This window comes from Symphalangus syndactylus, chromosome 2, assembly GCF_028878055.3.
Source record: "Symphalangus syndactylus isolate Jambi chromosome 2, NHGRI_mSymSyn1-v2.1_pri, whole genome shotgun sequence".
Classification (NCBI taxonomy): domain Eukaryota; kingdom Metazoa; phylum Chordata; class Mammalia; order Primates; family Hylobatidae; genus Symphalangus; species Symphalangus syndactylus.
The window spans coordinates 81,535,146-81,607,234 of NC_072424.2; positions in this window are offsets into that span (position 1 = coordinate 81,535,146).

The window sequence follows — 72,089 nt, forward strand, 5'->3', positions numbered from 1 at the left end:
GCATCCTAATTTCTCATGCCACAAGATTGCACCAAATATGCATATTCACACATACATACATTCGGTTACCTAATTTCTCATGTCACAAGATTTTATATATATATATATATGTATAATATATAATGCATATAAGTGAATACATAAATATATATAAATAATACATACATAGAACTTTCATGGGTTTTGTGATTGGTATGCAGTTGGTAACATAAATATGTAAGTAATATTTCCCAAATAAATAAAATGATTACAAGTTATCAATTACATTAATTTTTTAAAGCACTTTAATCTTGGTTACATGGCAGTAAACTATATGGAAGATAAAATAGATTGCTGAATAAAATAATTATATTAGAGCCTTTGATAAAATTCAAGGGCTTGTATACATGTCAGTTTCCTGGTTGTGACACTGAACTATAGTTGTGCAAAATGTTATCATTTCCAGAACTGCGCACAGCATACAAATGAGCTCTTTCGGTATTATTTCTTACAATTGTATGTGTATCTATAATTATTTCAATTAAAAATAATAATCAAGGAACACTTGGGAATGAAATGAACTCTCTGATGCCCAATAAGCTGCTCTCATTCACCACTTCCCAACCTTCATCTTCACTATTTCAAACAATTCTATTCCTGCTTTCTCTTCCTACACACCTACCAAAAGTAAAATAAACTGAATTAAACAATTTTTTACATAACTTACCCAGGAAAATTCATTAATCAACCCCTCACCCCCATAGATACTTAGAAAATATTAGCTCAGGGCAGAATTTTCTCAGAAATTCCACTCTCTGTATTTTATATTGCATTTCTGATTACAGTAATGTCATTATTATTGATTATTTATTTATTTATTTTTTTGAAATAGAGTTTCATTCTGTCACCCAGGCTGGACTGCAATGGCACGATTTCGGCTCACTGTAAACTCTGCCTCCCAAATCAAGCAATTCTTGTGCCTCACCCTCCCAAGTAGATTTGATTACAGGCACGTGCCACAACGCCCCACTAATTTTTGTATTTTTAGTAGAGGCGAGGTTTCACCATGTCAGCCATGCTGGTCTCCAACTCCTGACCTCAGGTGATCTGCCCACCTCAGCCTCCCAAAATGCATTGATTACAACAGGTGTGAGCCACTGCCCCCAGCCTATTATTAATATATCAATTTCTGAGAATCAAAAATTGCTAATAAGTTAGAAATATATTTGGTACCTTTTGTATCAAATCGGACAATAATATTTAAAAAAATGTATTCTTAATTTGGTGCAAATCTAATGATAAAAGGAAACGATAAAAAGATTAATATGTTATTTCACCTGGACTTTATATTTTTACTTTTAAAAAATTCTGTTACCAGCAGAGCTTCATTTTATTTCATTGGACATATTAGTGTAATGAATAGACACTAATTTCAAAAACTGAGTATAAGCAGTTGAATTATTATCCACATTTGTTTGCATTTATTATTTCAAGTGCAACATCACAGCAGAAAATCAGGTTATTTCACACACCATTTCAAATCACCAAAAATAATCATGCATATATTTGAGCATTTTATTACCCTATTTCATAGTGAAATATAAAGAATATATTTTTTCTTGGGTTTAAGTTTTTCTCTACTCATTTGATTAACAAAATCAACTGTATATAGCCCATTCAATGCTCCATTTCCTTCTGCAAAATTTCTAACACAAAATCACAAGATATGTCATTACAAAGACTAACAGCAGAATTAAATGTGACATACAAAACATTACATCATTTTCCTTTTACCCTTTCAAAAATAAGATGTTGGATTGAGCTAATTTTAGGTTTCAGATGAAATGCAATCACATCATTTCACCCTCACCTAGGGAAGTATAAAATTAAACTTCATGCATTAGGCTATAACCTTAAGATTATGAAATGATCTCTTTTCTTTAATTCACTGGCAATATAATAGTTACATCACTTTAGAAGAGATTAGAATTTCAACACAAGACCCATGGAGAATTTTAATTTCCCTGACTGGTCTCCTGCTAGTTTTAAACAGATGACTATCAATTTTTTATAAAATGTACGAGAGTTACATTAACTAGGTAACTTCAGGTCCAAAAGCAAAACTGGTATAATTCATCTGGTAGCCTAACAAAGCTTTTTATAGTTGAGTTTAAAATGTAATTTACAAAAAATTAATTAACAAATAACTTGTGCATTAAATATGTTTCAGACACTATTCAGGATAAAGAGTGAATTCAGTAATAAGAAAACAAGTGTCTGATTTTAAAGATTTCTGTTCTACTAGGATTACAAAGAACTACTGGGCAATTATAATTGAATACAGGAAGTGTGACAACTAGAGTAATTATTTGGAGATACAGGCTTACAAATAAAATAAGAATGTATCTAGTTCAATATTGGGAGGCATGGAAAGCCTTCTAAAAATGTCATGTCTAAGTCAAAACTATAAACTAATTTCTGCTAATGGTTTGCACTTTACCTTGAAGACAAATGGTGTCTATTGACTACATTTAAGGAAGGAAGAGTTAAACCAGATTTGTATTTTTAAAAGATCCTTTGGGCCGCGTGCAGTGGCTCACGCCTGTAATCCCAGCACTTTGGGAGGCTGAGATGGGCAGATCACCTGAGGTTGGGAGTTCGAGAGCAGCCATGACCAACATGGAGAAACCCTGTCTCTACTAAAAATACAAAATTAGCCAGGCTTGGTGGTGCATGCCTGTAATCCCAGCTACTCAGGAGGCTGAGCAGGAGAATCGAGAATCGCTTGAACCTGGGAAGCAGAGGTTGCGCTGAGCCGAGATTGTGCCATTGCACTCCACTCTGGGCAACAAGAGAGAAACTCTGCTCAAAAAAAAAAAAAAAAAAAATCTTTCAAGCTGAAGTACAGACAATGGACTAGAGGAAGGGCAGCTGGCAAGATATACAAAAAGCTTATATAAAGTCTCAGCCCAGTGACTAATTCTTACAGCATTGCTAGATTGAAAGTACCACAGGTTAGATTTGGATCCAGAGATTGAGACTCTGCTTACCAGAGCACCTCATGACAGGTAGTGACCAACCTAGCTATCTATACGGTAGCATTTTGACTTACCACTTGTTTTCATTCTGCATGAATAGAACACCATCAGTAGCCACCCAGAGTTCTGGAAAAATGAAAGGCAAAGCATGTATGTATCCTCTTGACTTAATACTATATAGATGCATCAAACCCTCACTATGACTGTGAAATTTTAACAAGATTCACTTGCTTTGATTCTGGTTTGAAATAAGCCCTATGATGCTTCCCCACTTTCAAACTACTCCACTGGCTCAGTTTATATAATATATGATCATTTTTTTTCCTTGTTCTTCTGATTTTAATCATCCTTTATATTGAAGGCTCAACAAAATTTCATCCAGCTTTTTTTGTTTACCAGCTCCTCTTTCTAGTTCATTTCCTCCTGTTTGGGATAGTAATAAATCTCTGTGGGTGGGACAAACATTTATTTTTAAATTTCTCATATAACTTTAATATTGAAAACCCTGCTTTAGGTTAATAATCGCTTTAATTTTGCCCTCTACATTAAACAGATCTTTCAGAGGGAACAAAAATCCTATCTGAGTTACTATATGGAAAAGGGGAATGTATAAACTCAGAAAACCAAACCACAAGATGATTATTATGAAGCCACAAGAGCAACAGGGACCAGAAATTTAAATGCTAACAGGACTTGGTCTCTTCAAATTTCACCTAATTTTCTTTAAATGCTTGTTCTTTCAGACTTGCTGTATGAATTGAAAAGGAATTGAAGGAATTGAAAAATGAGTGTTCATAATCTCACATCTCATGTTACAACAGTTTTGCCCATCAAGCTAGCCAATCTTTCTCAGATTCTTAAGGATGTACTGTGATTGCCCAAGTTTTAGCTAGAAGCTCAACCCAGACCAGTCAAATACAGCCAGGGTTTTTGGGTCATATGATGGTATGTCTTCACAGAATTACAGTGTTGAGGCTGGGTGCAGTGGCTCACACCTGTAATCCCAGCACTTTGGGAGGACGAGGTGGGTGGGTCACGAGGTCAGGAGATCGAGACCATCCCAGCTAACACAGTGAAACCCTATCTCTACTAAAAATACAAAAAATTTGCTGGGCATGGTGGCGGGCGCCTGTAGTCCCAGCTACTCGGGAGGCTGAGGCAAGAGAATGGCATGAACCTGGGAGGTGGAGCTTGCAGTGAGGCGAGATCTTGCCATTGCACTCCAGCCTGGGTGACAGAGTGAGACTCCACTTAAAAAAAAAAAAAAAAAAAAAAAAGAATTACAGCGTTGAAGGAAAACAAGGAAGACGAGTTATTGGAATGAAAGTTTTAAGATGTAATGTCGGTTACATTGGCTGGCCAATTACTTCTCATGATAAATAAAAAATTAAAAAATTTAAGAGTTTAGAATTTTAAGATCAAGAGGAAACCATTAAAATATTTTAATTAGAAAGATGGAAAAAATTTAGACGAATGTATAACTAGAATAACCAATACAGAGAAGTGCTTACAGGAGCTGATGGAGCTGAAAGCCAAGGCTCAAGAACTACATGAAGAATGCAGAAGCCTCAGGAGCCGATGCGATCAACTGGAAGAAACGGTATCAGTGCTGGAAGATGAAATGAATGAAATGAAGTGAGAAGGGAAGTTTAGAGAAAAAAGAATAAGAAGAAATGAACAAAGCCTCCAAGAAATATGGGACTATGTGAAAAGACCAAATCTACGTCTGATTGGTGTACCTGAAAGTGACGAGGAGAATGGAACCAAGGTGGAAAACACTCTGCAGGATATTATCCAAGAGAACTTCCCCAATCTAGAAAGGCAGGCCAACATTCAGATTCAGGAAATACAGAGAATGCCACAAAGATACTCCTCGAGAAGAGCAACTCCAAGACACATAATTGTCAGATTCACCAAAGTTGAAATGAAGGAAAAAATGTTAAGGGTGGCCAGAGAGAAAGGTCGGGTTACCCACAAAGGGAAGCCCATCAGACTAACAGCTGGTCTCTTGGCAGAAACTCTACAAGCCAGAAGAGAGTGGGGGCCAACACTCAACATTCTTAAAGAATTTTCAACCCAGAATTTCATATCCAGCCAACCTAAGCTTCATAAGTGAAGGAGAAATAAAATACTTTACAGACAAGCAAATGCTGAGAGATTTTGTCAGCACCAGGCCAGCCCTACAAGAGCTCCTGAAGGAAGCACTAAACATGGAAAGGAACAACCGGTACCAGTCACTGCAAAAACATGCCAAATTGTAAAGATCATCGAGGCTAAGAAGAAACTGCATCAACTAATGAGCAAAATAACCAGCTAACATCATAATGACAGGATCAAATTCACACATAACAATATTAACTTTAAATGTAAATGGACTAAATGCTCCAATTCAAAGACACAGACTGGCAAATTGGATAAAGAGTCAAGACCCATCAGTGTGCTGTATTCAGGAAACCCACCTCACACGCAGAGACACACACAGGCTCAAAATAAAAGGATGGAAGAAGATCTACCAAGCAAATGGAAAACAAAAAAAAGGCAGGGGTTGCAATCCTAGTCTCTGATAAAACAGACTTTAAACCAACAAAGATCAAAAGAGACAAAGAAGGCCATTACATAATGGTAAAGGGATCAATTAAACAAGAAGAACTAACTATCCTAAATATATATGCACCCAATACAGGGGCACCCAGATTCATAAAGCAAGTCCTGAGTGACCTACAAAGAGACTTAGACTCCCACACAATAATAATGGGAGACTTTAACACCCCACTGTCAATATTAGACAGATCAACGAGACAGAAAGTTAAAAGGATACCCAGGAATTGAACTCAGCTCTGCACCAAGTGGACCTAATAGACATCTACAGAACTCTCCACCCCAAATCAACAGAATATATATTTTTTTCAGCACCACACCACACCTATTCCAAAATCGACCACATAGTTGGAAGTAAAGCTCTCCTCAGCAAATGTAAAAGAATAGAAATTATAACAAACTGTCTCTCAGAACACAGCGCAATCAAACTAGAACTCAGGATTAAGAAACTCACTCAAAACAGCTCAACTACATGGAAACTGAACAAACCTGCTCCTGAATAACTACTGGGTACATAACGAAATGAAGGCAGAAATAAAGATGTCAACGAGAACAAAGACACAACATACCAGAATCTCTGGGACACATGCAAAGCAGTGTGTAGAGGGAAATTTATAGCACTAAATGCCCACAAGAGAAAGCAGGAAAAATCCAAAATTGACACCCTAACATCACAATTAAAAGAACTAGAAAAGCAATAGCAAACACATTCAAAAGCTAGCAGAAGGCAAGAGATAACTAAAATCAGAGCAGAACTGAAGGAAATAGAGACACAAAAAACCCTTCAAAATATTATTGAATCCAGGAGCTGGATTTTTGAAAAGATCAACAAAACTGATAGACTGCTAGCAAGACTACTAAAGAAGAAAAGAGAGAAGAATCAAATAGACGCAATAAAAAATGATAAAGGGGATATCACCACGAATCCCACAGAAATACAAACTACCATCAGAGTATACTATAAAGACCTCTACACAAATAAACTAGAAAATCTAGAAGAAATGGATAAATTCCTCAACACATACACCCTCCCAAGACTAAACCAGGAAGAAGTTGAATCTCTGAATAGACCAATAACAGGCTCTGAAATTGTGGCAATAATCAATAGCTTACCAACCAAAAAGAGTCAGCCGGGCACGGTGGCTCACGCTTGTAATCCCAGCACTTTGGGAGGCTGAGGCGGGCGGATCACGAGGTCAGGAGATCGAGACCACGGTGAAACCCCGTCTCTACTAAAAATACAAAAAATTAGACGGGCGTGGTGGCGGGCGCCTGTAGTCCCAGCTACTCAGAGAGGCTGAGGCAGGAGAATGGCGTGAACCCGGGAGGCGGAACTTGTAGTGAGCCGAGATTGCGCCACTGCACTCCAGCCTGGGCGACAGAGCGAGACTCCATCTCCAAAAAAAAAAAAAAAAAAAACAGAGTCCAGGACCAGATGGATTCACAGCCAATTTCTACCAGAGGTACAAGGAAGAACTGGTACCATTCCTTTGAAACTATTCCAATCAAAACAAAAGAGGGAATCCTCCATAAGTCATTTTATGAGGCCAGCATCATCCTGATAACAAAGCTGGGCAGAGACACAACCAAAAACGAGAATTTAGACCAATATCCTTGATGAACATTGATGCAAAAATCCTCAATACCGGCAAACCAAATCCAGCAGCACATCAAAAAGCTTATCCACCATGATCAAGTGGGCTTCATCCCTGGGATGCAAGGCTGGTTCAACATACACAAATCAATAAATGTAATCCAGCATATAAACAGAACCAAAGACAAAAACCACATGATTATCTCAATACATGCAGAAAAGGCCTTTGACAAAATTCAACAACGCTTCATGCTAAAAACTCTCAAGAAATTAGGTATTGATAAGACATATCTCAAAATAATAAGAGCTATCTATGACAAACCCACAGCCAATATTATACGGAATGGGCAAAAACTGGAAGCATTCCCTTTCAAAACTGGCACAAGACAGGGATGCCCTCTCTCACCACTCCTATTCAACATAGTGCTGGAAGTTCTGGCCGAGGCAATTAGTCAGGAGAAGGAAATAAAGGGTATTCAATTAGGAAAAGAGGAAGTCAAATTGTCCGTTTGCAGATGACATGATTATATATCTAGAAAACCTCATTGTCACAGCCCAAAATCCCCTTAAGCTGATAAGCAACTTCAGCAAAGTCTCAGGATAAAAAATCAATGTACAAAAATCACAAGCATTCTTGCACACCAATCAGACAAACAGAGAGCCAAATCATGAGTGAACTCCCATTCACAATTGCTTCAAAGAGAATAAAATACCTAGGAATCCAACTTACAAGGGATGTGAAGGACCTCTTCAAGGAGATCTACAAACCACTGCTCAATGAAATAAAAGAGGATACAAACAAATGGAAGAACATTCCATGCTCATGGGTTGGAAGAATCAATATTGTGAAAATGGCCATACTGCCCAAGGTAATTTATAGATTCAATGCCATCCCCATCAAGCTACCAATGACTTTCTCTACAAAATTGGAAAAAACTACTTTAAAGTTCATATGGAACCAAAAAAGAGCCTGCATTGCCAAGTCAATCCTAAGCCAAAAGAACAAAGCTGGAGGCATCACGCTACGTGACTTCAAATTATACTACAAGCCTACAGTAACCAAAACAGCATGGTACTGGTAACAAAACAGAGATATAGATCAATGGAACAGAACAGAGCCCTCAGAAATAATACCGCATATCTACAACTATCAGATCTTTGACAAACCTGACAAAAACAAGCAATGGGGAAAGGATTCCCTATTTAATAAATGGTGCTGGGAAAACTGGCTAGCCATATGTAGAAAACTGAAACTGGATCCCTTCCTTACACCTTATACAAAAATTAATTCAAGATGGATTAAAGACTTACATGTTAGACCTAAAACCATAAAAACCCTAGAAGAAAACCTAGGCATTACCATTCCGGATATAGGCATAGGCAAGGACTTCATGTCTAAAACACAAAAAGCAATGGCAACAAAAGCCAAAACTGACAAATGGGATCTAATTAAACTAAAGAGCTTCTGTACAGCACAAGAAACTACCATCAAAGTGAACCAGCAACCTACAAAATGGGAGAAAATTTCGCAACCTACTCATCTGACAAAGGGCTAATATCCAGAATCTACAATGAACTCAAACAAATTTACAAGAAAATAACAACCCCATGAAAAAGTGGGCGAAGGACATGAACAGACACTTCTCAAAAGAAGACATTCATGCAGCCAAAAAACACATGAAAAAATGATCATCACTGGCCATCAGAGAAATGCAAATCAAAACCACAATGAGATACCATCTCACACCAGTCAGAATGGCCATCATTAAAAAGTCAGGAAACAACAGGTGCTGGAGAGGATGTGGTGAAATAGGAACACTTTTACACTGTTGGTGGGACTGTAAACTAGTTCAACCATTGTGGAAGTCAGTGTGGCGATTCCTCAGGGATCTAGAACTAGAAATACCATTTGATCCAGCCATCCCATTACTGGGTATATACCCAAAGGATTATAAATCATGCTGCTATAAAGACACATGCACACGTATGTTTATAGAGGCACTATTCACAATAGCAAAGACTTGGAACCAACCCAAATGTCCAACAAAGATAGATTGGATTAAGAAAATGTGGCACATACACACCATGGAATACTATGCAGCCATAAAAAATGATGAGTTCATGTCCTTTGTAGGGACATGGATGAAACTGGAAATCATCATTCTCAGTAAACTATCGCAAGGACAAAAAACCAAACACCGCATGTTCTCACTCATAGGTGGGATTTGAACAATGATAACACATGGACACAGGAAGGGGAACATCACACTCCGAGGACTATTGTGGGGTGGGGGGAGGGGAGGAGATAGCATGAGGAGATATACCTAATGCTAAATGATGAGTTAATGGGTGCAGCACACCAACATGGCACATGTATACATATGTAACAAACCTGCACATTGTGCACATGTACCCTAAATCTTAAAGTATAATAATAATAAAATAAAATAAAAAAAAGAAAGACGGAAATCAGACATTTATTTTGAAAAACAATTATCTTGTTTACAGGGGGGAGAGTTTATTGGAGGACATGATACAGGCAGAAAAAATAGGAAACCTTAAGGAAACCAAGGTATAAGATGGGTTGTAGTTTGTTGGGGCCAACTGAGCTAGAAAGAAGAGAAGAGATTTCAGGAAGATTAGAAGGTAGGATCTAAAGGATTTAATACCAGATTTGGGAGTGAGAGCACCTAAATGGGAAAAAACAGGTTTCAGGTAGCTGATATAAAAGTTTGATTTTGGCTTTGAATTTAAGATGTGATATGGTTTGGCTGTGTTCCCACCTAAATTTCAACTTGAATTATATCTCCCAGAATTCCCACATGTTGTGGGAGGGACCCAGGAAGAGGTAATTGAATCATGGGGGCTGGGTTTTCCCATGCTATTCTTGTGATAGCGAATAAGTCTCATGAGATTTGATGGGTTTATCAGGGGATTCCACTTTGGCTTCTTCCTCATTTTTCTCTTGCCAGTGCCATGTAAGAAGTGCTTCTTGTCTGTCACTATGATTCTGAAGTCTCCCCAGCCATGTGAAACTGTAAGTCCAATTAAACCTCTTTTTCTTCCAAGTCTTGGGTATGTATTTATCAGCGGCATGAAAACAAACTACTACAGTAAATTAGTACCAGGAATGGGGTGTTGTTGAAAAGATACCTGAAAATGTGGGAGTGACTTTGGAACTGGGTAACAGGCAGAGGTTGGAAGAGTTTGGAGGGTTCAGAAGACTACAGGAAAATGTGGGAAAGTTTGGAACCTCCTAGAGACTTGTTGAATGGCTTTGACAAAAATGCTAACAGTGATATGAACAATAACGTCAAGGCTGAGGTAGTTTCAGATGCAGATAAGGATCTTGTTGGGAACTGGAGCAAAGGTGACTCTTGCTATGTTTCAGCAAAGAGACTGGCAGCATTTTGCCTGTGCTGTAGAGATTTGTGGAACTTTGAACTTGAGAGAGATGATTTACGGTATCTGGCAGAAGAAATTTCTAAGCAGCAAAGCTCTGAAAAGGTGACTTGGGTGCCATTAAAAGCATTACATTTTAAAAGGGAAATAGAGCATAAAAGTTCAGAAAATTTGCAGCTAGACAATGCAGTAGAAAAGAAAAACCCATTTTTTGAGTAGAAATTCAAGCTGGCTGCAGAAATTTGCATAAGTAGTAAGGAGCCTAATGTTAATTCCCAAGACCGTGGGGGGAAAATGTCTCCAGACCATGTCAGAGAATTTCATGGCAGCCCTTCCCATCACAGGCTTGGAGGTCAAGGAGGAAAAAGTAGTTTCATGGACTGGGGCCAGGGTCCCTGTGCTATGTGCAGCCTAGGGACTTGGTGCCCTGTGCCTAGCCACTGCACCCATGGCTGAAAGGGGCCAACATAGTGCTCAGGCTGTGGCTTCTGAGGGTGGAAGCTCTAAGCCTCAGCAGCTTCCACATGGTGTTGAGCTTGTAGGTGCACAGAAGTCGATAATTAAGGGTTAGGAACCTCAGACTAGATTTCAAAAGATGTATGGAAACACCTAGATGCCCAGACAAAAGTTTGCCGCAGGGGTGGGGCCCTCACAGAGAACCTCTTCTAGGGCAGTGAGGAAGGGAAAAGTGGGGTTGGAGCCCCTCACACAGAGCCCCTACTGGGGCACTGCCTAGTGGAGCTGTGAGAAGAGGGCCACCATTCTCCAGGTCCCAGAATTGTAGATTCACTGACAGCTTGCACTGTGCACCTGGAAAAGCTGCAGACACACAACGCCAGCCCATGAAAGCAGCCAGGAGTGAGGCTGTACTCTGCAAAGCCACAAGGGCAGAGCTGCCCAAGACTGTGGGAACCCACCTTTTCCATCAGTGTGACCTGAATGTGAGACCTGGAGTCAAAGGAGATCATTTTGGAGCTTCAAAATTTTCCCTGCTGAATTTTGGATTTGCATGGGCCCTGTAACCCCTTAGTTTTGGCCAGTATCTCCCATTTGGAATGGCTGTATTTACCTAATACCTGTACCCCCACTGTATCTAGAAAGTAATTAGCTCACTTTTGATTTACAGGCTCATAGGTGGAAGGGACTTGCCTTGTCTCAGATGAGACTTTGTACTGTGGACTTTTGGTTTAATGCTGAAATGAATTAAGACTTTGGGACTTGGGAAGGTATAATTGGTTTTGATATGTGAGTACATGAGATTTGGAGGGGCCGGGGTTGTAATTATAAGGTTTGGCTGTGTCTCCACCCAAATCTCAACTTGAATTGTGTCTCCTAGAATTTCCACATGTTGTAGGAGGGACCCAGGGAGAGGTAATTGAAGCATTGGGGCTGGTTTTTCCCATACTATTCTCATGATACTGAATAGGCCTCAAGAGATCTGATGGGTGTATCAGGGCTTTCCTCTTTTCCTTCTTCCTCATTTTTCTCTTGCTGCCAGCATTTAGGAAGTGCTTTTGCCTCCCATCATGACTCTGAACTCTCACCAGCCATATGGAACTGTAAGTCCAATTAAATCTCTTTTTCTTCCCAGTGTAGGTATCTCTTTATCAGCAGTGTGAAAACAAACTAATACAAGATGTCTATAGAACACACATTAGAACTATCCACTATGGGGATATCAGCAAGATGGAGGACTAGGAGATGCAAACCCTTGTTTCATCCCATGGAAACATCAATGCAACAACAATGTATTCACTAATTCCCTCTGTGATAAATCCAGAAAACAGGTAAGAGTTCCTGTACCTCAAGAAACTGACCCTTAAAATGCAGTTATATAAATTACCTCAAGATGAACAAAATAACTTTCACAAAGATGTTCAGTGGGCTCAGGAAAACAACATGTATGAACAAAATAAGAATAGCAACAAAGAGAATACATTAAAAAAGCATAAATTTCAGAGCTGAAGAATATAATAACTGAATTGAAAAATTCACTACAGGGGTTCAATAGCAGACTCAATCAAGCAGAAGAATTAACAAACTCAAAGATAGGTCATTAGAAATTATCCAGTCAGCAGAGCAAAAAGAAAAATAAAGAAAAAGGGTAAAGAAAGTCTAAGAGACCTACAGGACACAATCAAGTGGAATAGTATAAGCATTATGGGAAAAAAGAAAGAAAGGGACACAAAGCTTTTTAGAATACATAAAGGCTAAAAACTTTCCAAATCTACAGAAGAAAATGGACACCAAGAGTCAAGAAGCCCAAAAGACTCCAACTGGAATCAACTAAAGGAAATTCACACCAAGAAACATAGTCAAATATTCAAGATTAAAAAAAAAAAGAAAATAGAGAAAAGTGACTTATCACATTCACAGGAGCATTCATAAGACTATCAGTGGATTTCTCTTCAGAAACTTTGCATAATGATATATGCAAAGTAAAATGGGAATATAATGATATATTCAAATAACTAGGTGGTTGGAAAGCAGCAATCAAGAATACCATATCCATCAAGACTGTCCTTCAAATGTGAAGGACACGTATCTGGGAAAATAAAGTTTTCCCAGATAAACAAAAACTAAAGGAGTTCATCACCACTCAACCTGCTCCAGCCTTAAAAGAAATGCTATAGGGAGCCCTTCAAGGTAAAATGAAAGGATGCTATATGGCAACATGAAAGTGTATAAAAGTAAACATCTTGCTATAATTTAAATATGTAGACAAATAACAAATATAGAATACTATAATATTCTAATAGTGATGAATATATCACATTTTTTTTCTTTGAGACAGGGTCTCACTCTGTTGTCCAGGCTGGAGTGCAGTGGTAAGGTCATGGCTCACTGAAGTCTCGACCTCCCAGGCTCAGGTGATCCTCCCTCCTCAGCTTCTCAAGTAGCTGGGACCACAGAAGCATGCCACCGTGCCTGGCTAATTTTTTATTTTTTGTAGAGACAGGGTCTTGCCATGTTGCTAAGACTGGTCTCAAACTCCTGGGCTCAAATCATCTGCCCTCCTCAGCATCCCAAAGACCTGGGATTACAGGTGTGAGCCACTGCACCAAGCCAGGCATATAACTTTTAATTTTGACATATAGTTAAGAGACAAAAAGATAAAAATTAACAATAACAGCATAAAGTTGATTGTCGTGCAAGATACTTTATATAAGCCCCATGGTAACTGTAAGAAAGTATGTATAGAAGATATATAAAAGAAAATTAGAATGGAATCAAAGCATGTTACCACAAATAATAAAGGAAATACAAAGAAAGACAGCAGAAAACGAAAAGTAGGATGAGAAAGATACCAAACAGAAAACAGTTAACAAAATGGTAATAGTAAGCCCTTCCCTATCAGTTATTAAATCCAAATGAATAAGACTGCCCAATCAAAATACATACTGTGGTTGAAAGGATTTTTTTTAAAAGATCCAACTATAAGCTTTTTATAGGAACTCATTTTAGATGTAAGAAAACACATAGTCTGAAAAAGAAAAGACTTTAAAAACTCCATAAAAGTGATAACCAAGAGAGCAGGAGTAGCCACACTTATATCAGACAAAATAGACATTAAATTAAAAACTATCATGAGACAAAAAAGGCCATTATATAAATAATAAATGAGTCAATACAGGGAAATATAACATTTATAAATATATATACACACACCCATCAGAGAACTCAAATATAAAAATAAAATGTTGACAGAACTGAAAGAAGTAGATAATAGCATAACAGTAGAATTTAATACCTCACTTTTAATAATAGATAGAACAATGATACAGAAGATCAATAAGGAAATAGAAGGTTTTAACAGCACTATAACCCAAATTTACCTAGCAAATATATACGGAACATTCCACTCAAGAGCACAAGAATATATACACTTCTCAAGCACAAACAACACATTGCACAGAATAAATCACATTTTAGGGGGAAAAAAGTCAACATTTTTAAGGAGACTGAAATCATATCAAATTTTAAATACAATGGAAATAAACTAGGAATTAATAACAGAAGGAAACTGGAAAAATCATGAATATGTGGGAAATAAACAAAATAATCTTAACAACTAGTAGGTCAAATAAGAACTCAAAATGGAAATTTAACAATACAACATAGGGAGCTCATTACCACCAAAACTGCCTTACAAGAAATGCTAAAGGGAGATCATGCTGAAAGAAAAGGATGGTAATGAATAACACAAACACATCTGAAAGTATAAAACTCACTGGTAAAAGTAAGTAAACTGTAAAGTTCAGAATACTCTGATACCACAATGGTGTGTACCTCACATATCTGTAGTATAAATGTTAAAAGACAAAACTATTAAAATAATAATAACTATAATAATATGTTATGGGATATGCCAAATAAAAAGATTTAAACTGTAACATCAAAAATTCAAAATGTTGAAGGAATGAAATAAAATTGTAGAGGTGTTTTTGGAGGGGTTTTCTGTGTGTGATTAAAGTTAAGTTGTTCTCAGCTACCTATTATAACCATGATTTTTTGCAAGCCTCAAAGCAAAAACCTATGGTTGAAACACAAAAATAAAGAACAAGGAATAAAAACATATAACTCAAGAAAATTGCATAGCGGCAAAGGAAGACAGCAAGAGAGAAAAAAAGGAACAAAGAATCTACAAAGCAACTAGAAAACAATTAATAAAAATGGCAGTAGTAAGTCCTTACTTATCAACAGTTACCTTCAATGTAAATGGATTAAATTCTCCAGTCAAAAGTCATACAGTGGTTGAATGGATTGATGATATTAATAATAATATCCAACAATATGCTGCCTACCAAAAAAAAAGTCATTGCAACTATGAGAACACACATAGACTGAAAGTGGAGGAATGGAAAAGATATTGCAGGCAAATGGAAACCAAAAGACAGCACAAGTAGCTATACTTATATGATAAAAATAGACTTTAAGCCAAAACTCGTAAAAACAGACAAGGAAGATTATTACATAATGATAAAGGGGTCAATTCAGCAAGAAAATATAACAATTGTAAATATATTCGCACCCAACATGGAGCATCTAATTATATAAAGCAAATATTGATAGATCTGAAGGGAGAGATAGACTGCAGTAAAGTAACAGTATAGGACTCAAAAAACTTACTTTCAGGAATAGACAGATCATCCAGACAGAAAACCAACAAAGCAACATTATAAATGAACTGCCCTCTAGAACAAAGGACCTAACAAATATATATAAAACATTCCTTTCAACAGCTACAAAATACGTATTCTTTTCAACTGTACATGGAATATCCTGCAAAAGAGATTATATATTAGGCCACAAAATGAGTCTTAACAAATGTAAGCAGATTGAAATCATATCAAGTATTTTTCCTGACCACAATGGTATAAAACTAGAAATCAATAATAAGAGGAACTTCAGAAAATTCACAAATATGTGAAAATTAAGCAACATGCTTCTGAACAACCAATGGAGCAATGAAGAAATCAAAGGGGAAATTTACAAATTTTCTGAGACAAATGAAAATAAAAACACAAAACCCCATGCTTAGGGCAAAAGCAGTTCTAAGAAGAAAGTTTATAGCAATAAACACCTACTTCAAAAAAGAAGAAGGATCTCAAATAAATAACCTAAGTTGGCACCTAATAGAGCTAGAAACAAGAACAAACGAAGGCCAAAGTTAGTAGAAGGATGGGAATTATAAACATCAGAATGAAATAGAGACTAGAAAACAATAGAAAAGATCAACAAAACTAAGGGGTTGTTTTTTGAAAAGATAAATTGAACAAACCTTTAGCTAGACAAGAAAAAATAACAAATACGCTAATAAATATTAATATAATAAATAATAAAGAGGGCATTATAATTGATATCGCATAGTTACAAAGGATCATAAGAGACTATTAGGAACAATTAAATATCACAAAATTGTGTAACCCAGAATAAATGGACAAATTTCTTGACAGATGCAATCTACCAAGATGAAATTATGAGAAAATAAAAAATCTGAGCAGACCAATAATGAGTACGAAAATTAAGTCAGTAATAAAAAGTTTCTCATCAAAGAAAAGCCCAAGACCTGACGGCTTCACTGTTGAATTCTACTAAGTATTTAAAAAATAATACCAACTCTTCTTAAACTCTTCCACAAAATTAAGGATCAGGGATTGCTTCCAAATATATTTAATGAGGCCAGAATTATCCTGATATAAAACTCAGACAAATTCACTACAAAGATGGAATTCTAGGACAACATCCCCAATGATCATTGATGCAAATGTCCTCAAAAGAATACTAGCAAATCAAATTCAACAGCACATTGAAAAGATCATTCACCATGACCAAGTAGGATTCATTCCAGGGATGCAAGGATAGTTCAACATAAGCAAACCAATAAATATATCACATTAACAGAATAAATGATAAAAGCCACCTTATCATCTCAATTGACACAAATAAGGCATTGAATAAAATTCAGCATCATCTGATAATAAAAATCCTTTACTATTAGAATAAAAGGGATGTACCTCAACACCATATAGGTCATTATGACAAACTCACAGCTAACATGATATTCAATGCAGAAAAGTTGGAAGCTTTTCCCCTAAGATCCAGCACAAGAGAAGGAGCACACTCTCACCATTTCTATTCAACACAGTACTGCGAGTCCTAGCCAGAGCAATTAGGAAAGAAAAAAAAATAAAATCCATCCAAATTGTAAAGAAATGTTAATTTTTTTTTTGGCAGATGACATGATCTTATATGCATAAAAGCCTAAAAACTCCACCAAAAAAAAAACCTGTTAGAACTAATTTAAAAAATTCAGTAAAGTTGAAGGATATAAAATCAGCATAGAAAAATCAGTAGCATTTTTATAAACAACAAAATATATTAAAAAGAAATTTTTAAAAACTCAATTACAGTATTATAAAAATATAAAGTACTAATAAATAAATTTAACAAAAGGAGTGAAAGATCTCTACATGGAAAACTGTAAAACATTGATGAAAGTAATTGAAGAAGACAAATACATGAAAAATATCCTGTGTTCATGGATTTTAAAAATTAATATTGTTAAAATGTCCTTACTACTTAAAATTATTTACTGAGTCAATGATATTCCTATCAAAATATCAATGACATTCTTCATAAAAATAAAAAAAATCCTAAAATTTCTATAGAATTACAAAAGACCCTGTATAGTTAATCTTGATCAAAGAAGAACAAAGCAGGATATATTACACTGTCTGACATCCGAATACACTATAAAGCTATAGTAACAAAAACAGCATGCAGTGTGAGAATGGACTAATATAAGCATTATACTGGCATAAAAACATGGAGCTGACATAATGAATAGAGAACCCAGAAATAATTCATTTACAGTTATCTGATATTCAAAAATGTGACAAGAACACACAATGGGAAAAGGACAGTCTTCAATAAACGGTGTTTGAAAAACTAGATATCCACAGGAAAGACAGTGAAATTAAACCCTTATCTCATACCATATACAAAAAAACAAAAACAAAAACAAACAAACAAAAAACAGCCTAAAGTCAATTAAAGACTTAAATGAAATACTGAAAACTATGAAATTATTAGAAGAAAACAGGGGGAAATTTTCATCACATTGATCTAGACAATAATTTTTTCTGATATGATCCCAAAAGCAAAAGTAATAAAAGTAAAAATAGACAAATGGGATTACAACAAAATAAAGGGTTCAACATAGGTAAAGAAACAATCAACTGAGTGAAGAGACAACCTACATATTGGGACAAGAAATTTCCAGTATCTAAAAAGGGGTTAATATCTAACATACATAAAGTATTCAAACAACTCGATAGCAAGAAAACAAGTAACCTAATTAAAAAGTGGGCAAAAGAAATCAATAGACATTTCTCAAAAGAAGACATACAAATGTCCAACAGATATCTGAAAAAATGTTCAACATCACTAATCACCAGGGAAATACAAAATAAAATCAAAATGAGATTTCATCTCACATCTGTTAGGATGGTTATTATCAAAAAAGACAAACGATAACAAGTGTTGACAAGGATGTGGAGAAAAGGGAACATTTATTTACACATTATAAGTAGGAATTTAAATTAGTACATTCATTATGGAAAACTGTATGGAAGTTCCTCAAAAATTAAAAAATAGAACAATCATAGGATCTAGAAATCCCACTAATGGATATATTTAAAAAAATAGAATCAGAACACTGAAGTGATATCTATTCTCTCATGTTTATTGCAGGATTATTTACAATAGCTAAGATATGGATAGCCCAAGAGTCAAGCAATAAATGGTTAAAGAATATGGAGTATATATACACAATTAAATACACTTGGCTTTAAAAAGAAGGAAATCCTGGCATTAGTCACAACATGGATGAAACTATAGAACATGATGCTAAATGTAATAAGCCGGGCACAGAAACATAAATACCACATGATCCCACTCACATTTGGAATCTAAAATGGTTGATCTCATTGAAGTAAAGAGCAGAATGATGGTTACCCAGTGCCCGAGCTGTTTGCTCAGTGACTGGGCAGATGTTGCTCAAAGGAAACAAAATTTCACTAAGATAAGAATAAGTTCAAGAGATCTATTATACAACATGGCCACTATTCTTAATAACAATTTATTGTATTCTTGAAAAAATGCTGAGAGTGGATGTTAACTGTTCTCATTAAAAAATGATAACTATGTGAGTAATGTACATGTTAATTAGCTAGATTTAGTCATTCCACGATGTATACACATTTCAAAACATCATACTGTACATGACAAATACTTACAACTGTATCTATAAACTTAAAAAAATGAAAGAAAAGTATCAAAACTAACAAAAATGTATATACAACATACCAAAATTTAAGGGATGCAGCAATGTAGTACTAATAGGGAAGTTTATAGCGATAAATAACTACATTAAAAAAAGAAGAAAGATCTCCAATAAAAAAACTAACTTTATACCTCAATGAACTAGAAAAAGAATAAGCCAAGCCCCAAGTTAATTGAGGGGAATTATAAAAATTAGTGCAGAACTAAATAAAACAGAGAAGAGAAAAATAATAGAAAAAAGAGTCAATGGAACTAAGAGTTGGTTTTTTGAAAAGAAAGTTAACAAAACTTTAGCCAGATCAACAAAAAAAGGGAAGACTCAAATAAATAAAATCAGAAATGAAGGAGGAGACATAACAACTAATGCTACATAAACAGGGTTATGAGAGGCTACTATGAAGAACTATATGCCAATAAATTGGATAATCTAGAAGAAATGGATAAATTCATAAAAACATACACTCTACTGAGGCTGAATCATGAAGAAATAGAAAATCTGAACAGATCTATAACTAGTATGGTGATTGAATCAGTAATCAAACACCGTCCAACAAAGAAAAGCCCAGGATCATGGCTTTAATGGAGAACTCTACCAAACACTTGAAGAATTAATACCAATTCTTTTTCAAGCTCTTCCAAAAGATTGGAAGGGAGCACTTCCAAACTCATTTTATGTGGCCGGCATTACCCTCTTACCAAAGCCATATCAAGATAATACAGGTGCTCCTCGACTTACAACAGGGTTACATCCTAATAAACCCACTTTAAGTCAAAAATATTAAGTTGGAAATGCATTTAATACCTCAATAATCTCACCATAAAGTCAGAAAACTGTAACTCAAACCATAAGTTTGGATGTTCATCAACTTACTACGGGGTTATGTCAGAATAAGCCCATTGCAAAGTTGAAAAATCCTAAATTGAACCATTATATATCAGGGACCATCTATACAAGAAAAGGAAATTGCAGGCCAATATTCCTCATGAATATAGATGTAAAAATACTCAACAAAATACTAGTAAACTAAATTCAACAGCACATTAAAATCATCATACAAAATGACGAAGTGGAATTTATTTCTGAGATCCAAGGATGGCTCAATGGGTTAACATATAAAATAAATCAATGAGATACACCACATGCCTTAGTTTATTTGGGCTTCTACAACAAAATGACATAATTTCAGTGGCTTATAAACAACTCTCTTCTGGGTAGTCTAAGATCAAAACACCAACAGAGTTTGTATCTGATGCGGCTCTGATTCCCATGAACAGCATATTTTCCCTGCATCCTCACATGGTGGAAGGGAGTAGCTAGCTCTCTGGGATTTCTTTGATGAAAGCACTAATTCTATTCATGACAGCAGAGCCCTTATGACAATCACCTTCCAAACACCCCATCTTCTAATACCATCATATTAGAGATTAGGTTTTAATGTATAAATTGGGGGGATACAAATATGTAGACTATAGCACCACATTAACAGAATAGAGGGTAAAAAATCACATGATTATCTCAGTAGAGGCAAAAAACATTTGACAAAAATTTAACATCCTTTTATAATTAAAAAAAAAAACTCAACATACTAGAAATAAAAAATATTACCTCGACATAATAAGGGCCATATATGAAAAGCCTATACCTGACATCACACTCAATGATAAAAAACTGAAAGCTTTTCATTTAAGATCAGAAACAAGGTTAGAATGGTCACTCTCACTACTTTTATTCAACATAGTACAGGTAGTACTAGCTAGAGCATTTAGGCAAGAAAAAGAATCAAAAGGCATCCATCTTGTAAAGGGAGAAATAAAATTATCACTGTTTGCAGGATATGTGATATTATAAGTAGAAAATCATAGCATCCACAAAATACTGTTATAACTAAAATATAAATTCAACAAAGTTGCTAGAGGGAAAATCTATATATAAATATCAGTTGCACTTATATTCATTAACAATAACTAATTTTTAAAGGAAATTTTTTAAACATCTAATTTACAATACTATGAAAAGGAGTAGAATACTTAAGAATGAAGCTAACTAAGAAAGCAAAGGACTTGTACATTAAAAAATATAAAATATTCCTGAAATAAGTGAAAGGAGACACAAATAAATGGGAACTATTTCATGTTCATGGATTGGAATACATTGTAGAAATATCCATACCACCCAAAGCAGTCTACAGATTTCAATGAAATCCCTAGCAAAATATCAATGGCATTTTGCAAAAATAGAAAAGTAAATCCTAAAATTTATATGGAATCACAAGGCAACTCAAGTAGTCAAAATGATCTTTAGAAAGAACAAAGCTGGAAGCCTCACACTTCTGGACTTCAAAACATATTACAAAATGACAGCAATCAAAGCTTTAATGAACTGGCATAAAAGCAGACAAATAGACCAAAGCAACAGAATAGAGAGCCCAGAAATACACCCAGCCACACATGGTCAACTGACCTGTGGCAAGAGTACCAGGGATACAAAATGGGGAAATGATAAATAGCCTTTTCAACAAATAGAGCTATGAAAACTGGATACAATATCCACATGTAACAGAATGAAATTGTACTTATTTAACACCATACATAAAAATCAACTCAAAATGGAATACAGACTTAAACATAAGACCTGAGGCTATAAAACTATTAGAAGAAATTACAGGGAAAGAGCTTCGGGACATTGGGCTTGGCAATGCTTTGTCGAATATGACACCAAAAGAACAGCCAGCAGAAGAAAAATAGGTAAGTGAGATTTCATCAAACTAAAAAGTTTCTGCACTGCAAAGGTAACAATTAACAGAGTGAAAAGGCAACTTGTGAAATGGGAAAAATATTTGCAAACTCCATATAAGGGTTTGTTATCCAATATATATAAGAAATTCCAAAAACTCAATAGCAAAAATAACAAATAACCTGATTAAAATATCAGCAAAGGACTTAAACAGACATTTTTCCAAAGAAAGCATAAAAATGGCCAACTGGTAGATAAAAACATGCTCAACATTACTAATCATCAGAGAAACGCAAAGCAAACCCACAAGATATTGGCATACACCTATTAGATTGGTTATTATGAAAAAATAAGAGGTAAGTATTGTCAAGAATATGGAAAACAGGGAACTGTTGGTGGAAATGTAAAATGGTGAAGCCACTATGGAAAACAGTATGGAAGTGCTTCAAAAAAAATAAAAAATGTAACTACTATATGATCCAGCAACTATACTGCTGGATATATAGGTAAAAGAACTGAAATGAGTATCTCTTCAAGTATACTTCCATGTTTTCATAGCACTATTCATAATAGCCAAGATGTGGATACAACCTAAATATCCATTAAAGGATGCATGGATTTAAAACATGTGATATATACATATAATTGTATGTGACTATGTAAAATATACACATTATTCAGCCTTAAAAAAGAAGAAAACCCTGCCGTATGTGACAACATGGATGAACTTTGAGGGAATTATGTTAAGTGAAATTAGCCAATCACAGAAGGACACATAACATGTGATTCCATTTATATGAGTTATCTAAGGTAGTCAAAATCATAGAAGTGGGAAATAGAATGGCAACTGCCAAGGACTAGGGGGAAGGAATAATAAGGAATTGCTGTTCAATGGGTATATAATTTTAGTCATGCAAAACAAAAAATAATTTCCATTGATCTTCTATATAACAATGTGCCTTTAATTAACAATAGTGTAGTCTAGTCTTAAAAATTTGTTGAGGGCAAATCTCATGTTACATATTTTTATCATACTAAAATACTAGTTCCAGCTACTGGGGAGGCTGAGGCAAGAGAATCACTTGAGCCTGGGAGGCGGAGGTTGCAGTGAGCCGAGATGGCACTCCAGCCTGTGAGAACCTGCCTCAAAAAAAAAAAAAAAAAAAAAAAAAAAAAAAAAAAAAAAAAAAACCTATCTTAAAATAAAACAAAAATTTACCAGTTTCCTTTGAATTTCATGCTTAGAATACATAGGAAGAAAAACAAAAACTATTTAAAAATGTTTAAATCCACCAAAAAGAAAGAAAAGAAATATCTATCATGCAGAGATATATGGTTGTAAAACCACATCCCTTGGTATACTGCATCTCTAAAAATAGTGGTTATTTGTATATGACTAAATAACAATCATTTTTGTTTATCAAACTTTAAACTTAACACTAGAAAAGTGATTTTCACTTTCTGTAATTACACTTGTCTAGATGGATTACTCAATCTGAAATCCTTCTGTAGCTAGATTGTAGATTTCTCATCTGACAGGCAAATTTGATTTTACATTTTCTATTATTTGAGATCTTTATATGTCATTAACCTTTTTATCCCCACACTTTTTTAAAATAAAACTAAAATTCAGAAGTAACAATACCAAACCACAAACCTGTAGAAAAAGAGTACTTTTCAACCTTTCTCTTGCATACTTTGTCTGCAACATAGAGAATTTCAGAATGCAGATTACGGATTTTAAATTACATTTCAGGTATCTGTTGATAAAATACAGTATGCTGTAATTTTGCTTTATTTAGTAGAAACTATTACTGACCTAGGGTCTTTCCCTCTTGATTAGATAATTAAAAAGATACAAGTAGGATTGAGGTACAGTCCATATCATGTCAAATGGTAGTTATTGAAACACAAGTTCTACCTATGCAGGTTATCCAGAGACCAAGTTGAAGGGACCAACTACCAGGTGAGTGAGTTAGGAGTACTAAATTTTTTTGTCTCAATGGGGAGGCTCATCTAGGTTACATTAAGTAGCACTAGTCTAGTGTAAGATCATAGAAAGGAATGTTTCAGCCATTTCTTACAAGAGTCCTGGAAAAATTGAACAGTCCAGTCAGAATTGAAGGACAACAAAGTGCACAGAGCTAGGGTGATCTAACAGCAACTGGAACTTGGAAGTCTGACAACTAGGTTACCTTGCCATCCTTCAGCAAGCAGCCGTCTGATGAATTTGACTCTGGAATTCTTTCTTTATACCTCTCAGCCATTTGGGAATGTACACTTTTCTGTTTTCTGCTTTCTCATCTATAACATTATTACCTCACTTCTCCAGTTCAGATTTATACAAAAAAGGATCTGGTTATCCAGGGCATTAGCATCTTCCACTTTAAAGAGAGCCTTGAAAGATGTCATAAGGTTCTGTTTAATAGAGAAGGTCACCTAGGGACAAGTTCCAACCCCTGGATCCAAAAGTTGGAGTCAGAGTGTGAGCTTTGTTACGTGGAAGAAGTCCCTTAAAGAAGACTATGGGTGAGAACTGTGAGAAAAATAACGTGGCTGGGCGGAGTGGCAGGCATTCTGTCATCAACACCTGAGCAAAGACCAAGTAGGAAAGACAATATGGTGAGAAAAGAGTTTATAGCCAGTAAATGAGCATGTCATACTGAAGGAGCTGTAGAATAGAACAGATGGGAGTCTGGGGTTAAAAAAAAAATCAAGGGTCAACTGAGAAAGAGAGGGGGAAAAAAGTAAAGATGAAAATAAATGCTACAGGTTGAAGGCTAATTGGTATGACTCCCCTAGCACTAGGCTCCATCTGCCTATTTTTCCTATGTGTATATTTTGGACTTTTTAACGTATCCACTGCAGAAAGTACCAAAATATTGGAATCTAAATTAGGTTTACCCACTCATCTATGGATGGTAAACATGACAGTGTGAGCACAACCTCAATTATTATTTACACACTCAGAATGTAAATGGTTCCAATAAAAGTTTTAGTCTATGACCCACTTCCAACTTTTAACTGGGTTTACTCTGGTAGTATGGGTAATTGTGAGGTGGATTGGCTGGGAGGAGGTAGAGATTATCCCTTTTATTATGTATATATTCATTAAATAGTGACATATGTAAATATGAAATATATTCATTAAATAGTGACATATGTAAATACGATTTTTTAGTGTTTTTAATTTTTTTTCAAGTAATTAAAAAAAATCTCACAAGAGTTTAACTAGTAGCCTTTCTGGATATGGGTATAATTTCTGAGTATACATTTACATATGAATATTTAATATTTACATCACTTTGAGCATAAATACTATGGCTGAATATGGAAGTTTTTCCTCTACCACGTGAGGAAAAAAACATATATGCCATTGCTATGAATACAAAGGTCAGAAAAAGGAACAAGAAATACAACATTGTCAGTGAAAGATGAAAAGAGAGGAAGAAAATATATGAAGTTCATTTAAATACAAACAGGCTTTATATAAATCTTTGTAATAAATTATTTTAAAAATTGTTGAAATTAGTAAAATAATATACTTATATTTTTACATTTTAAATGTTTTAATCCTTTTTATAACCAAGAAAAAATATGAAGCAAATTACAGTTCTTAATGGAGTTTGAGGAAATACATACTTGGTTAATTTTATTCTATTTTAGTGGCCTAATTCTTAGGCAAACACAAATGTGCATATTATAAGCTGATTTGAACAGAGGTTCTGAAAATAGCTAACTACAACCCTAGTGAAATTATAAATTGTTTTACTTGAATAATTGCTTTGAAAAGATCAATTTTTCTTTTCTATTTTCATTTAGTCAAAATGTATTATTTAATGTTGGACCATACCTAAACTCAACACAGAGGAGATAATTAAGTTTTATTAAGTAAAAGGAAGGACATAGCCAAAAATATTTTTTCTTATAGCTGAAACAAAATTTTAAGAATTAGCAGATAATTGCTGTGTTCCTAAGAAAAATACATTCATTGTTCCTCCTAAATATCAAGTTATTTATAGAACAGATTCTTATTATTAACGTTTATAATAACTGATAAAAGATTATTCAATTTATAAATACCATTTGGAGACATCACATTTACATTTAACTCAATAAGTTTTCATGAAGAAATGCTCATTACTTAAATCTTATATAAAATCATTATACACGATTATTAAAGCTGGATGTTTACAAAACAATACAAAAGAGCATAGCAGAGAGACAAAAAGATGAATTACCACTTTAGCAGTTCTGAGACTTCAAAGAATGATAACAATCTTCTTTCTAATGCTAGAACATTAAAAAGAAGGAGAGAGAGAAAGAAATTTGGTTCTGCCTTCTCCACAGCTCTCCTCTCCCTAAAAATGGCCTCTGGTTAGAATGATTGTGAATTTGTGGCTGAAAATCACACTGAAAAATATAAACCTTTCTATCTACCTTCTAAAATGATTAACTCAACTACAATTCAGGTCATCTAGCAGGCATAACCCATTTCCAGGTAGTAGAAAATGTTGAGAAATAAGAGCAAAAAGAAAAAAAAAAAATAAAAAAAAAAATAAGAGCAAAAAGAACACTGTAGCAGAGGAGGAGTGAGTATTTTGGAGAGGCACTAGTTGATTAACAATTATTTTGTAACAGCAGAGTCTCCAACTATCTTGGTGGCTTTTGCTATTGCATGGTCCAGAGGAAGCCTGGAATTCCAGTGCGTCTAGAAACATAACTGGAGCGAAAGTGGACAAGATAAAGGGTTTTCTAAGGACCCCACAGAAAATTTGGAGACTCTTCCACCAACTCTCACTGTTCATGTGTTCTAGTTCCCTCGAATGTCACTAAATAGGTTTAGTTAAAATATTTAGCATCAGCCGGGCGCGGTGGTTCATGCCTGTAATCCCAGCACTTTGGGAGGCCGAGGCAGGTGGATCACGAGGTCAGGAGATCGAGACCATCCTATTAACACGGTGAAACCCCATTTCTACTAAAAATACAAAAAATTAGCCGAGCGTGGTGAGCGCCTGTAGTCCCAGCTACTCGGGAGGCTGAGGCAGGAGAATGGCGTGAACCCAGGAGGCGGAGCTTGCAGTGAGCCGAGATCGCTCCACTGCATCCGGCCTGGGCGACAGAGTGAGACTCCGTCTTAAAACAAGAAAACAAAACAAAACAAAAATTTAGCATCAAATTTTATTCATTGGCCCTGATATCTGACTGAGCATCACATCTGGATTGAATAAACCAACACATTCTTCTCTCATATTCAAATTCCTATGAAAGTATCATATAGAAAGTTGTGAATGCTCAGACAGAAAACAAATTATTTTTACCCAGATTCTATATTTTATGCACATCTGAAGATATAAGAGTGAGATCACATGAAAACAGTTAAGCAGCTCACAGCCACAGAGTTTATCAAAGTCTCTTGTCAGAAGTAGCACTCTGTACCTGTCCCCGGGCAACACACCCTCAGACACGGGCCTCTAAAACATAAGCTCTGTCTTCTGGGCTCGGTGCACACAGACCAGTTGTCAATATCTCTTATGTACACATCACTCTTCTCAGAGAGCTGCAGTTACCTCCCCCACCTGAGAGGAGGTGTCATCCCCAGCCAAAGGCAACTCTTATGAAGACTGAGTGCTCCCTAATCCTTGGTAATAGCTGCATGGAATCTTTTTGGCAACTGTCTGGCCAGCATAATTCACCAAGCTGCCCACATATACTCTTGCTGTCAGTCAGCATCAAGAGATAAACATTTCTCATGCTCTCTGATCTCTTTTCTCTTCATCATTATACACATATTATTCTCCTTTTCCCCTTCTCTGAACAAATTAGTTCCTTTATTCTCCAATTTCAAGTTTCACGTCATGATATAAAAACTCTTTTGTTCCCAGTCTTCATCAAATATTTGTTTCACCATTGTGCCCTAATTGAACCCAGATTCTCCACAGCTTCAGAACAAAAACTCCTGTAGCCCACTAGTTTCAGAGTAATGAAGCAAAACCTATTCTCTGCCAGTGCTATCCCCAGCCCTTACTTATCCACATTCTTATAAAAACAGCTCATCCCTAGAAGCCCTTGCCTTTCAGCTGTCCCAGAGGGTGTTGGCTCTCCCTAATGAAGATTTACAGACCAGAAAAATAGTCTGTCTCTTCATGCTGGTAGCTGCAATAATACTGAATGACTATGGTGTCCCTTGGAATGGCTAATCTCATCACTTTCCTTCTTGCATCCTTGATCTCCCCACCTCTAATAAACTTAATCTCTGGTCTGCACTGACTACCACTCGTATGGCAACAGCAAAACCTGGCTAAAATCCAGAACTGCTTGATCTCTGAGAAATTAAGTTCAGTGATCCCGCTCTCACTATAATGTAACTCTCACATAGTTTTTTCCACTATATCTATTTTTCAAACTCCTAAGACTCAAAACCGTATTTTTTCCAGTTTTCCTGAACCCACCAAAAACCTTCCTCCTTCCCTTCATTACCTATCTGGTTTGAGCTGTGTGACTCATCTTTCCAGAATGCTGTCTCCAAAATCAAACTTCATTACCCCATTACCTTCTATTGTTCTAGGCCGGAAACATCAAAATCTTGAATCAACTCAAATGTCTGTTATTGCCAGAAAAATCACACAACCATACAGATTAAGGTCACTAATTCATTGTTTCTAGCTTCAACAGCAGTCTCCCTCTCTAATTACTATTCTCTCCCCTGTTTATTGTCTAAACTTTTTTCTGTGCTAAGAGATGTGATCCTGACCATCCTCCTTTACAATTCCAGCATTTGACCCTGCTTTCTACTACACAGAGAAAACAGAAGTCCACTACATTCTTGCCTCCTTTTCTCTATTTACATTTAAGAACTGCCCCTTCTCCAATCTAAAATTAGTACTCTTCTTGTGAATCTTCAATTTCTCCCTCTCCCTGCCCATAAGCATGAAAACCTAATCAAGCCTACCAAATAAAAGGGGGGAGGGCATATACCTTAATATACCTCTGTAACCCTATTTTAAAAGAAAAATATCCCCAGAAATACATTTATACTTCACTGCCCCATTGCCCTTGTATTTTTCATCTAGCTTCCAAACACAAACCCATCCACTACTCTGAAGAATGTAAAATGGCTCCCAAGAATGGCTTTTCAAGACTAAATCCACTAGAATTCTCCATTTCTTAGTGGTCCATTTCTTGACCTCTTAGTGGCTGTTAGCACTTTTGACCCCTAATTTCTTCAGCATATTCTCTCAATTTCTAGGACAACATGCTCTCCCGTTTTATTACCTTCCTCTTCTTTACTGCTCCTTAGTATTTCTTAGGCTTTTCTTACTCTGCTCATGATTTGGTGACCTTCAGGTTCTTGTTCTCTGTCTGCTTCAACATTACCATTTTCTTTTGTTTTAATGACATGATCTCATCCAGATCCATAGCATTAATTAACTATATACTGATAACTCCCAAAGAGATATTCTAAGGCTTCATCTCCTTTCAGACCTCATCTTTATAAACAACTTTCTATTGCTTCACTAACAATCCTCAAACACACCAAACACAGTAAGTCTAAAACTGAACATCACTTCCCATTTGTGTTTCATTTTTTTTTTTGTAATTCTTGGTAAGAATTTACCAAGTGGCTCAATCTTGAAATCTAGTCATAATCTTTAGCTTTTCTTTCTCATCCTTAACCCATATTTAATCAGTAACCAATGGTTCTATCACTTGGATATCACTGGAATTTATGTGCTTACACCCTGGTTCAGGCCTCATTACTTATTCCATAGATTACTGGCTGACTACTACACTAGTAACTGATTATCTCTTCAATGTGTACCCTGCACCGCAAACCAAGTACTATTTATCAAATGAAAATCTGATTCCAGCACTCCTTTTCCTAAAATGCTTCACTGCTCCTCAGGATTTTCTGGATAAACCCAAGCTCCATAATGCTACTCATGGCTCTTCTTTAAATGGCACTCCTTACCATTTCAGAATCATGTCTTATCTACCCCTCCACAACCATATTGCTATGCTATATCTGAGCAAAGATAAACTACATTCTTTCTTCAGATTATAACGGTTCCCTTGTCCCTTGTCTCCAAACAAGATTCCTAAAATAGAATGTCTGACCTATCACCTGATTACCTTTTTCTTAACCTTGGATTTGATACTATTTATACCAGAATTCACCACTCAGCATTCATCCCATGGACACCTAAATCCAGACTAATGCATTAAGGTACTAGTCCTATTTATTTATTTAATTTATTTACTTATTTTGAGACAGAATTTCACTCTTGTTGCCCAGGTTGGAGGGCAATGGCACCATCTCGACTTACCACAAACTCCGCCTCCTGGGTTCAAGGGATTCTCCTGCCTCAGCCTCCTGAGTAGCTGGGATTACAAGCATATGCCACCACGCCCGGCTAATTTTGTATTTTTAGTAGAGATGGGGTTTCTCCATGTTGGTCAGGCTGGTCTTGAACTCCCAACCTCAGATGATCTGCCCACCTCAGCCTCCCAAAATGCTGGGATTACAGGTGTGAGCCACCATGCCCAGCCTAGTCCTATTTATTCTATAGGATACTATTTAGAGGGATATATGTATATATATATTACTATAGAATTACAGAGAGATACACTCTATAATTGATTCACCACAATATGTATTTCTTATGAAGTCACTTGCTTGTTTCAGTCACCTGATGTGATTGCAAGTTTCTGAAAGATGCCATACATGTCTGTCATATTTATCTCCATATGCTAGCAATTAGCACCTATGATAAATTATTACTTATTGAAAGTATAAATGTGTAGAAGCTAAAGCACCTCCATCTTAGAAGCAAATCTGCCATGTTGGTTTAACTGAGTAACCCCAGTCCTGGAAATGTCTCTAAGATTTCCAGTTTATTTATTGTTCCTTGTGTAAGAGCAGGTACTCACCATAGATCCTTCCCTTAGGTCAAACAACATTGATGTTGTCATACTTCAATTATCCTACATATCCCATCTGAACCACTCCTTTACCTATGGTATAAAGCCCTGACTCTGGAGTGTATTGGTGCAGGGATCCACCATCTTGTCTCACTGCCACGTGAGACATACATGTGGCTTCTGTTCATAAGTCCCAATGAAATGCTTTTAAGAAACTGGATTTGTCAGCCTCTTTATTCAGCCTCACAGCTTCCTTGGACCTTGGGGTAGGTTTAAATAGTCCTGCCTGTCTTGAAACAAAATGAATTAGTGGATAAATTAATTAATTAACTCAAGAGACAAATTCTGATTGTTTGGCAAGGTGATATCCAGCAGACTGTTCTGGACTGCTGCCCAGGTGATGGACGATTTTGGTTCAGTCGTCCATTGCCAGTTCAAACATCTGTGTCAAAAGTAATGGGATCATGTGGTACAAGGAGGCAAATTAAGCTCGAAGAGTCACCAGAAGAAAGCGATGGGCCTAAATAGTGTTCACATTTAAAAGCTTCTTAAAAGAGGACAATACAACTTTCAAGTACTTCGCTTTCTCTGCCAAATGCATAGAGGCCTGCCAAATGCACTGAGGCCTCCATCTAGAAGTCCATTTTTCTAAGAAGCTCTTTTTGATCTCCATTCCCCAAATTACAAGAGGATAGCTCTCATGGAGGTTTTATGTCTTTTTGTTTATACCTACACATCATGAGCTGGTTAGGAGAATAGACTTAAACTTGATTTCTCAGTGCCTGGCACTGTTTCTGAATAATAGTAGATTAATAGAGTAGTTTAATGAATTCCTGTTGAATGAAGAAATACATGCTTACATGAATAAAGAGACAACTCCCTATCTTAAATTTCATGAAAAGCTTGAAAGGTCTCAAATTTATTTTTTAATATTTTTAAAATAAAATTTAAATACACATACATCTAGAGGATAGGCAGGTGCCCATTTTACTGGTCCATTGACAAACTTAATTTTTCAAACTGTAGAGGAGTCTCCTGATTATTTTTATTGCCATAATCAATTGCTTGAATATAATCAGTTTGATTTTCAGCATGGTGCGCTGCACAGAATAAGTGTAAGACATGCTTTTTGAGTTAAATTAATTGAATGGTGGAACCGCATTGAAATTGATTTAGATACATCATCCTCACCCACATGAGATTACTGAAGAAGAAGACTAAATCATAATATGCTGGGGCTTTCTTATCCTATTAATTGATCTAGGTCATAAATCAATAACAAAAATTAACATTACTTGTACTGGAATCCAAACCCTACACACCTTTTATTTTTGACATATTAATAAACTAAAGGAATTCCCCTCCCCTATATAAAAAGTTATTAGTGAATTAATAGCTCAAGTCCCTGTTATTTCTTGAAATTGTAAACCAAAATGAGAATGAATAATGATTCTTCAGAATCAACCTGAAATAGTAATTGTTTTTTGGAGTACCTCGTTATTCCTTAACAAACTGATAGAGTTTTCATGTACAACAGTATCACTAACGTATTAAAGAATATGGCTTTCCAATTTAAATATATTTGGTGACAGATGGTCAGAATCTTTCTTTTTTAAACTTAGTGGACCATAACGTATAAAAACTGAACTGTACATAAACTTTCTTTTTCCTTTTTACCCAGTAGCAGAAAAGTTCATGAAGAACAGATGCCTGTTTCTCCTGATTAAAGTAAAAGACATCTCTGAACGCTTCTTGAAATGCATTTTATGTGAAAATGTTCTAAGAATATAATATTGGATATGCTTAGTGGATTCTTCAATATCAACACTTGCACAGAACTTACTCCTCTAAATATCCTTAAATATAATCCATTTTCTATAAAATAAATGCTGTGAAATAAAGATGCCAAATGGTGTGAGGTTCTCTTTTATCCACATTTTTCCTTGTAATTATTACCCAGTGTTTACAACCTGGAGGGCTTTTGAAATGCAAGTTAGGATCTAACTAAAGAAGCCAGTTCTGCTATTTGAAATACTGCTACTTCTTGATAAATAGCCTATTGTTTTATCCCCCTCTACATTTGCCACAATGCCACTGTCATTTATCAGAACTATAATCATTGTTTTCTATCCTGGAATCCCTCTTTTCTCTCAGTTTCAAAGAGCAATAGTTAGCAAATATATTTTCCAACAGGGATTTGAAATGGTCATTACTGCTCTAAGACTGTAAGACTACCTGGAAGTGCCTGACTCCCCTGAGAGATGGCCTGTAGACAGGTCTCCCCAAATTCCTGAGAGATAACAAATCTGCTTACTGGGTCCATTTCTGCTCAGACCTTCAGTGCTGTTGAATTATTCATGTTCTCCACATAACTCTGAGGATGATGCCATAAAAGTTTAAGCTGTACTTCTCGGGGACAGAGCTCTGTTCTTATTGTATTTTAGATAAAATTTTGGAAATAACTAGCTATGCAGTTGACACTGCCTCAATTTTCACTCCATGCTTTCAAAACTGGACCCTTGCCCTACTTCTCTCCTGTTGGACCCCTTTTAGTTCTCAAAATCCAGCACAGAAATGATTTTTTTGTTACTGCCCTCTCCAGTATTGCCACGTCTATCCTGATTTCCACCTTTGACTCTGCTATTGCCTCCAATTCCTCCTCATCTTAGAAACAGGCCCCCTTTGCTCCCAGCATACGGCATGGCAGTAAATCTAACGTACTCATGGGAGCTTGAATTGATTGGAAAAAGGGGAAGTTTTGCTTCAGATTATTTTTAAATTCACAATAATTTTGTAATTGCATTATTTCCTTGATAACCTTTGTGAACTTGATTTATTTTTAAGATATTGATAAACACAAAAATTGAATTATTTGCTTTGCCGTGATTTCTCAATGTGTCCATATATGTTTCAAGGGGCATAATTATACATTTCAGTTTTGTCTGACTTCTTACTGCATATATAGACAGAACCTATTGGAATGGTAGTTCAATCAATACCTGACATTCATAAAATGTTCAGTAAATATTTTTGTGAATATAACATATTTTTTTGAAGTCAAGATCATACCGAATATAAGATATCTAAAAGAAGGAAAAATAAAACTAGCTGAAAGGTCATGATTTATCCCTATAAGGATGATAATCCCTGTAAGGAAGTATAATTAAGATCTTACGGAAGATCATAGTTATAGTTTGAAAATAAGCCTTCTTCTCACTCTGAGGCCTGTTTTGCTTTTGGTGTTCTGCAGTTATACACAGCAACAAAGCAACACTGTTTTCATAACCTGAGCTTTCAGTTCGGACCTCCTTAGCATTCTTCAGACAGACAGAATAATGTCAAGGTAAAAATCAAAGCTTTGGCTTAATTCTCACAAGTACAAGTACTAACAACTACATTCTAACTTGTTCATCTATCTTGAGAATGTCAAGTTTTTTTTGACATCAATTTAACTACCATTCCAACTTCAGAAATGCAGAAATGTCACACACACACAAAAAAAACACTGTTTTATAGCACAGGAAATATAGAAATGCATTTGTGCCTAAATCTCCTACATATTAATGAGCTTAAACTTTTCTTTTTTCCCCACAGTAAACAAGCTCCTTACATACTTCTCAATGTAATGTGTTCTTTTCAGGAGCATCAAGGCAGCTAAAGAGCAGGCAGTAAAGCCCATTCGTTTTAAATACTAAAAGGAATTCAGTACTTTATTCAATATATTTTAGTATGTTTGTCACTTGTGTACTCATTGGCATCACTGTGAAATTAATTGAAGATTCTCTTCAGTTTCTCATTGCATAAAACTATATATGGGGGAAATGGCTCTACCTATATATGCAGTAAAAAGTGAGAATTTGACAAAATTAAAATGTGTAATTATACCCTAGGAAAAAATGCAGTCATAAAATGAAATATCAAGATATCAAGGTGAGTGAGGCAAATAATTTTTTTTCTTTTTTGTTTTTGAGATGGAGTTTCCCTCTTGTTGCCCAGGCTGGAGCGTAATGGTGCAATCTCACCTCACTGCAACCTCTGCCTCCCGAGTTCAAGCGATTTTCCTGCCTCAACCTCTTGAATAGCTGGGATTACAGGTGCCCACCACCACACCAGGCTAATTTTTTTGTACTTTTAGTAGAGATGGGATTTCAACATGTTGGCCAGGCTGCTCTTGAACTCCTGACTTCAGGTGATCCACCTGCCTCGGCCTCCCAAAGTGCAGGGATTACAGGCATGAGCCACGGCTCCCGGCCAGTGTTTTTTAAACTTCACTTTATGTGCTTATTTAATGTCTTAAGAATAAGTCAAATTCACACAAGATAATGTGATTCTCACACAATGCCAGGACAATTATTATTTGTTACCATTATTTTATGGAAGTTCATTTTAAAGACCATATATGGAAATATAAACAAAGCAAAATAACCAGAAAAACCCTGACAAAAGACAACTAATGAGGGGCTATGCAGAGAATTAGCTACAAATGGTCCTAAGGCATATAAGTAGATTCTCAACTTGACTAAAAAAAAGAAATATGAATTAAAACTACTCTGAGAGATATTTCACCTTTCATTTTGGCATTTCAAAAGCCTAACTATACACTTTGTTGGTGATGCTGTAGAAGAATAGGCAACTCTGGTACAGAGGATTACAAATTGGTGCAAACTTATGGAGGAGAAATTGGCAGGAGTATCTAACTAAATTAGATAGTCATTTGCCTTTGACCCAGAAATCCCACATCTAGAAATTCGCACTGGAAATAGTCAGAGAAAGAGACTTGGAAAGTGGTACCACCCACAGTTGAAATGTACTGAACTAAGCTAAGCTATCAAACATCATTGCCCTAAAATGCAGAAGAGGGGCCCTAGAAACAGCATGTAGGTCCTAGCAACCCAGGGCCTCCTTTCCACATCAAGGAGGGGAGCCAAAGGAGATCAACTATGGCCATGGCCTTTTAACACAGTGACCCGTTTCACTCCATCTACCACCATGGCTATTAAAGATGGCCAGAACCATATTCTAAAGTTTAAATGTTCAGATTAGATTTCCCTCCCTGGAAAAAGGAAGAGAGAGGTAGAAAAAGAGACTGGCAAAATAGTAAATGCTTTTTTCCCTGTTTTATGTATTATATGATATGTTTGTCCCTAATTTCACAAATATGAAGAAAACATTCTTTCTATTCTTGCAAATATCAGTCTTAGTAAATCCCCACCAGTTCTACTTCACAAAATGTTTTCTGATTAATATATAGTTGTATACTAATTTTAATATTATACTTAATAACCTGTGCTAATATACTCATCTTAATACATAAATATAATTTTTATGAGGTAATTGTTTTACATTTATCCTACATAGTGCATCTTCTTTTTTTGTGAAGTTTCATAATGTGCTGCTCTCAATAAACACATTGATTCACTAACAGCTTCCAGGTGTCTAGAAGTGCCTAGTGAGCAATTTTTGCTTTATATTTTTGAGATGGGCATCTGAAATAAGATTCAAGATGCATAAAGGGAGCAGAATATCAATCTAATGTAATAATAGGACCCTAGCTGTTGGCTTTCAGAAGTCTGAGGTTAGGAATAGGAGCAGGCAGTCCAGTTCTATGAACATCATGAACAAAGTTACTCTTCTCATAGTGCACTAAAATCTTAGCCTCCAGGGCTGGTCACTTGACACAGAATCCAGTCCATCCATTCTGCGCATCTTTCTCCAGGCTGAAGCTTCTGAATTTTGCAGTAGAGTTACTTTTGTGCCAGCTTGGATAAATTTATCTTCCCCAACTTTATTGTTCTACCAAGGTCGTGATTTTGATATTAACTCTCCTGCTTTATCAAAGAAATTCCTGGATCAATTGCTCAATCAAGTTCTTGTCTCACTTTAAATCTGTTGTTGAGGAAAGAAAACTGGATAAAACCCAATATAATATTTGTATCTACTGAGGGTTCAATAAAAGTTAACGAGTTTGAATCTAATACATATTAGCTAAGCTGTTTTGTGTGTGGTTTCTGCATCATCATAGCTTCCAAGCATGTCTTGTTTTGTGGCTAGAAATCTCTTGGTCCTATTTGTAAAAACGCATACCTTTATCAAGTACTGGGATGGCACTACATTTCTTTCAACTAAACCACAGCTGACTTTATGGGATGTACAAACAATAATAGAGGTGGTAGTTGCTTTACACAAATACAAGCAGAAATCCAAAATGAAATGGGAATCACAAAGGAAGAGGTTTTGCAGACAAACAATTCATTCACGGCAGGATTCATATTGGTTATATGACATTGGTCTATATCAAGCAGAGTTTCTGAAAACACTTTACACTCCAGCTATCTATCACACATGCCAATACCCCAAGTTAAGGGAAGGAATAGGAGAAGTGAGAGAAGAAAGCTGTTCCTAAAACATCTTTATTACATCTCTGGTTCTTGAAGCAGGAATTATTTTTCTAACAAGATTCCTTTAATGTTAATCATGCTTTGCTTTCTAACTTATCAGGAAGGGGACAGATAGATACTTTTTCTTGTTGTTTTCTGAGATGTCAGAAAAGAGAATAAATGTATGAAAACATGATTACAGACCATAGACTACTTTTCACTTTTTATTTTTTTATTTTTTTTATTTTTTGAGGAAGAATCTCACTCTGTCACCCAGGATGGAGTGCAGTGGTGTGATCACAGCTCATTGCAGCCTTGACCTCCCAAGCTGAAGCAATCCTCCGCCTCATTTTTAAATTTTTTATAGAGACAAGGTCCCCCTATTTTGCACAGGCTGGTCTCAAACTCCTGGGCTCAAGCAATCCTTCCACCTAAGCTTCCCAAAGTGCTGGGGTTGCAGGCATGAGCCACCATGCCCGACCTGACTACTGTTTAGCATTTAATACTTATGTGGCTATATTTTCCCTATATCAAAGGTATATATATGATTTTATTATTTTAAGCAGAGATATCAGAAAAATGAATGCCACCAAGCTGCCTAATCACATGGGAAAGTGCCCCACTACAAGATTACTTATTTTTAATTAAAAAGTACAAGAGGTTGGTTTTTTATTTTTTGTATATCTTTAAAGCAGTGAGTGAAACTATATCTAAGGTAGAAATTACCTAGGCAATTGTGATCCCGCACGCATTTTTCTTTAAACTCAGCAGGACTTGCTTATAAAATGCATAGCTTTTAAAAGAAACCAATTATACCACAGATCAAAATAAGTCTCCCAAATATAAGGATGATAGAATGTCTCACTCAAACATAAAAAAAATCGTGCAACATGAATGCTAAACATGTAGAAGGTTTTAAATATGTGAGGTGCTTCCTCTCAGCAGATGACATAGTGACACAGTTGCTGTAGTTATTACTTATACAAGACAAATTGTATCTATTCAATCAATACTTGATCACTAGCTACTGGCTGTTACTATCTAAAAAAATCCTCTACTATTGCCTCTATACAAATTCATAGAATAGTTTCGAGTAACTTGTATGTATTTTGGCAGAAACTATCTCTTATTAGTGGTTCTCAAACTTGGCTTCATTTTAAAGTTACCTAGCTTCAACCAGACCCTGGCATTAGCACCAAGGAAGCACCAAGGGGATTCCTATGTAGTCATGCATCAGTGACAGAGATGTGTTCTGCAAAATGCATCGTTAGGCAATTTTGTTCTTGTGCAAACTTCATAGAGTGCACTTACACAAACCTAGATGGTATAGCCTACTATACATCTAAGCTACGAGGCATAGCCTGTTGCTACTAGGCTACAAACCTGCATAGCATGTTACTGGGCTGAATACTGTAGATAGCTACACAATGGTGAGTAATTGTGCATCTAAACATATCTAAACATAGAAACGGTAAAGTAGAAATATGGTATAAAGATAAAAATGGTACGTCTTTGTAGGGCACTTAACATGAATGGAGCTTGCAGGACTAGAAGTTGCTCTGGTGAGTCATTGAGTGAGTGGCGAGTGAATGTGAAGGCCTAGGACATTACCATACACTGTAGACTTTGTAAACACTGTACACTTTGGCTACACTAAAATTATTCAAATAAAGTAATTGTATTATGACATTATGACTATAATGTCACTAGGTGGTAGACATTTTTTCAGCTCTATTATCTTATAGGATCCCAATCATGTGTGTGGTCTATTATTGATGGAAACATTATTATCAGGTGCATGACTATATTTAGGCAGTGTCTTTAAGGTGTATCAGTATCTCCTTGAGGTGATTGTTAAAACACAGACTGCTGGGCCATACCTGAGAGTTTCTGATTCAGTAGGTCTGAGGTATGGATGGACAATTACTTACAACTTCCTAACTGATGCCTATGCTGCTGATCTGGCAATCACTCTTTGCAATCTCTATCTATAAAACACTGCCACAACTTTAATGTAAATACAACTCCAGACCAAGCTGAAGTTTTACCTTCTGTGTAAAGCCTTCCAGGAGCAACAGCGTCTAAGTAAATTCTCTTTTAAATTGTGAGTGACACTGACTTTGCTGCTCATTTATTGTTTTATTGTTCTTGCTACCTTTTCTTGAGCATTTGCTACATTTAAGAACTGTGCTAAATATTTTGCATAATCTTCAGAGAAAGATTAGGATGAGTGGTATTTGCTACAATTTAAAATGGAAAATCAAAAAGAGAGAGGATTCCTTGTTTAACTTTCTGGGAAGTGCCAGTTTTTTCCTCATGGTAGGTTCTTTGCAATTTCATCTATTTAGAAGGAACCAACCCCTCACCTCCAAACATGTCATCCTAAAACTCTCAGCTCAGGCACTAAGGCTTCCAGTTTCCTACTCTCCATCCTAGGTCTCCTGAGGACAAAAATGTTAGAATGTAATGCTGGGGGTGGTGTGGTGGGGGGAAGAGTATCTATTAGACTCCAGAAAAGCCTGGCAACCAGAAGATATCTTTATCCTAAAGCTGAGCATTATTTAAAATAAAATACAAATAATTATATATTTAAAATATTACCCCATATGCCGAATGCTTTTAAAATTGTAAGCCAAAGAGTCACAGAATTTACAGTCTAGTAGAGGAGATGGATATTGATCATATAATTGCATTAATTAATTCATAATTACAAAATGAGGAAAGTGCTCTAAAAGAAACAAACACCATTGTTTAAGGGAGTACAAGAATGAATGTGGGTGCAGAGCAGGAAAGAGGGAGCCTGAAATGTCTGAGCTGGGTCTAAGATTGGTATGTTTGGAGATGAGGGAGTGATCCCTTCTAGATAGATGAAATCACAATATCCTACCAATGGAAAAAAAAAATATCTAGCACTTTATAGTAACGTAAACAAGACCACTGAGGCTATACTGCAAAAAGCTGCGGGGAAGGGGAGCGAGAACAGGAGTTGTGCTAAGTGAGGTGTTATTTTTGCTATCATAGTTATTATTAGATTACATGTAACAACTGCCAGTTTTTATATTGTTTATATTCATGCTAGGGTTACTAGGTAAGATATGGGATGCATGGTTAAATTTCAATTTCAAATAAACAACAAGTAATTTTTAGTGTATGCATCATTGGGGAATATTTATGATAACCAAAGAAAAATTATTGTTTATCTGAAATTAAAATTGAATGAGGAGTTGTATATTTTTATTTGCTAAATCTGGCAACCCTACATGGCAGTCTTTCCTGAATTTTCTCCTTGTCGATTCTCAGTGCAATAATTTGAGACACTCACTAATTCAACACATTTTAGAAATGCCTCCGTAACATCTATCTGCAGAACATACACACCCCCAGTTAAGAGTTATGGATATATACCATGTATCATGTATGTTTTAAGTACCAGGATGGAGTGGTGAATAAGACAAGCAACTTTCATGCCTTGTACACACACTCATGTGTTTTGTATGGTATTCACCAAACACATACAAAATCTGCCATGTATCAACAGCCTGGGGGAGGTGCTGTGCATAGATTATTTCATTTAATGCCAATAGAATTACTATTATGACTTACATACATCACTTCAAGATAATTTTTGCAGAAAATAAATAGGTCTTATTAATCTTATTATTATTTTCCTCAAAAGTTGAGGAAATTGAGGCTTAGGGAAGTTAAATAAGTTGGCTGTTGCAACATAGCTATTAAATGGCTGAGTCAAGGGTCAATGCATCTGTATGACTCAAAAGCCAGCATATACTTATATGTCCTACTCAAGTCCCTCTAAAAATGCAAACCAAGAATATCTCCACAATTACAGCTTAGGTATGGATTTTGTCATCTTTTATAATATTATTGTTCACTTCTTTTTGCTTTGCTTTGCCACTTTAAATGAAGAGAAAAAAAGACTTCTTTAAAATGTAATTATATCATCATTACGTATTGTTCATTTGTTATTCCAATGGTGCAAGAAACCTTGAAAAGGACTCCATTTCAATATTAGGATTTCCCACACACACACCAATTACCTATAAGGAGACAGATGTATGGTATCCTTTCATATCATCTGCTATCCTTTGGCTCAGATGGAAGCATTATAACATCATAACTTTCCCTGCCCATAGACATTGTCATACATTTGTAACTCTTTAAAATGAATATATCTTCAGACTGATGCCTGTAAGATGATTTTTGCAGAAATTACGGTCTTAAAATTCTACTATAAAGCCTCAAACTACAACATTTTGTCATGGAAGTAACAGTAGAGCTCTCATATTCTCAATATTCTTATTATTAATTTGTTGTAGTACTTTCCAACTCTTGAATTGGGGCTGTTCTATCAAAAAATTATGAAACATTTGAGTTATGATTTGGTGACAGTCTATAACACAGCTAAACTGTAGTGTTACCAGTGCTTTGGATTTAAATGTAGCATTAGAGCTCTCTGCCTCTAACATTTAACTTGATTTATTGTTTGTGATATAAAAATACTAGGGCTCAGATGGCTTTAAGTGACTTTGAAAATTAAGTAAAGAAAATGTAACTACTAATCTAAACTTGCTGTGAAATATTAATTATGCATTTCAAGTTAAGGAAGTAAGCAAGCAATAATTTAATCTGTGACATGAAATAAATCCCAAACTACTCTTGCTGAAGGCATTTTCTAAATAAATACTTGATTTTTAAGTCACAAAGTAACTGAAGTTGCAACCCTTACTGAATTCTGAGTTGTTTATTAAAACATTTCCCCATTTCCCCCCAGATATGTTTTTTTTTTTTTTTTTTTTTTTTTTTTATTTAATTCAGTTTTGAAAGGTAAGTTAAAGTAGAAAAACAGGCCGGGCGCGGTGGCTCACGCTTGTAATCCCAGCACTTTGGGAGGCTGAGGTGGGCGGATCACAAGGTCAGGAGATCGAGATCACGGTGAAACCCCGTCTCTACTAAAAATACAAAAAAATTAGCCGGGCGTGGTGGCGGGCACCTGTAGTCCCAGCTACTCGGACAGGCTGAGGCAGGAGAATGGCGTGAACCCGGGAGCTTGCAGTGAGCCGAGATTGCGCCACTGCACTCCAGCCTGGGCAACAGAGCAAGACTCCGTCTCTAAAAAAAAAAAAAAAAAAAAAAAGTAGAAAAACAGCTCTAACCTAAACAGGAATAGAGTGTCTTTAAAAAGTATGACAGGTGAAACTTCTTAATGATCCATGACAGTGTAAGATGGCAGTTGCAACTGCTGAGTCAGTGTAGAAGCAAATCTAAATGTAGATGCGATTGTAGACTTTATTAATGACTCACTGAGAACACGGGCAAACTGCCAGGGCCAGACACGCAGCAATACTTCTCTGATAACTGAGCATTCCAAACCTCCTAGATATAAATTTCTCCATGCTTTCTAAACCAGAAATAATATCCTCAGGATTTTGTATTAGGCAAGATACACAGGCATGCTATCCATATTAAATTAATCTTTGAAATGTATTGCCCAAGGAGGAGACATGAAAGAGAACAGATTATCTTTACTGGAGGAATTAACACTTGAAAAGAAAAAGATTTAAAAAATTGCATCCAAAGCAAACACAACACATCCTTCATTTGCAGGTTTGAAGAAATTTGCTTTTTCCAGCCTGGTGCACAAAGCACTACACAAACATTTTGCCATACCTGTTACAGGAGCTTTTTTCCCCCCCCATGATATCTCAAACTTATGGTAAATACATCTCTCAGAATTTGGAAGGAAGGAATATAATTTTTTTTTTTCAATGAGGAAGAGGTGAGTTGAGGGTAACATGCCCATTGGACATAGAAGAGACCTCAGCATATCATTTTTTGAGAAAAGGTATCAGTAATTTTGAACTATTCAGAAGCAGAGTTCTCAGTCTGAGTCAGTTTTGGTGAAGTTGTATGTTTGAAAGAAGTATTTGGAAATTTATATCAAAGATGGGAATTTATGAAGCTAGCAGCAAATGAAAATTACTTGTAACATAATAAAGATGAGATCAAGAAAAACAAAGAGAAGATAACGAAGAATCAAAATCATTCTAAAAGTGTGGTTCTCTAATCCGTAGCACTGGCATTTCCCGGGAACTTATTAGAAATGCAAATTCTGGGGTCCCACCCTTGACATACTGAATCTAGTGAATCAAACTCTGGGATGAGGCCATGAATAGTTTAACTATCTCTCCAGGTGATTTTGATGTAGCTACATTTAAAATCCACTTTCTTTGCAAAATTTCTTTCTGATTTGATCTGAAGGGAAAAGATCCAGTTTTCACTTAAGCAAACAAAATGCTTATGATTCACTTAAAATAGTAAGCCTCAACTTTTTTAAGTCCCAAAGCAAAGTGCCTTAAGGGCAGATTAAAGATAAGTAATTATAAAAAAGGAAACGGTGCTTTGGTCCAGAAGAGTTTTTGAAAAGGACTGCAGAATAAGGCCACATAAAGCAGCATGTAAAGGCAAAATTTTGATTCTACAAATTGTTAAGTAGAAGAAAAAGGCTACAAAACAGTACGCAATTTTTGTTAGGCCTACAAACATATACACAAACACACCCTTATTAATAATCAGATCAAAAAATCTATCACAATTATTTTTGGTTGATAAGATTATAAGTAATTTTAATCTCCATGCTTTTCATTTTTTTGTTACATGCCCGTTACTTTGAACTGAAATAATATTTGTTTGGCAATATTGTCTAATATACACAAGTTACAACCTCTGTTGAGAAGTTGGCATGGGAACCTATTAACATCATCAAAATTCTTAAATAACTATAAGTGGTCCCCAGACTTGCCTGCAGATTAAATTCACCTAGGAGATTCAAAAAATTCTGAAGGCCCAACTGCAGCCTCAGATTGTGATTTAATTGTTCTCAGCTGTTACCTGAGCTCTAGAATTTTTTTTTAACAATCCCCAAGTGGTTCTAATCTGCAGACCAGTTTGGAAATCAGTGGTTTACACTGCTTTAAATGCATTTTGTTTTCAGTGTTGCCATCAAAAAGTAGAATTAGGATCATCAGATTGCAATCCTAGGGATGTCCAATCAGATGTAGCTGAACAAAATTCTGATTCGATATTTTTTTGATACTCCCAGACAAATTTTTAGGATTCTGACTTTGTTTGTAATAGTCGGTGCTGACAATTTCGGCAGCATCATATTAGCTATTCATCAAAAAGGGGAAACTCTTTAGCACCAAGATAGATACAGGGCTCACAATACCTGGGATAAAGTGACATGGTCAGGTGTGCTCTGACAGGACTTAGTTCTCATAACTGAATATGGATTAACTGTATCTTGCTGCACATTTCAAAATCCACTTCATAGTGGCCCACTTGAACCCTGTAGGTCATGTCTGTGAACGTACTTTCTGCTACCCTGCTTGTATTAGTCTGTTTTCACATTGCTCTAAAGAAATACCTAAGACCGGGTAATTTATAAAGGAAAGAGGTTATTGACTCACAGTTCCACATGGCTGGGGGACGGCTCAGGAAAGCTACAATCATGGCTGAAGGCGAAGGAGAAGTAAGAACCTTCCTCACATGGTGGCAGGAGAAAGAAGAGTGAGAAGCGAAGCCAGAAGAGCCCCTTATAAAGCCGTCAGATCTCGCGAGAACTTACTCGCTATCAGGAAAACAGCAAGGGGGAAACTGCCCCCATGTTCTAATCACGTTCCACCAGGTCTCTCCCTAGATATAGGGATTATGGGGATTACAATTCAAGATGAGATTTGGGTGGAGACACAGCCAAATTGTATCACTGCTTAACTCAAAATTCCAGACTTTGCTTGCTAATGCCTAAACGTTGGTCTCCAAGACTAGAAGCTTATGAAGTAGGAAAGAGTGGGCCTTAAAGAATCATTCCTCAGTTACCACATAATAAAATTACCTCCCATAATGAGATTCCCAGTAATCTCAGAAGATTTGTTTTTGAAATTTATTCATTACTGGTTACAAAACTACAGGATAACATAAATAGGTAATGTCTATAATTATTAGATATATGATACATGTCTTTGTTTTATATGATATTTGTCATGCACATAACACAATTTATATTGTTTTACATATTTCATTAACTTTCATTTTAAGGTAAGAACTAAAATAACTTGTCCTATTGCTGTTGCAAAAATGCATTAAAGCAGATACTGAGTCTCGTTATTTTATTACTTTTAACATTTCTGCTTTTATCTATTCTGAGTGAAAGTTTATTGTGACATTGCAAGATAGAAATCATAAAATTGTCAAAGTAAGATTATTTAGATTTGCTTTAGGCACCATTAGAGACAATTATAAGGACAGTGACATAAACGTTCATGGGAAATTAATATGGATGTCACTGGGGACAGAAGCATAGATGAAAGGGAAGAAACACTGCTACTCACTGACAGATACCTATGACATTTATTTTCTATTAAAAAATAGACATTTTAATAATTTTTTCTTTTTGTCTTTCTTTAAAATTTTTTATTTATGTTTTTGCTTCAGGGAAGGTGAAATGGCAGTCAATAAAAGACTTGTTTTTTTCAGGTATGGAATAAAATAATTGCAAAGGATAGGATCTGTATTGATTAAGGCAATAATAGTTGCTGTAGTAAATAAACCCTGAAAATTTCAGTAGCTTTACCACCCCACCCCTGGACTTCAGCACCACTAATATAATATAACATATTAAGAGTATTCTTGGTTGAATAGCTCTTCTAGGTAGCTCTTCTCCAACAGAGTATTTGGGAAAGTAGAGTTCCTCCACTTTGTGGAATTTGGCTCTCAAGCTTACTGTGAAGCCCTCTCCATCTAGTCAGCCAGAAAATATCATAAAGATTACATGTGGGATATTTATATAGATAAAGCCTGGAAATGAACTACATCAGGGGCTAGAAGCTGGCTGTGAGACCATGACTGGAAGGGAAACTGCAAAATTTAGTCTAGCTAAGCTTCCAGGCAGAAGAAGAGATGAAATTGATAATCCATTAGCACTCTTTTTGTAGATATCCAATCATGTTGATTTGTTTTAAAAGGCTGAATAATGTCATCATAATGGAATCCTCAAACCTGAGCATTTGAGTTAAAATTCATGCAAACATTAGTTAAAATTGTTTAAAATCATTTTTTCCTGTTAGATACAATATTGTATAGCACACACAACTTGACACCACTGGAATTGGAAAAAGAGATTACCCTGGATTATGAACATAACAATGGATTAATAATTATGGGTAGAAAAAAATTAAGTCATGTAAAGGGATATCCCATGTTGTTAATTAGCATACTAGCATTCTAATGGAGAAAGCCTAGGCTTTGAAATCACTCAGATTCACATTCCATCTCTTCCAAGTTACTTTCTAAGACATCTTGGGCAGGTTAATGAACACTCAGATTCAATTTTCTCATTGAGGATTACCAAAACCTATTTTTGAATGCTGCAGTGAGAACTGCATGAAATAACCTAAGTATTTGGTTTAGCAAAATTAGACATATAGTAAATGCAAAATAAATGGCAGTTGGTAAGCCAATTCCTCTTTACATGTGTTAATTTGAGTAAGTCCTTCATATAAGGAGTATTTCTTGATTACTAACCACTGGTTTTCTAGAGTCACAAAACTAAGGAAAAATCCCTGTTAAATGTTGATGGGTCCTTTGAGGGTTACATTCCATCCATTGATTGATGGCAATCTCCTAGGTAAGTAAGGCTGCAGCCATATTCTTTTGGACCTGACTGGGCTACCCAACATCAAAAAGTGGTAATTGCTATAAGTCTCCTTCAACTCCAGCTGTTCCTGTGGATGCCTTGTCTCCTGTTACGTAGACAGGATAATGGTCCTCCAAAGATGTCTGCATCCTAATCCATTGAATCTGTGAATATGGTACTTTACATGGCAGAGGAACTTCAGAGATGTAATTATGTTAAGGATCTTGAGACAAGCAGTGGGGAAATTATCCTATATTATTCAGGTAGGTACAATGTAATCACAAGGTTCTTACAAGAGGAAAAATGGAGACACAAGAGTCAGAATCACAACAAATGTGATTACAGTCAGAGGTTAGACTGATGCACTTTGAAGATGAAAGAAGAGGCCATGAACCAGGGAATGCAGGCTGCCTCTGGATGCTGATAAAGGCAAAGACATAGAGTTTCCCCTTGAACCTCTGGAAGAAATGCAGCTTGGCACTGACATTAATTTTAACCCTTTAAGATTATTTTCAGACTTTTGACCTTCAGAACTGTAAGATAATAAATTTGTGGTGTTTTCAGCCACTAAGTTTGTTGTAATTTGTTATAGCAGCCTTAGGATACTAATGACCTATTCTACCCCTTATTTTAATAACTGACCAAGCCTTAGCCCATCATGTCTACCAAGCATGCCTAATTCCTTGGGTATGTCCAAGTTCTTTTGAATTCCAGTTCTAAGCTATAGATGTCTGCTAGTTAGATCTTTCCTTGCACTCAGCTATGCTTGCATCTGACACAACTTAATTCCAACTTTTGGGCTTAATTCCTAAGGTACAGTCATATGGCATGCACCTCAAGGTAGCCTCTGAATGGTGACTTGCAACCTAAATCTTACCAATATTCTCAAAACTTTCCTGGAAAGCTAAATTTTGACCTTAATTTTTTTTTATCAGAGAGTATGCATTGTATATAGTCCCTTTCTGAATAAATTAACCACAGGCTATAATCTTTATTTATTTGATGAAGAAATATGTCTTCAACATCTAAAAATCTTCATAATATACTGTTAACTTTGTGCAGTAGGTGGCAGAAATCAGGAAATACCTGCAGCCTTTATGTTATGCAGTGAAAGGTTAACTCAGCAGACCTGGGCTATCCAAACCCCACATGCTCTGAAGGACTTCAGGACTGGCTTTTGAGTCACTCCTGGAAGATATCCTCAAAGCCCTTGGAATAGCCTGCCTGAAAAGCATGTCTTTGAGTCCTTTGGGCCCTGGACCAAGCCAGATAGTTATGATGAATGCATGTTTTATTCACTTGAAGTCCAGGGCCATCAGTTTCTCATATGGAGAGGGGTTAGCTGGAGATTGAGTAGATTATATCAGTCACGTAGGTCATTTCATGCCTATATAACTGACCCCTAATATAATCTTAGAACACTAAAGCTTGGATGAACTTTCCTGTTTGGCAATACTTTGCAAGTGTTGTCACATACTGTTGCTGGAAGAATCAACTACTGTTCATCTGACTCCTCTGAGAGAGGATAACCAAAAGTTTGCACCTAGTCTTACTTGGACTCTGCCTATGTGCCTTTTTTCTTTGCTGATTTTAATCTGTATTCTTTTCTGTAGTGAACCATAACCATGAGTATAACAGCTTGGCTGAGTGCTGTGAGTCCTTCTAGCAATCATCAGATCTAAGGCTAGTTTGAGGACCACCACCAAGGTCAGACATTTTTCCAAAAGCTTAAATTATCAGATGAATAAATAAAATTTCTATTCATAAACTTGCTAAGTTTTAGAATTTCATGGCAAAATAATTTCATCCGCAATGCTGACTTGGCACTTCCTGTATACACATGCGTGCATTCATGCACAATCTCATGTGTGAACATGCACACACACAAACACATGCATATAATACATTATAATGGTTTGAACAATGTCTTCCTCTGATGAACAATAAATCTAGTCAATCACACACAGCCTACTGTATCAGAACATTTCATAGAAAGGCACTTGTATCTCTTTCTTTGGTGGATTGATATATAGCTGCATTATCTACTTTAAGATAGTTTGATTGAAGATGAAATGAGCTAACATGTAAAAGTGGCTATCACAGTGCCTCTCAGAGGGGTAGACATTAAGTATCTCTTCCTTCCTTTCTTCTTTCCTCTTTCCCTTTCTTCATCTCATTTTTCCATTTTGGGACAAGCAGATATTTCTTCCTATAAAGCCCTCAGTTATAATCTCTGAACACCTCATCTAATAGATAAATGTTTTAGAATTTTGACTCTATTGAATTGTAGGTATAGTATCATGTGACATGCTGTTGGAGAATTTAAGAGGTAACACAGAATTCACCTTCCTTCCTGCTCTACCACCAATCATGGCAGCATATTCTCACCACATGGCTTTATACTGTGATTCCAGGCTGGCATGTACAAATGGAGCCAAGTCAAATGGATGATGCATATAATTTCAAAATTGAGAAACCATTATTTACATGACAACAAAATAAAGGTCTTTGTTTTTCTCATATATCAATACCTATATGTAGATCTATTGATTGTACTGTTGCAGAGCCTTGTTTTCTGCAAAATGTTGGCAATGTGTTATTTGAAACCAGATGTTTTCTTAAGAAATAAACCTGCTAAGGCCGGGCGCGGTGGCTCACGCTTGTAATCCCAGCACTTTGGGAGGTCGAGGCGGGTGGATCACGAGGTCAGGAGATCGAGACCACGGTGAAACCCCGTCTCTACTAAAAATACAAAAAAATTAGCCGGGCGTGGTGGCGGGCGCCTGTAGTCCCAGCTACTCGGAGAGGCTGAGGCAGGAGAATGGCGTGAACCCGGGAGGCGGAGCTTGCAGTGAGCCGAGATCGCGCCACTGCACTCCAGCCTGGGTGACAGAGCGAGACTCCATCTCAAAAAAAATAAAATAAAATAAAATAAACCTGCTAAACTTGTTTCCTGTGGAAACTGGAAATTTGTTTTACTTTATAGTTTAAACATGCCATAAATGCAAGATCTTCCATTGGTTGAATCAAGATAGCCTTCTAAATGTGATTTTTGGTTCTAAATGTGTGCCTGCAGTGTCAGCATAACTGCTGACACCTGAAAACCTTTTTGCATATATTCACATAAGACTACAACTATTTCTGCAGTATTTATTATTGGGACTTACTATAATATAATAATGATAAGGCTGTATATAAAGTATACCTTAGTAAAAATTTAAAATCTAGCCATTTACTGAGAGAGCATAAAGTATGGTTGTAATAGAGAAAACAAATGATGGAAATGGCTTAAATGCAAGCCTTTAATATTAATTTTGAGTATTTTAATGCAAATAAAAACAATTATGATAGTGTGTTCAAATTGGTAAACAACCAGTTTGTGACTTTATGAAAATATATTTATGAAAGTCATACTTGTCTTACTCTTAAGTGTAGTATTTGTCCTTAAGTTGAGAGCACCATAAATTAAAGCAAAACGTATGACCCTCATACAATGTTTTAAATGAATTGCTTCCCACTAGGAAAACAAAACATCTCAGGACATTAAATACTCTTCTAGTAATTAAGATGTTTTGTTTACATTTGCTAATGTAAACATCAACTCTATTTGGTTGCACTTTAAAAAAGCATACTAGAAAATGGGGAATATTCGAAACATGCATGTTTAAAAGCTAGGTGTTATCTTACTCAGAAGATGTTAAAAGCTTCTTTATACATTTTATTTGAAAGTAATTTCCAAAAAAGGGATGCTCAGTGGGTATATGAAAAGGTGTTCAATATCACTAATCATCAGGGAAATACATATCAAAACCATAATGGAATATTACCTCACAGCTGTTAGGATGGCTTTTATCAAAAAGACAAAAAATAACAAGTATTAGTGAGAATGTGGAAGAGAAGGAACCCTCACACACCACTGATAGGAATGTAAATCAGTATAGGCATTATTAAAAACATTATGGAGGTTCTTCAAAAATGTAAAACTGAAAATACTATATAATCCAACAATCCCACTTCTGGGTATATATCCAAAGGAAATGAGATCCATGTATGAAAGAGATATCTACTCTCCCGTATCCATTGCAGATTTACTCACAACAGTGAAGATATTGAAACAATAAAAATGTTCATTGATGGAAAAGAATAAAGCTGGAGGCATCACGCTACCTGACTTCAAACTATACTACAAGGCTACAGTAACCAAAACAGCACGGTACTGGTACCAAAACAGACGTATCGACCAATGGAGCAGAACAGAGACCTCAGAAATAACACAACACATCTACAACCATCTGACCTTTGACAAACCTGACAAAAACAAACAATGGGGAAAGGATCTCCTATTCAGTAAATGGTGCTGGGAAAACTGGCTAGCCATATGCAGAAAATTGAAACTGGACCCCTTCCTCACACTTATATGAAAATTAATTCAAGATGGATTAAAGACTTAAATGTAAAACCCAAAACCATAAAAATCCTAGAAAAAAACCTAGGCAATACCATTCAGGACATAGGGATGGGAAAAGACTTCATGACAAAAACACCAAAAGCAATTGCAACAAAAGCCAAAATTGATAAGTGGGATTTAATTAAATTAAAGAGCTTTTTCACAGCAAAAGAAATAATCATCAGAGTGAACAGGCAACCTACAGAGTGGAAGAAAATTTTTGCAATCTACCCATCTGACAAAGGTCTAATATCCGGAATTTAAAAGGAACTTAAACATATTTACAAGAAAAAAAAAAACCTTATCAAAACATAGGCAAAGGATATGAACAGACACTTCTCAAAAGAAGACATTTACATGGCCAAAAAACATACGAAAAAAAGCTCAACATCATTGATCATCAGAGAAATGCAAATCAAAACCATAATGAGATGTCATCTCATGTTAGTCAGAATGATGATTATTAAAAAGTTAAGAAACAATAGATGCTGGTGAGGCTGTGGAGAAATAGGAATGCTTTTACACTGTTGTTGAGAATATAAATTGGTTTAGCTATTATGAAAGACAGTATGGTATTTTCCTCAAGGATCTAGAACCGGAAATACCACATGACCCAGCAATCCCATTACTGGGTATATATCCAAAGGAATATAAATCATTCTACTATAAAGACACATATACACATATGTTTATTGCAGCACTATTTACAATAGCAAAGACATGGAACCTACCCAAATGCCCATCAATGATAGACTGGATAAAGAAAATGTGACACATATACACCATGGAATACTTTGCAGCCATAAAAAGGAAGGCCATCATGTCTTTTGCAGGGACATGGATGAAGCTGGAAGCCATCATTCTCAGCAAACTAACATAGAACAGAAAATCAAACACCACATGTTCTTGAAGATTGAGAACACATGGACATAGACGGGGAATAATACACACCAAGGCCTGTTGGGGGATTAGGGTTGGGGGATGAGGGGAGGGAACTTAGAGTACATGTCAGTAGGTGCAGCAAACCACCAATGGCACATGTATACCTATGTAACAAACCTGCACATTCTGCATATGTATCCTGTTTTTTTTTTTTTTAGAAGAAATAAAGGAAAAAAAATATTCATTGATGGGTGAATAAAGAAATTGTGGTTTATAAATATATATGTGTTCTGTGTGTGTGTGTATGCATATGTATATATATATTATATAAAATGCAATATATATATATATATATATATAATATAATATTATTTGGCATTAGAAAAGAAGGATGCCCTGCCTTTCACAACAACATGGATGGATGAAACTGAGGGACATTAGCCTAAATGAAAAAAGCCAGACACAGAAGGAAAAATACTGTATGATCCCACTTATATGTGGAATATAAAATAGTCAAATACACTGAAACGGGTAGTAGAATGTTGGTTGCCAGGAATCTGAAGAGGTGGATAAGATGGGGGCAATGTTGATTAAAGGGTACAAACTTGCAGTTATAAGTTCTGGGGACCTAAGGAAAAGCATGGTGACTATAGTTAATTATAAGATATTATACTTGAAATAGGGCTAAAAGAGTAGGTTGTAAGTATTCTCATCATATGCAAAAAAAAGAAAAAAAAACTATGGGAGGTAATGGGTAATGTTAATTAGCTTGATCATCGTAATTTTACAAGGTATACATATATGAAATCATGTTGTACACTTTGAATATATATAATTATATGAAATCATGTTGTACACTTTGAATATATATAATTTTATGTATCAATTATGCCTCAATAAAGCTGGAAAAAGAATAATTTTAGTCATCTCAGTTACTGAAAATTGACTTTCTTTAATAATCTTAAATCATTACAATATTTATTCAAAACTTACGTAGAGAAAATTAATAAACACTTGTAGGTTGTATCAGTCCGTTTCACACTGCTACAAAGAACTGCCCAAGACTGGGTAATTTATAAAAGAAAGAGGTTTAATTGACTCATAACTCAGCATGGCTGGGGAGGCCACAGGAAACTTAGAATCATGGCAGAAGGCAAAGGGGAAGCAAGGTGGGAGAGAGTGAAGGGGGAAGAGTTCCTTATACAACCATCAGATCTCCTGAGAACTCACTATCAGGAGAACAGCATGGGTGAAACAGCCCCCATGAATCAATTACCCCCACCTAGTCTCTCCCTTGATATGTGGGGATTATAGGGATTTTGGATATTACAATTAAAGACGAGATTTGGGTGGTGGGTGGGGATTTTGACTTCCCCTTCGTAACAGGTTTGTGAAGCAGAAAGAGCCTTGGACTTGAAGCCACAATAAATTTGGTTTTCAGTCCTGGTCTGACTCCATCACTTGCCTGCCAGCATGAACTTGACCAAATTCATTTTGATCTTATCTGATCTAATATATGAGGTGCCATGTTTTTAATGCCTTTTTAACCTGGTGTCCATAGAGATAACAGACCAACAGACTGGCAAATGACTACTGGCATAGCAAAGGAGAAAAATAATGCCATCCCACTGACCTGAGCTCTGTCTTCTGCAGGTTTTCCCCCATCCTATCCACAACCTGGGAAAATTCTGCCAATCAAATCTTAAAAATACTTCAACAACAGAAAAGATGGCAATGGTAATGGTTGGTATTGTGTGTAGTGGGGAGGAGGCTAAGGTGGAATTTAGGTGATCAACATTTCAGAATATAGCATTTTAGGATGATGATATGAGAATGGATTTCTTTAGTCCTATTTTAAGGTGGCTCCTATATGTTACATGTTGACAGAAGTAACATATGGGTATTAGAAAAAAAAACGCATGTTACATAAGATATACACTATAAATATTTGTATTTTTGTAGCTGAGTCTTTGAGAGCAGAAATTCCAAAAGATATTTTACTGCAAAATATTAGATTTCAACAGATTGGATTTGGACTATTATCAAGGTTTAACTGTATTTTACTAAATACTACTATAAGCAATTTAATTAATATTATAATTACAATTATTAGGAATTTTCTACATTCTTTACATTAGGTGTACTTGTGAATTAACTCTCACCTCTTTACTCATGATTTTAATAAATAATATTTCAAAAGAATGCGCAATTGAAAGAATGAAAGTTAGTACCCAGTAACAACAGAGATTTGGGGACTAAAACTTATTCCTACTGTCTTAGAACTTAAAATTAAAAAAAAAAAATCTTGTTAAATAAGAAGGCAAGAGCAATATATTTTGAGAAAGTCATTAAGTTTGGTTTATTTTGTTTAACAAATACAATGTATGTTCTCTTTAGGCACATTTTAGAGATCTCTATTTGTTTCTGACTTTTAAAAGCTAATTGAAATGCCAAAGATTTGAGCATGAAGCATTAATTTCATTTGACCTTTTAAGAAAAAATTATTCTTGTTTATTTTTCAGAAAATGAATTTGTCTTCTCTACCAGTCATGTTAGAATGAGACAGGTGGCAGATTACTTAACATCTTGCCTTTCACCTCTGGAGACTAGGGTTTAAATGTGGCTTAAGAAAACAGCCAGGAGTGATTTGTGTACATCTCGAAACCCTTACAATTGGGCTTAAGTAGCAATCACTTGCAGCTGTAGAGATGCTCTTTCAAAAAAAGCATCAGAAATGTCATAGGACCAAATCAGGGGATTTCAATAAAGGTATAAAGGCCACTCAGACAATCCATGTGGGATAAAGCTTATCAAAATAATGAACCTAAAGGTCTGGAACTTCCTGGTCAATGAAAAATAGCAAAGGCGCTTCCTCGGCTTCTTTTTTATTCTAAAAAAACAAAACAAAACAAAAAAAAAACAAGTAGAAACAAAGAAAAATGAGTAGTCTCAAGTAGATCAGATTAAGTGGTAAAAGCATCCCTAAAGACATGCAAATTACATTGGTAAGTGAAAAAAATAAAATAAAATAAAAAGTATAGCTTACTAGTGCCCTCTAGTGTACCTTCGCTTCTGCTTTTTGTGGAATGTGTGTGTGTGTTTTGTTTTTTGGTTTTTGGTTTTTTTGGTAATGTTTTCTAGGGTGTAAGTAGGGGTTCTAACATAAATTTTAGAACAAGTGAAAACTAAAAAAAAAAAAGCTGTAAATTACTTAAAAATTAAATATTAACATTATTGGAAAAGATAAAAACAGCCAACCTAATAATATTATTACGTGTATTTGTGTTGATAAACTAACATCATTGTCAAATTAAAGAAAGACTGAAAGACAGAAAAATGATACCATTTCCCCCTCCTCATGGATGGGCAAAACAGCCTTTTCGATGAAAAATGTTTTGCTTCACAGTAACTCTGTTTTGCATCCTAATCGTACCATGTGCCAGCAAAACAGATTGTTTGCTAATTGATATCATAAAGCAAGACAGCCCAGTGGAGGATGATAATTCTGACTCTGGCTAGCAGCAGCTGATGTAGAGTTTGATAGAAATGCTGTCATTTTCAACACAAACTGCCTAGAATTGACTTTTCACTGTAAATACAGAGATGTGACAAGCCTCACACACCCACCTTTATTTTAAAAAATGAACTGATAATTCTGCTACAATATTCTTGTTACCAGTTCTAGTTTAGCTTGTAGCATTTTAAAGAAACTAAGTTTAGGGATATCATTCAGTCTCTGTACACAGCACTGGGGGACAAGGTAAAGCCTTTCATCTATAGTATATAGTCAGACGTAGGCTCATGAATAACATGTTTGCTTACGGATTTTTAGAGGAGAATAAAATAGCCAGAGCATGAACTATCCATCTACTGAAAATTCACAATATGTCAATAAATTAGAATATAAAAAGTATATTTTACTTCAAGTATTTATAAAATCAGCCACAGCATATGTGAATAATGAAAATTATTTTCATATTTCTATGCATCTTTCACAGCAAAAATGCAATATTGCTTAATGAGACTTAGACTGTCAGCACAAAGAGTGCTTAAATAAAGCATTTTTCTGTGTCAAAACTGATATTATTAGGCATTAATAAATGTCTAGGGTGAAATTCAATGTGATTCAGCACAGAGCAGTCTTTTGAATGTAGGTCCCTAAAGAACAATGGCTATGCAATGCAAATAATTTAGGCAATATAAGATGAGAAAATAAAGACATTTGGATAGAGAGGGAATGCTGACATGGGATGTGAAGGCTTTTAGTATAGTTCTCAAGGAGAAATGTTGAGGTAAAGGGGTGATGCACCACATGCCATAGTATACAGCAACCTTTGTTCAAAAGAGTAACTATTTGTGGTTTAAAAAACTGAATTATCTTTTCTAGATATGCACTTTATTATAATCTCTCCTCAACCTAACTCTTCATTTTATTTTTCTGCAGATTGAAATCTGATTTAAAAATAGGTGCATTAGACTCAGAATGTTTACGGCAGAAGAAAACATCACAGACCATGTAGTCACCCCGCTCCCAGACTCCCATTACTTCATAAGTAAGGAAACTAAGGCAGATAGAGGTGAAATCAAATGTGTTTAAAATCACACAGCAAGTTAGTAGCAGAGACAGAAGGAAAATAAATCTCTAATATTTTATCCATAGTTTTTCAAAGTAGCTATTTTTGGTGCAATACAAAGTCCTTTAAAATGTCGTTAAAATGGCTTAATTTTCTACTTCTTTTTAGGTTTAGTTTCAACAATTTAGTCCTTAAAATGGGCAAAAGAACAGAGCCAAGGGAACAAACTGCAGAGCGGATTGAAATCCCATCACAGTTGATGGCAAATTGTTTTGCAATCTAAAGTTAATCCTGAAGCAGTAGTTGATGGACTTTTAATTAAGAAACAAACATCTATACATTTGTGAGCCTGTCAATTTACACTTCTAACACTCCTGAGTACCACTAATTGACACAATCTATGTGTTTGATTATGAGTAACTCCACACTTCCATTTATTTTTCTATTCGCTAAAATTCTCCCCTTTTAACCTTAAATTTGTAAAGAAAAATCTGTGAAGATTGTGATTTTATTTATTTTTACTACTAAATACAATCTAGCATTATTAATTCAAACTGCTTCTTCTATATATTAACACTTTACTCAAAGTTTTTGCCTAATCTTCAGACTAACCCCATCGAATGTCTATCTGGGTCCTGAGGCTGCACGCTCAGATTTCTAAAGTAGGAAGCTGAATTTTTAGCAAACTAGCATATGCCATGGCATCAAAGTTGGATCTTTGCCAGTACTAACAACAAAGCCAGGAAGTTGTTGATCATAGAGTGGCAACTAATACCATGATCACCATGTGGCAAATCACACTGTGGCAAATAATACCATGACTAAAATCACAGTGTTCACATCTTCCTCTCCTCCTCTCACTAAAGAGCACACTGAGCAGAAGAGAGAAAAAAAAGTATGCAGAGTAAAAACAAAAAGGGAGGGAGATTTTGAGTCCGAGTGTTCAACATCCAATTTCATTTTATGTCAAAGTTATAATCCATGTGACTTTGTTTTCCCTCTCCAGTGAGCATTAGTGCCATTGTGCCATATGCCACTGTTTGGAGCCATGTCTCCCTTAGTTATCCTTTAATTGGCTTGACCTATGGGAAGGATGGCTTGCAACCAAGCTAATTACATAAATCCACTCCAGGCTCTATAATTTTACTATAGACAGCTCTTCTGGGAGAATACAGAGGAAAAAACAATTTATCCAAAGTTTCAAACTTCTTCACATATTTCATATACCAAAGCATGCATTTTATAGCATGATAAAAGGTAACAATGATTTGCTTCACTTACAATGTGACTTTAATTTTCTTCCCCCTCACATAGTTAAACACATAATTGATTTCAAATTTTACAAATCTATGAAAAATGCAATTTAAACAAAATTCAAAATTATAGTTAGAAAACTAATTTTAGGTTGCCAATTTTAATTCAGGCAATTTTGATGGGGAAAAATATGATGGGATGCTAGAATCTCTTTCAAAGTTAAAATAGTGGGGAAAAAGTTTCCAAAGAAAATCAATTTCATAGTTCTATAAGTGTAACTTAATAAAAAGAATAACACAGAAAAGTCACAAATCAGAAAAAAAGGAAAATTGCCCAAATCAATAGATATAGGAGAACTACTTGAAAGTTGTACTTAAGGTTGAAAATCACGTCTTTTGAGATCTGTACATAATATGTTTTTTCACTGGTACATCTATTATACACACTTTATAGAGTAATGGTTAGATTTTTTAATACCTTTAGGACATATTGAATGGTGTCTCTTTGAACTATGACAATACATAGAGCCATTAAATAATGGAATTTGAAACGTGCATGATACACCTAATTTTGGCAGAATAATATATAATTGTTGAAATATCGAGAAATATTGTAAACTCTATACATATGTTTCAGAAAAGTATAATTATATTCCATGAATTCATGTATAGCCTTCAAGATCTCTGTTTAAACAAATCAAATGGTAGTGACTAAAGAATACTTTTCCACATAATTTACTACTCCAAGTCTTTTTTGAGAAAAAGACAGAAACAACTCTACTAATGCTGCATTACTTTAAAATAACAAACATTTATTTTCAAAAACATCACTTATTTATTGCTTCTCTTTAATACTGCTTCAATATTTTGACTAAATATATGTCACATTTATATTATATCAAAATTCCTAATTATTTCCTTTATTCCATGTATCCAGTTTTTGAAAGAATAAACGGATTATCTGGTGATCTAAGGTAAAAAAAAAAAAAAAAAAAAAACAATAACGAAAGTTTTGCACATGACATTCAAAGTTACCACTCTATTGTACAAATCATCAACCTTGGTATAGTATAACCAAAAGGGTACTACAATTTGGATGTATTTTCCATAAGATATATGAGAGATTATTCCAAGATGGCCAAATAGGAACAGCTCCAGTCTACAGCTCCCAGCATGAACAATGCAGAAGAAGGGTGATTTCTGCATTTCTAACTGAGGTACCAGGTTCATCTCACTGGGGCTTGTCAGGGGGTGCAGGACAGTGGGTGCAGCCCATGGAGCATGAGCCGAAGCAGGGCGGGGCATTGCCTCACCTGGGAAGCACAAGGGGCCGGCGAATTCCCTCTCCTAGCCAAGGGAAGCCGTGACAGACGGTACCTGGAAACTCGGGACACTCCCGCTCAAATACTGTGCTTTTCCAACTGTCTTAGCAAACAGCACACCAGGAGATTATATCCTGCGCGTGGCTGGGCGGGCCCCACGCCCATGAAGCCTTGCTCACTGCTAGCACAGCAGTCCAAGATTGAACTGCGATGCGGCAGTGAGGCTGGGGGAGGGGCATCCGCCATTGCTGAGGCTTGACTAGGTAAACAAAGCATCTGGGAAGCTCAAACTGGGTGGAGCCCACCGCAGCTCAAGGAGAGGCTTGCCTGCCTCTGTAGACTCCACCTCTGGGGGCAGGACATAGCTGAACAAAAGGCAGCAGAAAATTGTGACTTAAACGTTCCTGTCTGACAGCTTTGAAGAGAGCAGTGGTTCTCCCAGCACAGAGTTTGAAATCTCAGAACGGACACACTGCCTCCTCAAGTGGAAAGAGGAAAGACTTGAAGGGCCAGGGGAGTATGTAAGTACCAGACATCCGGAAGGAAAGTGGAAGAAGCTATGTCAGCAATTCCCCCACCACTTTTATTTTAAGGCATTTGACAAGGTGCCACTGATTCCTTTTGGAAAGACATACATTTTGAGTAGTTGCATTTAAATGGAGTTGAATACTTAACATTTATCCTTATCAATATCATCTTTAATGAGCACTCCTGTCTTGAATTAATACTCTAGTTTCTACATGTTCTTGGTTTAATGGATCTTTCTTAGTTCTCTTTGTTTTCACTGTTGCTGATTTGTTGACTTTGTTTTGAATACTTAGCAGTTTAACCGATAATTTAGAGATGTTTTTATGAGTAGCATAGTTTTTATGCTTGCGTGTAGTTACCTTTATTGAAAGATAAACTATGGTGTGCCCAAGAAGGCTGGACTAAGACAGTGTGGCTGTCTTAGTCAGCGTATTAGACAGACGCTGTAATATGCAAGCCTTGTCCAAAGCACCAAACAGAGAGAGAAGAGCTTTATGCCTCTGAATGGATCAATCAGGCTCACTTGATTCTGCACACCGAGGCATACCTGTACCCATTATCTGATGGCATCCCTGTTTTCTCAAAAATTAAACATTTTTCTCATTCCCACTTAATCATTTTGTCATAAATTTCATTGTTTGGGAAATAGCATTTCCATTGCTATTCATTTGTGTATCTTTGGTCATTGCTTTATTTTCAATTATTTTTATATCATTTAGTTGTAAACAAAATTTATAAATGATATATTGCTGAATTTTGCTTTTTTAACTCAATCTGATAATGTTTAAATTTAGTAGCATTATTTTTTCATTTTTTATTTTTTACAATCACTCATTTTATCATATTTCTGACATAACTTATTTTATTATGTTTTAATAGAAATATACATGTGCTTCTTATTTATCTTCTTTCTTCCTGTTCTTTCATAGAGAATTGGGTATTGTTTATTGTCTGTTCTCCCACTAATTTCTGGTGGTTTGGAAGTTCTACATCTATTTGTTTTATGTTAGCATATATTATGAAACTTGAAGTTATTTATTACTTCATCATATCAAGTTATAGCTAAGCAGTACCTATGACTTCTAACCCAAAAAGTTATTTTAATCAATATTAAATTATATATTCATAGTATAAATGAATTATACTCCACACACACACACACACACACGCAAACATCTTTATCATGTTTACTGTCTCTCCAGCATTCCCTGTCACCAGGATTTTATTGAAATTAGCTGTAATCTTAAATTTGGTTTAAAGTAGTAGTTATTATATTTAGATAATCTCCATATTTTATTATTTGTTTCCTAATAATTTCTTAAAATGCCACTATGTTAACAATGGCTATTTTAAGTCAACTGTGTATTTATTGTTCTCTATTATTTTCTGTTTTCTTTATTGAATTGGAAATCTTTGTTATGACTTTATTTTACTGAGTCCATTTTTAAGTGATTTGTTTTTTTAAGAAAAGAAGAATATAAGTGGTTCATTTCGATTTCCTGCATGACCCAAGTGTCTTTATTTAATCCTTATATATAAATGATAATTTTGTCAAATATATAATATTGGTTTCAAGGACTTTCTCCACTGAGATTTCTACAGATATTGTTAAGCTGCCTATGAGAAGCCTGACAGTCTGAGTTTCATTCTTTTGTATCTTCCCTACTTTGTCATAGAAATTCTAGAATTGTCTCTTTTTCCATTGACCTTAGATATTTTACCTGAATATCTGTGTGTGTATATGTGTACATGTGTGTATATGTATGGTTATGTGTACTTATGGGTGCTACATATACGATGTATGTATGTATCTGTGTCTATGCACACACTTGCAGTGTAAGTGCTTTTATATAATGCCACCACTGCTATTTTATTTGGAGAAGAAGAGGTTTGAAGAAGACGTGCTGTGTAATATGATATAAAAATACATAAAATCGTAAGATAAAATTGAACAAATCAGAGTGTAAAGAAGGTTTGACTGCGTTTTGATCTTTGTGGTGTGTTGCTAAGTTTCCCCCTAAAACCATTCTTTCTTTTTCTCATAGTTAAAAAGTTGAATTGGAAACATGGTCAACCAGCTAGAAACCTTATTTTCCAGGCCCCCTTGCAAGTAGATATGACCAAGTGGCCAATTTCTCAAAAATGAATGGTGGCCAGAAAAAATGTGTGCCACATCCAGGCTGTGGCTGTAAAATATTAATCGGGTCAATATACTTCACTAATATACATGCATACGTCAGAGAGTGCAATAGCATTACGTCTATAAAACAATGTACATACCTTAATTAAAAATATTTTATTGGTCAAAGATGCCAAAATCATCTGAGACTTCATTGAGTTGTAATGTATTTTTGCTGGTGGAAGGACTTCAGTTCCAGACAACCACAATAAAACAAATATTGCAAAAAAGAAAGTCACATGAATATTTTGGTTTTCTAGTGCATATAAAAGATATGTTTATACTATACTATAGCCTATTAAATGTGTGATAGCATTATGTCCATTAAACAATGTACATGCCTTAATTAAAAATATTTTATTGGTCAAAGATGCTAACAATCATCTGAGATTTAATTGAGTTGTAATGTATTTTTTGCTGGTGGAAGAACTTGCCTTGATGCTTGTAGCTGCTGACTGATCAGGGTGGTGGTTGCTGAAAGCTGGAGTGGCTGTGGCAATTTCTGGAAATAAAGCAACAATGAAGTTTGCTGCATCAATGAACTCTTCCTTTCAGGAAAGATTTATCTGTAGCATTTGATACTGTTTGATAGTATGTTAAACTTTCTTTTTTAATTGGAGGACAGGCACAGTGGCTAATGCCTATAATCTCAACACTTTAGAAGGCCAAGGTGGGAGCATCATTTGAGCCCAGGAGTTTGAGACCAGCCTGGGCAACAAGACTCTGTCGCAAAAAAAAAAAAAAAAAAAAAAAAAAAAAAAAAAAAAGTCAATTTTCAATTTTCTCAAACTCTTCTCCTGACTTATCAACTAAGTTTATATAATATTTTAAGTTCCTTGTTGTCATTTCAGTAATGTTCACAGCATCTTCATCAGGAATAGAATTCATCTCAAGAAACCACTTACCTTTCTCATCCATAAAAAGCAACTCCTCATTCGTTAAAGTTTTATCATGAAATTTCATCAATTCAGTCACATCTTCAGGCTTCTTTTCCAGTTCTAGTTCTCTTGCTACTTCTATCATAATTACAGTAACTTCCTGTACTGAAGCCTTAAAGTCATCCATGAGGGTTAGAATTAACTTCTTCCAAACTCCTGTTAATGTTGCTATTTTGACCTCCTTCCATGTAACAAAAATGTTCCTAATGGCATCTGGAATGATTAATGCTTTCCAAAAGGTTTTCAATTAATTTTGCACAGGTCCATCAGAGGAATCACTATCTATGCCAACCATGCATTATGAAATGTATTTCTGAAATAACAGGACTTGAAAGTCTAAATTACTCCTTGATCTATGGGCTACAGAATGGATATTGTGTTAGAAGGCATGAAAACAGCATTAATTTCCTTGTACATCTCCATTAGAGCTCTTGGCTGACTAGGCACATTGTCAATGAGCAGTAATATTTTGAAAGAAATATTTTTTTCTGAGCAGTAGGTCTCAAGAGTGGGCTTCAAGTATTCAGCTAAAGCATGCTATAAACAGATGTGCTGTCATCCAGGCTTTGTTGTCCATTTATAGAGCTAAGGGAGAGTAGATTTATCATAATTCTTAAGAGCCCTGGGATTTTCAAAGTGATAAATGAGCACTGGCTTGAACTTAAAGTCACCAGCTACATTAGCTCCTAACAAAAGAGTCAGCCCGTTCTCTGAAGCTTTGATGATCTGAAGCCAGGCATTAACTTCTCTCTAGCTATCAAAGTCCTTAGATGGCATATTCTTGCATTATAAAGCTGTTTCATCTACAGTGAAAATCTGTTGTTTAGTATAGCCACCATCAATTATGTTAGTCAGCTCTTCTGGATAACTTGCTATACTTTCTGTATCAGCATTTGCTACTTCACCTTGTAGTTTTATGTTATGGAAATGCCTTCTTTCTTTAAATCTCATGAATCAACCTCTGTTAGCTTCAAACTTTTCTTCTGCATCATTCTCACTTCTTTCAGCCTTCACAGAATTGAAGAGAGTTAGGGCCTTGCTCTGGATTAAGCTTTGGCTTAAAGGAATGTTGTGTCTGTCTGATCTTCTATCCAGGCACTCAAACTTTCTCCCTAGCAGCAATAAGACTGTTTTGCTTTCTTGCCATTTGTGTGTTCACTGAAGTAGCACTTTTAATTTCCTTCAATAACTTTTCCTCTGCATTTACAACTTGGCTAACTGTTTGGCACAAGGGACCTAGCTTTCAGCTTACGCTGGATTTTGAGATGCCTCCCTTATTAAACTTAATCATATTTCTATTTTTTGGGTTAAATTCAGAGACATGTGACTCTTCCTTTCACTTTAACACTTAGAGGCTATTGTCAGGTTATTATTTCGCCTAATTTCAATATTGTTGTGTCTCAGGGAATAAGGAAACTTAGGGAAGGGAGAGAGATGGGGGAACGGCCAGTTGGTGGGGCAGTCAAAACATATACAACACTTATTGATTAAGTTTGCCATCTTATATGGGCAGAATTCATGTCAACCCAAAACAATTACAATAGTAACATCAAAGATCACTGATTACAATCACCATAACAGATATAATAATAACATAAAAGTTTGAAATACTGCAAGAATTGCCAAAATGTGACACAAAGATACAAAGTGAATTCATACTGTTAGAAAAATAGTGCCAACAGACTTGTTCAACACAGCATTGTGAACAATAACTATGCAATATCCACAAAGTAAAATAAAGCAAAGTGCAATAAAACAAGGCGTGCCTGCACAGAAAACTCAGAAGCCTTTCAAGAAAGAATACACACATACACACACTTCTCCCTAAATAAATTTCCTATTGTATGAAATGTATAGATCTTAATTAACACCACACTAAAATCAATTAAGCAAACCAGAAGTCAAAATAAATATTAAACTATTTTTGAAATATGTTAGAAAATAATTACAACATTCCATTAAAAACTTATAAGCTGAAATTAAACTCTATTCAATGGAGAATTCAAAGCAAATCCAATAAATCAGAAAAATAAAAGTTGAGTCAGCCTCAGTATGCTTAGTAACTCAGAACTTAACCAATTGCACAGCTGCAATTTTCATGCAATTGACTTACTTAAGCACATTATTTCCTTAGGTGCCTGTAGTTCTAAACATGGATGTGGGACCCATCCTAGAAACCCTATTACTAGCTCCCCTATTACTAGCTCTTGCTCATGTGTGAAATATAATTACGAGTATTATCTGGACTACAATTTGTGCATACTCCAAAAAACTCTTCGACTTTACTGCAATCTTTTTTTTGCATAATAGATAACATGAATATGTGTAACAATGATTGACAGAAAGATGCATTTTGAAAAAGTGCCTGGCAATGTTTTAATTAGGTAAATAATACAGTTATACAGAGTAGATTTAGGAGAATACTCCTCATAGAGCAGCAAGCTTTCCTACAAATTTCCAAAAAGACAACCAAGAATAAATACTGCCTATCCTCCACCCCTAAAAATACCAATCTGTTAATACTTGTGCTTCTGAAAATCCACCACAGCTTGTGTTGTTATTTATTTATTTATTTATTTATTTATTTATTTATTTATTTATTTTTGAGACAGAGTCTTGCTCTGTCGCCCAGGCTGGAGTGCAGCTGCGCCATCTCGGCTCACTGCAAGCTCCGCCTCCCGGGTTCACGCCATTCTCCTGCCTCAGCCTCCCGAGTAGCTGGGACTACAGGCTCCTGCCACCGCGCCCGGCTAATGTTTTGTATTTTTTTAGTAGAGACGGGGTTTCACCGTGGATGGTCTTGATCTAGCCAGGATGGTCTCGATCTCCTGACCTCGTGATCCGCCCACCTCGGCTTCCCAAAGTGCTGGGATTATGGGCGTGAGCCACCGTGCCCAGCCTGTGTTTTTAATTCCTTAGACTTGTAGATACTACTTTGAGAAGTATTTTCCCCTTGCCTTCACATTTTTTCCAGTTTATTGATCTTCAAACTTTCAGTAGAAAGACTGACAGAAGATATAATAGTGACTTGTTGAGGATGCTTCCCAGAACTGGGTACCTAAGGCCCTACTAAAAGTCGTATGTCTTCTCTCATTTTTTTTTCATACTCGAAATCTGACCTTTTGATAGTTTTTGAATTTTTCAGGTCTCAAATCATTTGTCATGGTCTAAACATGCCAGTTTGCTCTCTCTTTTTCTGTAGCTGTAAAACCAAGTCAATATCTTCATTCATTTCCTTTCCCTTAGGTACTCTTTACACCTTTCAAATGAGTTAAGCTTGTTTTTGACACTTCAACCTATTTCTATAATTGGTCCCAACATTCTACCAATCTTATAGGGAAAGCACTTTGTGGGATGGTCCCCGACATCCTTTACCTTTTCTACAATATATATTTTGGCAAAACTTTAAAACTTATAGTTGCAAAATGGTCCAACTCTTGTCCATATTTCTGATATTCTAAAGTCTAAATGTAGTGCTCCATTCAGATCTAGAATTTGGAATTATTCTCATCCTCTACAGAGTAAGCATATATTTAAAGAAAATATATTCTAGACAGAATCTCTTTTTTTCTCTCCATTTTTTTCTCTTTAACACCTGATCTTGTAAAATGTATTATTTTTTTCTAATCAACGCAATAGGTTAATAATCACCTATATAGTACAGACATCTATTGCTCTTTATTTCCTGATGAACTGCATCAGGTCCACTTACAATTAAACTCAAACTTTGGTCCTCATAATTTATTACCAGACAAAGTTTATTTAAATGACAGACTTTTAGTATTGGCTGAAGATTAGAATTCAGAGGAAAAGAGTATGTTACACTCACCAAGTCTAATGTCTGCATATCAAAACAGTATGTATTTTGGACACAGTTGAGTTATATTCATGAACATGAATCTTTTGCCCATCATTAATTGTAAGAACCAGGCTTTTACACAGTAACTTTCCACAACAAATATGGCTACTGTAAAGTTGGACGTTCTAAAAAAGCTTCTCCCAAATCTTGGTGCACAAGATATGCTCTGCTGCAAAATCAATCTGTAGAGAGATAGTAAAAGTCAACATTGACTCACAGATTATATACAGAATCTCAAGTCCCATGAGAGTGATGATGTTTGCTGAGAGTTTTTGAATAAAGTTTCAATCCATTTATCTCTCTAGATATCTGTATTTTAATTTTGGTTTAAACCACACCAACAAATGGTAGGAAATAAAATTTATTGCTGAACAACCTTTTTCTGAAGAAACTCATCCTATCCTCCTAACTTTTTCCTTAATCTTATCCTCCTATTCTATTTGTATTTTCTCTGGATCTAAACATATTTAAGTATTTTTTGAATTTCATTTCAAATTATATACAATGCTAAAGCACCTCAAATATTTGTGGAAAATGTGAGGAATATATAAATTTAATTAAATTTTAAAAATTATTTTTTGTTTTAATGCTTCCCAGAATATTACACACCATTAAATAAGAATCTCTGTAGCAAACCATGATTTCAGGATAGCTCTGACATTTACCAATTAGTAACTTACCATCTGAGATTAAGTTTCAGCATTTATAATTTGGTGATATTAACCTCATTGTGGCTATCGAATGGCATAACTAATACCAAGTGCTAGCTCATTATATTTTACACATTAGGTATTAATCATCATTTTTCTTATTTTCCCCACTAAACTCCATCTTTAATTTCTTTAATTTTCCTTCTCTGAGAACCAATCTACTATTTGCTAGAGGCAGGAATATCTGTAAAATCTAGTCCTTGAAGCTCTGAGCCCCTCTCATCACTCGTGTTAAATATTTTCTGGTCTTTTCCCTTACCTCTATAAAAAACTCCTAACCATTAACACTGCTCATTCTTCCATCCTGCTACTTCCACTACTAAATGTAATAAGTCAAAAATTAATTGGGAATTGCTAAAGATTTACCCTGAATTTATCTATTTCTCAAGCATAAAATTAGCTTTGTGCTAAAATCAATAAAAGCAGGACTATACTACTATTGCTGAAATGCCGAAAGGTGTTTTATTACCCTAAACATTTCACTTATTTGACAAGGTAATTCTTTGAGCCTTGGATATGGTTGGACAGAAAAAAATACTGAACTCATCATGGTACATCCCTGTCTATTTACTCTATCTGCTGAGGACCCAATAATGATGGCGTAAATATTAATGATCAATTATAATAGTAATTTTTAAAAGATGTCTATTTTATATGGCTTCATGTTGTTTAGGGATTTTCACATTGTGAAAGCATGAAACAATTGTATATATTTATGATCCTAATAATATTAATAAAAGTGCATATGTATGTACCATTCATCTTCAGAATTGAAACATAATAAATACCTTTGAGATGCCCTGTGTGTCCCTTCCCAATTAGACTGCTGTTCCTTCCTGAGGAGCTAATCACAAACTATTCTAAATTTTCAAGTATTTATTTTCTTTACTTTCTTAATAATGACATGCTATATGCATGTCTCTCTAAATAATACACTATTTAGTTTTGTATATTTTATTATTATATAAATGGATCCATCCTGTCTTTTCTTTTGTGACTTAATTTTTTAACCCCAAATACTATCTTTGAAATTGATCTATAATTTTGTATTCATTTTATAGGATTTATATATCCCATTGCATGAATAGATTCACCATTCTATGCTTCTCTTTGGATATCTGGTTGTTTGTTTTCTTTTACTTATCATTGTATAAACATTGTGGTGTGTGTGTGAATATATATATATACCTTTTTAGATACAAATCTATTGTCAGTAATATGGCAATATGTATGAGGCACATATCTCCTCTCTGGTTATGGTTTGTTTTGGCACTTCCTTTAAATATATATATATATATAGAGAGAGAGAGAGAGACAGAGAGAGAGAGAGAGAGTCTCATTCTGTCACTCATGCTGGAGAGTAGTGGCACAATTATGGCTCAATGAAGCCTTGCAACCTCGACCTCCTGGACTCAAGTGATTCTCCCACATCAGCCTCCTGAGTAGCTAGGACTACAGGCATACACCACCAAGCCTGGCTCATTTCTGTATTTTTTGTAGAGATGGGATTTTGCCATGTTGCCCAGGCTGGTCTTAAACTCCTGGCTCAAACGATCTTCCTGCCTTGGCCTTCCAAAGTGCTGAAATTACAGACATGAACCACTGTGCCTGGTCAAAAATAGAATTTTTTAATGCTAAGTTTATTTGGCTTGTTTTTCAAACTTTAGTTCTTCTATGTAATTTTGAAAGTTATCTTTACCATATTAAAATAAGCTATTGGAATTTTATTAGAATCAGAATAAAGATCTGGAGATGCAAGATGGCTGACCCTTTAGCAGTCATTCCCCATGCAGGAACACCAAATCGAACAATTATCCACACAAGAAATCACATTCATAAGAACCAAACATCAGGTTAGTGATCACAACACCTGATTTAAATGTCATATTGCTGAGAGAGGCACTGAAGAGGGCAGGAAAGGCAGTCTTGAATTGCCAATTCCACCTCTACCCCAACCCCCAGCAGCAGCCACATGGTGGGAAGAGAAAATCCGTTCACTTGGGAAAGGGAGAGTGCAGTCATTGTGCGCTTTGCATTGAAACTCAGTACTGCCCTGTCACAACAGAAAGCAAAACTAGGCAGAACTCAGCCAACACCCATGCACAGAGGGAGGGAGGATTTAGACTCACCCTACTCAGAGGAAAATTAACCATCAGCAATCAGAACCTGAGTTCCTACAAGTCTCACCACCATGAGTTAAAGGGCTCTGGAGTTCTGAATAAACTTGAAGGACTGTCTAGGCCATAAGCACTGCAATTCTGGGGCAAGTCCTGGTGCTGTGCTGGGTTTGGAGCCAGTGGACTTGCAGTGCAAACCACCTAGTGAGACACCAGCCAGGGCAGCCAAGGGAGTACTTACATCATCCCTCTCCCAACCTGAGGCAGCAGAGCTCACTGCTCTGAAAGAGATTCCTTCCTTCTGCTTGAGAAGAGGAGAGGAGAGAATAAAGAGGACTTTGTCTTGCAGCTTAGATACCAGCTGAATCACAATAGAATAGGGCACCAGGCAGAGTACTGAGGCACTCATTCCAGGCCCTAGCTCCCATATGACATTTCTTGATACACTGTGGGCCAGAAGGAAACACACTTCCTTGAAGGGAAGGACTTGTTTCTGGCAGTATCTATCATCTGCTGACTGAAGAGTCTTTAGGCCTTGAATAAACGTCAATAGCAGCCAGGCAATACTCACCGCAGGCTTTGGGTGAGACCCAGTGGTGTGCTGGCTTAAGGTGTGACACAGCACATTCCCAGATGTGGTGGCCAAGGGGAGACACCCCTTCTGCTTGAGGAAAGGAGAGAAAAGGATTAAAGGGGACTTTATCTTGCAGCTTGGGTACCAGCTTGGCCACAGCAGTGTAGAGTACCAAGGAGTTTCCTGGGGTCCCTGATTCTAGGCCTTCACTCCTGCACCACATTGCTTGACCTGCCCTAGGCCAGAGGGAAGCCCCCTGCTCTGAAGGAAAAGACGCAAGCCTGGCAGCATTCACCACAAACTGACTGAAAAACCCTTGGACCTTGAGTAAACATCAGTGGTAACCAATTAGTACTCATCATGAGCCTGAGGCAGTAGTGCACATGGGAAGAGACCCCTTCTGCTTGAGGAAAGAAAAGGGAAGAGCAGGAAGGACTTTGTCTTGTGGATTGAGTGGCAGCTCAGCCACCGTATAATAGAGTACCAAGTAGATTCCTCTAGTTCCTGACTCAAGGTCCTGGCTCCCAGATGGCATTTTTGGAACAATCCTGATCTTTGGGGTGAGCTCATCACCCTAAAGGGAAGGACACAAGTTGGGCTATATTTGCCACCTATTGACTAAAGAGACTTTGGGCTATAAATAAGCATTGGCAGTAGGCAGGCAGTGGTAGCCATGGGCCTTGGGCAATACCCTTTCAGGACTTGAAAAGCCTTCCCAAGGAGGACAAGTACAAACAAACCCAGATGGCAAAGAGTGCAATAAATACCTAATTATTTGATTCCTAGATATTGATGAACATCCACAACCATCAAGAACAGAAAGAAAAACATGACCTCACCAAACAAACTAAATAATGTACCAGTGAGCAATTCTAGAGAGACTGAGATATGTGATCTTTCAGACAGAAGTCATAATAGCTGTTTTGAGGAAGATCAAAGAAATTCAAAATAACACAGTAAAGGAATTCAGAATCCTCTCAGATAAATTTAACGAAGAGGTTGAAATAATTTTTAAAAATTGAGCAGAAGTTTTGGAGCTAAAAATTCAACTGACATACTGAAGAATGCATTAGAGTCTCAAAACAGCAGAATTTACCAAACAAAAAGAATTCCTGAGCTTGAAGGCAGGGTATTTGAAAATACAAAGTCAGACACAAAAGTAAAAACTATAATTATTAAAAAAAAATGAAGCACACATACAACATGAGAAAGTAGCCTTCAAAAGGCAAATCTAAGAGGTATTCACCTTAGAGAGGAGGGAGAGAGACAGGGAGAGAGAGAAGGAGAATGAAATAGAAAGTTTATTTAAAGGGATAATAATAATTTCTCAAACCTAGAGAAAGATATCAATATTAAAGTAAAAAAGATTCTAGAATATGTAGCAGATTTAACTCAAATAAGACTACCTCAAGAGATTTAATAATCAAACTCCTAAAGGTCAAGAATAAAGAAAGGACCCCGAAAGCATCAGAAAAAAGAAAGAAATAATATACAAAGGAGCTTAGG